Source organism: Neoarius graeffei, chromosome 5, assembly GCF_027579695.1.
Source record: "Neoarius graeffei isolate fNeoGra1 chromosome 5, fNeoGra1.pri, whole genome shotgun sequence".
Classification (NCBI taxonomy): domain Eukaryota; kingdom Metazoa; phylum Chordata; class Actinopteri; order Siluriformes; family Ariidae; genus Neoarius; species Neoarius graeffei.
Window position 1 is genome coordinate 101,867,099 of NC_083573.1, and position 72,089 is coordinate 101,939,187.

Sequence of the window (72,089 nt, forward strand, 5' to 3'; positions counted from 1 at the left end):
ACATCTCATCGTTCATTAACACACTGAACTCAGGGACCGCACATCTCACTTTACCTCGCTCATTTGCACTATTCCGCACTACCTCACCTTAACAGCTATTAGTTTATTGTTTATACTGGTTATTTCATGTTTACCTGCTATACCTCAAGTGCCCTTGACTGTTTGTTTATTTGCACCAATTTACATGTGTGTGTGTGTGTGTGTGTGTGTGTGTGTATATATATATATATATATATATATGTATATATATATATATGTATGCATGTATATATGAGTGTTTAGTCTACAGTATGTCTAGTTCTTACCGAGAGTTTATACTGTTTATATTGTTTGTTTGAGTGTTTAGTCTGTCTAGTTCTTATCTAGTGTTTATACTGTTTATATTATTTGTTTGTTTTTTCAATTATTCTATCTTTATTTTTATTTATTGCATTGCCTGTTTGCACCATGGGTCAGAGAGGACTGAAATTTCATCTGTGCTGTATGTCGAGCATGTATAGCATATTTGACAATAAAGTTGACTTGACTTGACTTGAGATGACGTACATAATCACATTTTTCATACAAATAAAACAAGAATGGGGCCTCAGACGCTCAAGGGGCAACCACGCTGTGTTAAATCCATTGAAAGCCTCAAGGTTGTAAGTTCAAATCCATCCAATTCGAATCTCAATCAAACAAATAAACTAAACAAGTGGTAGCCCTTGGTAGCCAAGGGTTACAAACATGTACCCAGTGTTTGTAGCTTTTCAAAACTGAGTTCCAAGTAATCCAGCTCGATTTTCCCTCCAGTCTCAAATGAGATGGTCGTCTATATATGCAGATGTTTGCATGGGTTTTTGAGGGTATTGCCCACAGCTTTTCTCGCAAAAAGGCATGCACCAGCCTTCGTCGTATAATTGAAATCTTGAGCATCAAAATGTGTGAAAAAAGTATAGAACAAATCTCTATGCCCAGAAATTGCCTAGATAATAAAATTGAATTGACCAAACAAATAAATAAATAACAAACAGGAATGTATGACACTTACTTCTAAAGCTATTTGTCTTTATCTATTTTTAGACTTTGTGAAGAGACTTCATCCAGGGAGTGAAGCAAAGATGATTAGGAAAACCATTGGTGCAAAACTCAACATTTGTCAAAAACTGGAGCGAAGGAAAATACAGAACACGACTTAATTCAGAACAATTTTGTTATGTTTTAATCCAACCATTCCTTTAATTTTTGATCCTTTTCGGATAGCTGTTTTAAAACTTTTACTAGGGGTTCATATTTTGGAATAAGCAACCCTCTTTACGTTTTCTGCACAGAACTGATTTTAGCTCGAGAAATTTGTCATTCAATATGTATAGAAATGACTGACCAAAATGGGATTGAAAGACTCTTTGAATATGAAGCTCGAGTGATCATAACCAGATAATTAACTGTGTGATATATGCATTACTGCTAATGAGATTATACTGTAAGTATTTACTAGTATGTGTATACCGAGGTGACAAATTTTAGGGACTGATCAACAGTGCAGCTTGCATGGAAGAATTCCAAAAGAACCTGTACAGTAGCAATAGTAGCTGCAGAATTGCTGGGTCTATGGAACTGGTCGATAAAACTGGTCTAAAGGATCTGCTCTACTGGAAATTTTTTTTTCATAGAATGTGCCGATTGGTATAGAACTTGGGTACTAAAGTTCTACAAGATTTCCATTTGGTTTTCTATAGGATTCCTATAGAAGATTTTTAGCAATGAAAGAGGGTGAAGATATAATAATAGACAATAAGAACAAAGCAGAATTATTAGCAAGGACCTTTGTTAAAGTACATAGTACAGGTAATTTGAGAGATGCAGAAAAAAAGAGGGAGGGAAGGGACAATAACTAAAAACACAGAAGCACTCCAGGATGAAAAGGAATATGGAAATACAATTAATATGATGTTTTCAGTGACAGAATTGAATAAAGCACTGAAGATATCCGGAAAGACAACTCCAGGGAGAGCCCAAATAAGCTCCTTAATGTTAAAAAAATCTTAGTGATAGAAGTAAGGAAATACTACTAAAAATGTATAATAAGATATGGGAAGAAGGAACATTGCCCAATCAATGGAAGGAATCCATAATTGTTCCTATTTGTAAACTGGGTAAAGATCCGAGCTTGGCATCGAGTTATAGACTAATAGCCCTAACATCACATGCAGGAAAAATTATGGAAAGAATGATTTAAGAAAGGTTAGTTTATTATTTATAAATCAAAGGTGTAATAAAATGTTATCAAAGTGGATTTAGGAAAGGAAGAAGCACTATAGATCTGTATCGAGAACATGAACTTAGGAAAGCTCAGGTTAATAAAGAGAGTGTAGTGGCTGTACTTTTTGATGTTGAAAAAGCATATGATATGATGTGGAAAGAGGGGTTAATAATTAGGTTACATCAACTGGGGTTTAAGAGGGAGAATGTACAAGTATAGATGGGTTAAAAGTTTTTTAACTGATGGGATGGTCTCAGTAAGAATAGGAAAAGAGTATAGTGGGATTTATTTAGTAGAAAATGGAACTCCACAAGGTAGTATATGAAGTCCAATATTGTTTTCAATGATAAATGAAACATTTAGTAATGTAGATAGGTCTACTGGGGTCTCACTGTATGCTGATGATGGGGTAATGTGGAAAAGGGGACGAAATATAGAGTTTATAGTGAAGAAACTACAACAAGTGATAGAGAAAGTCGAGGCATGGGCACAAGAATGGGGGTTTAGATTTGCAGTTGTAAAGACAAGGGTACTTTTTTTTTACTAAAAAGAAAGTAGATAATCAAATTCGTCTTAAACTATATGGAGAAAACCTAGAAAGAGTAGACTGTTTCAAATATTTAGGTATTTGGTTTGACAAGAAGCTCACTTGGAAAACACATATTGAAAGAATAAAATGTAAAAAGACAGTGAATATTATTAGATGTTTGAGGAGTAGAGAGTGGGGAGCAAATAGATCGGCCTTGAAAGCTATCTATAGAGGTCTAATCAGGTCAATTCTTGATTATGGATGTATAATATATGAATCGGCATCAAAGACTTAAAAAATTGGACACAATCCAGAGTCAAGTTTTGAGACTGTGCTGCGGGGCCATAAAGATGACTCTGATACCAGCTCTACAGGTAGAAATGGGTGAAATGTCTTTGGAAAAGCGAAGAACTCAGATAGCACTAACATATTGGGCAAATTTAAGGGGTCATAACGAAATTCATCTGGCTCAGAGTGTATTAAAACCATGCAAGGAAAAGGAAAAAGAACATACAAAGAGTTTTGATTGGACGATAGAGAATAAGATCAGTGAGTTTGGAATAGCTGATAAAATGGTAAGCCCCACTGTGCCACTCTGTGTTGTCCCACCATGGATTCCAGAAGAAACAGGAGTCAATTTAAATCTGATAAAGAAGGAGAAAGGGGAAAATATAAGCAAAAATGAAGTTGGTAAATACATCAAAGAAAGTTATCCAAAATATGTTAAAATATTTACAGACTCATCTAAAACATTGGACAATAGAATAGGAATAGCGTTTATCATTCCAGAAGTTAATGTCATGTTCAACAAAAGGGTTAGTGATAATTTAGCAGTATATACAGGGGAACTGTTCGCTATTCTTCTCGCTCTCAGCTGGGTGGAGGAAGTAAAACCAGTGAAAGTTTTGATAGGTTCTGATTCCAGTAGTGCACTAAAAAGTATTAAATACATGCAGTCAAATACAAGACAAGACATAGTACTAGACATAACTCTAACAATATTCAGAATTAGAAGAGCAGGAGTGGAAGTTGAATTCATGTGGATTCCTGCACATAGTGGAGTGGAGGGAAATGAGCTGGCAGACAGATATGCAAAAGGAGCAACAAGAAAAAGAGAAATAAATATGGATGTAAAATATAGTAAGGCTGAAGTTAAAAGTATAATCAAGACAGAAATAAGAAAGAAATGGCAGGAAGAGTAGGATAGAGGAAATAAGGGTCGATATTACTACAGCATTCAAAAGAAAGTAGGAGAAATGAGAGGAAGTGATCAAAATAGAAAGGAGGAAGATATTATATCAAGGATGAGGTTTGGTCACACTGCTCTGAACAGTACATTAAACATAATGGATGAGCATGTTAGTGGAAGATGTGGACTTCAGGAAACGGTGGAGCATGTGATGTTGGATTGTCCGAGATATCAATAAGAGAGACAGACACTTAAAGAGATGCTTCAAAGGAATCATATGACACTAGGAATCAGAGAAATGTTGCACTTGAGGTCAGATAATGTAGGATATAGGGCTATTTTTAGGTTTTTAAATGATACAGGAATTGTGAGGAGAATTTAGCACAATAGTGAAGAAAACATTCTGGTTCAAGGCGGCACGGTGGTGTAGTGGTTAGCGCTGTCGCCTGACAGCAAGAAGGTCCGGGTTCAAGCCCTGTGGCCAGCGAGGGCCTTTCTGTGCGGAGTTTGCATGTTCGCCCCGTGTCCACGTGGGTTTCCTCCGGGTGCTCCGGTTTCCCCCACAGTCCAAAGACATGCAGGTTAGGTTAACTGGTGACTCTAAATTGACCGTAGGTGTGATTGTGAGTGTGAATGGTTGTCTGTGTCTATGTGTCAGCCCTGTGATGACCTGGCGACTTGCCCAGGGTGTACCCCGCCTTTCGCCCGTAGTCAGCTGAGATAGGCTCCAGCTTGCCTGCGACCCTGTAGAACAGGATAAAGCGGCTAGAGATAATGAGATGAGATGAGATGAGACATTCTGGTTCACACTTTAGTCCAGAAGGCGGCAGTAAAGAACCTAAAAGCTGTTTATCATAAAACAATAAAGAAGAAGAGGATCAGGAGGCCCTGGGTCTCCATAGGGAGTGTGTGTCTCCTCCCGCCCCCAGAGCAGGAAGTGAAAGTGAAACTCAGCAGCTCCATTTCGTGTGGTGGAGAAAATGAACCTTTTTCGGACTATAACACGGTGAGTTTCTCCATCTAAAGCTTTAATAGAACCCTCTGAAAGTATTGGCCCCTTGCAGTGACGTCGCATTTCCGCTCTCCCCCGTCGCCTGGGGAACAAGCGAACTTTGTTCCCAGACTGAAGCCAAGTGAAGATGTCCGGCGTCTGTTGCTGTTGTCCGAAGAAAACTGCAGCTAAAAAAGCTCTGCTACCGGATTACTTGGATAATCTTAGTCAGAAAGAAGCGAAGGATAGATATCGGCGGAAATGAGAGTTTATTAGCGGTTATGATCCCAACAAAATCCCTCGAAGCGACTGGAGTGGCGGTGCAGATTTGTGGGCGAGCGTTAGCGTTAGCGCCATGTTGGAACAGACCTTCTTTTTCCTGAAGAGGAAACACACGGAAGAACACTTACACACTACAAAAGCCACAAACCCTTCTTTGTGGAAAGACTTTTTCCAGACAAGTCCATACTTGTAAGAATCGTCTTCAGGTTACAGAAAACAAAATGATTGGCTTTATCCTTAGCTCCTCCCCCAGGACTCCTATAGGGTTTACTGAGTTCAAACAGGTCAACATGTTGCCAGTCCATCTCCGAGTCAAACAGTGACAACTCAATCACATCCACATGTTTTACATAATCCAATGTAAATATTTTTTATTTGATCAATTTTATCAGCAATCACTAAATCCTTTTATGTCCAAATTTACCTTGTAGTCCATGCCATGTTTTATTTTGTTTACCTGCTGTACATCACTCCCCCCGCCTTTTTTTTACACCCCCCTTTTTTGCCCTTTGATGTACTTGGACCACAATGGAAATAAGTGTTCACACTTTATTGTGCTATCCATGTATTTTAATGTGCACTATACTTGTATTTTGTACATTATTTTACTAAATAAACTCATCATCACCAGCTTTCACGGTGGTGTAGTGGTTAGCATGGTCGCCTCACAGCAAGAAGGTTCCGGGTTCGAACCCAGTGGCCGGCGAGCGCCTTTCTGTGTGGAGTTTGCATGTTCTCCCTGTGTCTGCGTGGGTTTCCTCCGGGTGCTCCGGTTTCCCCCACAATCCAAAGACATGCAGTTAGGTTGACGTGGGGCGGCCTTGGGCTGAGGTGCCCTTGAGCAAGGTACCTGACCCCTGACTGCTCCCTGGGTGCTCTGGTGTGGCTGCCCACTGCTCTGAGTGTGTGCGTGCGTTCACTGCTTCAGATGGGTTAAATGCAGAGGATGAATTTCACTGTGCTTGAAGTGTGCATGTGACAAATAAATAACAATCTTCATCTTTTGGGAACAGAATGCTGCGAAAGCCAAAGCATTTACTCTCAAAGGACTCCGACCTGAACTGTGGGCTAGATCTTATCCCCACCCCTGCATGTCTCATCAACCCCAAGGACATGTAGTTACAGAGCTATTTACACTCTATCATTTATACAGTGATACTTATTATTGTTAAAACAATATCTGAAGTGTTATTTGTAAAATAATATCTTGCTCTAGACTTTCAAACAATATTGTAAGATTTTATTTGAATTTTATCTAGTAGTGGATGGAACAATAATTACAAACGCTAACAGAATCAGCACATTCCAGTTGTAGCTGTAGTCATATAGTAACTATAATCACCCTTGTAATAATAATCTTAATAAACGGTTAATGTTTAGTTCCTTCTTCATTTATACTCGATTCAAAAGGCACAACTGAGTCACACAGGTTGATCAGTGTGTAACAGACATTAAATCGGTGCCATTTCCGTCCCTAGAAAATTATATGTGTAAATGCACATAAAAATACTTTAAAATACATTTTCTTATTACGCAGAATGTCCTGCACATTGATCTGATTTCAAATTTAAGATATATAATTGTAAGGATTAATAAAAAGTACCTACAACACTGAAAAATAGCATGTGTTACCTGTCCCCGCACTCTAACTTTATACTTAACTATGAAATATTATGATTAAAATCCTTCAGAAACAGTATTTCTTTTGCACTGTTGTGTGACTCCATATCCTATCCATGGTTTAAATATAATTTTTTCATAAGAAATCCACAATATCTTAGTAAAAATACACATTTTAGTCGTGTCCCTGGGTTTTCACTCAGTCCTGCTACCCAAACATATTACCCCATCTGACAAATTTGGAACATTCCATAAATCACATGCTGAACAGGAAGTTACATCAGTTGTGTCTTCTGAAGGCCATGGGAAGACCAAACATTTGAAGGGCGGCATGGTGGTGTAGTGGTTAGCGCTGTCGCCTCACAGCAAGAAGGTCCGGGTTCGAGCCCCGTGGCCGGCGAGGGCCTTTCTGTGTGGAGTTTGCATGTTTTCCCCGTGTCCGCGTGGGTTTCCTCCGGGTGCTCCGGTTTCCCCCACAGTCCAAAGACATGCAGGTTAGGTTAACTGGTGACTCTAAATTGACCGTAGGTGTGAGTGTGAATGGTTGTCTGTGTCTATGTGTCAGCCCTGTGATGACCTGGCGACTTGTCCAGGGTGTACCCTGCCTTTCGCCCGTAGTCAGCTGGGATAGGCTCCAGCTTGCCTGCGACCCTGTGGAACAGGATAAAGCGGCTAGAGATAATGAGATGAGAGAGATGAGTTTTCCCTGCCTTAGTTGATTTATTTCCATTTCACATGCATGCAGCTGTTGTAAAGTTCAGTGTGTGTGTGTAGAACTCTCTCAAACTGTAGGTTCATTACTACACTCTGGCTCCATGGGGACATTTTGCACAGGACTGAGTTCCTTTGATAACAGAAACAAAGCTCCAGCGTGCTCTGCTGTTAATCTGTTCTGTTCTTTCAGGATATATCGCACATGTCGCTCCTTGTTGTTTTTTTTACTGAATTATGTCTGAGTTGTTTGTCTGGTGTCCAGTCTGAGTTTTCTGTGTCGAATAAGGAAGTTGGTTCATCTGTAAGAAAATCATTTGATTTTGTTTGAACACTTTCATGAAGAAGCTCACTCGAATGTGAGCAGAAATGAAACGATATTCTTAAGCAAACACTTCTATACTCACATCCAACTTCTTATTAAAAAAAAAGCATTTTAAATATAATCACGAATTTCTCTGGAGTTTTCAGACTTGGCCCCTCTTGTCGTATTTTCTTTAACCACTCATTTCTTCGTTGTTCTTGAAGCATTTGCTTCTTTGTTAACATTTTTCTTGATAGTGGGGAGACGGTAATACCTTTTATCTATTTTTCTGTTTGAACAACCAAAAAGAGTGCAAAAATGAACCATATTTAAGACAGATTAAACCTTGCTTACACGAAAGACGGTGTCTGTTTGTCCCCCAGGTGAAATTATCACGTGATGCATGACGTCATGCCCAAGGGGTCGATTGGAACAGCAAGAACAATTCTTTTGTTTCTGCTTTACACTGAGCAAATTTTAGGTTTGAGATCAAAAGATGAATATGAGCCGGTAGATCAGAATTTCAGCTTCATCTCCTGATCTTTACATCTAGGTGTGTTCAACAACGGAACAGGACACCTTTGGAGGCAGACTACCCAATGGTTAAGTGAGCAAAAGTATTGGGACAGATAGTCTTAAGTAAATGAGAAAAACAGAAGAATTGCCCTTGCTGTTCCAGCGCTTTCAGAGGGGTCTGTATAAACACATGAGACATGATGACATGAGATTAAAACTAATCACAGTGGAGACAGATTGATCATTTGAAACCAAATAACAAGGCATTTAATGTCACTTTTAATAAATGTTCCTCAGTTTTGAATTGCTGGCCTTTATCAGGCTTTGTTTTATTTTTATACAGAAATCTTGTGTTACTTTCTGCTTATTAGACTGAGATTGTTGAAGAGGTTCTGTGTTAATTCAAACTGGATATACAGTCATCCATATGCACTCCATATTATATTAGCATGTACACTTCCCTTAATTTGTGTCTGTAATAATATCTGTGCTGTAGAATGATGGAGGGAAAGAGATCAGACCCACCAGAACCCAGCTGTGTGTCCATGAAGAGTGACTGGTCAATGGAACCCCCATATAATTTCAGAGACAGAGATAGTCCTGCTGATCTGAGGTCAGTATAGTGAGGTGTTTTTAGTTCTTTTCTCACCAACAAAATTCAGAATGTACACATTTTCCCTCAATTTAGTTTTCATAGTCCTGCTGCTGTTCAGTCCAACACTGCTTGTCCAATTAGTGGACTGGACCTCACTGTTAAATAAACACCAATAGATATTGTGCAATATTGAGCTTTTGTCACGTCTGCACCTGCCAGCACTCAAGACTCCACTTCCCATGATTCACAGCGGTCTTCAAACATGGTCGCCATGGACTACAGCACCCAGCACACACCTCACTGCTCAGTCACCTGATTACTGATTTCATTCTCCTGTTCACGATTACCACAGTGCACTATTTCAACAGATCAGTGCAAAGGAAACGCTCAGTGTGTCATTCCTGACTTTACCAAGCCTTGTATTTAGTTCTTCTGATATTCTGGGTTTTATTTATTCTTTCCTTGACTTCTCTACTTATCACCTGACCTCTGCCTGTTTACCTGAATAAAATCCTTTCTTCACCTAAACATCCATCTGCTGTATGGTGACCAGATTAATGATGGTCAATGAATATACTTAATATAATTTACAACATACTATTACAGAGAAACTACTGTCGGGAAAATGAGAGGACTCTGTCCATAGTGTGTTCAACATGTCTGCGACAGAGGGAAATGACATCATGTGATAGTGGTCACACGGTATTGGGCCAAACCATGTTTGAGTTTCAGGGGGGAGTTCTGTTAGTAACAGAGCTGACAGAGGTTTCACAGACTCACCTCATCATCTCTAGCTGCTTTATCCTGTTCTACAGGGTCGCAGGAAAGCTGGAGCCTATCCCAGCTGACTATGGGCGAAAGGCGGGGTACACCCTGGACAAGTCGCCAGGTCATCACAGGGCTGACACAGACAACCATTCACACTCACATTCACACCTACGGTCAATTTAGAGTCACCAGTTAACCTAACCTGCATGTCTTTGGACTGTGCGGGAAACCGGAGCACCCGGAAGAAACCCACGCGGACACGGGGAGAACATGCAAACTCCACACAGAAAGGCCCTTGCTGGCCATGGGGCTCGAACCCAGACCTTCTTGCTGTGAGGCGACAGCGCTAACCACTACAGCACCGTGCCGCCCAGTTTCACAGACATTAATAAATAAAGATATTTAAATTATTTAAATGAGAAAATCAATTTAAATAATATTTTCTTTAGTATTTAGACTTTTAAAAGAAATAAAACCGTTGTTGATTTTAATGGTCTTTATTCATTATTGTGAAAATAAGACTTCCTCAACTGAAACACAGACCGAGCAAAAACGGTCAATTTAGGAACATCATGACAAATTTCAAGTGTAATGAAGCACATGATAGATAAAATGGGTGTCACGGTGGTGTAGTGGTTAGCACGGTCGCCTCACAGCAAGAAGGTTCTGGGTTCTAACCCAGCGGCCGGAGAGGGCCTTTCTGTGTGGAGTTTGCATGTTCTCCCTGTGTCTGCGTGGGTTTCCTCCGGGTGCGCTGGTTTCCCCCACAGTCCAAAGACATGCAGTTAGGTTGACGTGGGGCGGCCTTGGGCTGAAGTGCCTTTGAGCAAGGTACCAAACCCCTGTGACTGCTCCCCGGGCGCTCTGGTGTGGCTGCCCACTGCTCTGGGTGTGTGCGCACGTGTGTTCACTGCTTCATGTGGGTTAAATGCAGAGGATGAATTTCACTGTGCTTGAAGTGTGCATGTCACCAAGTTTTAGTGTATCCGTGACCAGACAGTTGTACAGGTGTGGTGGCAAGCAGTGAGCAGACAGACAAAGTTTAAGTTTCAATAACTTATTATTTAAAGTTAACAGTAGATGCACCTATAATTCAAAAACGTTAAAATGACAATCCATAAAAGAAGTCCTTTAAAACTCAGTCCATGCAATAACTAAAATCAACGCGATCCCACCACCAGAGCGCAGCAGAAGCAGCAAGCCAGCAAGCAAGCAACACGCAGCCAGCAGCAATCCCAGCGACCCAGCAAGCAAGGCAATCAAGCAGTAGCAAGCAATCCCACAGTCAGCAGCAGTTAGCTTAGCATAACATGCTCGGTACCGTCCCTTCCAGTCAGCTCCTCCTCCTTACATCAGGTTGGCACTGGACGATGCCTCCGAGGGAGAGAAAGAGAGAAAGAGGGTCTCAGCAGTGGAGAGTGCCGTCACAGCCAACAGAATATCTGGTAGGCAATGTAGCTCAAAAGTGTACTTACTTTGCCTGGGTGCGGCTTAACCGCGACCCAGATGAAGTATCAAACGCGTTGTGCACACACAATGTGGAAACCACAATTAAATGCCGGCACCCTCCGTTGCGCTCCGCTTGCTCTGCCGTGCTCTCTTTCCTGGTCCGGCACATCTTTATTCCTCCTCGCTGGACCCCTATAAATAAGAAAAAAAACACGCCTACCCCACCTGTCCCCCAATCAGTCTTTCCGTGTTTGTAATAGAGTAATTGACTTTGCCATTGTCCAATCATAAGGAACACCTGTGAGTTGTTAGTTTCAGGCCACACACTAAATTAGTTCACACAGCAAACGTATCAGAAAAGGAAACAAACGTGTAATCGAGCACTGCACACTACAGTGAAAACACCACTACAAAAAAACACTGTGACACCCCCCCAGGCTTTAACCTTGGCAGTCCCTGACAAGCAATGAACAGTCATGTGTAACTCACGGAGAGTAGCGCTCCGGTGGCAGGCCTAAATTCTGTCTAGCAGACCGGCGGGCTTCCTGGGGCTCCTGATCCCCGGGTACATTAGGGACAGGTACCCAGAACCCATAAATGGGAGAATCTGATTGCTCACCCCCCGATACTGCCAGTTTATCTAAACATACAGGGTCATCGTTCACAACCGTTAGACAAGGCTTCAAAGCATTTCTGTGCAGAGTTTTCTTTCCCACCCTTCTCTGGTCTAACTTTGTAAACCAACCCAGTGTTACCCACATGCTCTATGACAACATATGGTTCAGGGTTCCACTGGCTTCCAAGCTTCCCTTGTTCTTGCCTGTGGTTCCGACGCCAGACTCTCTCGCCAATCAACAGGGGACTTGCTTTCGCTTGTTGGTCATAATGCCGTTTCTGTTGTGCAGCTATGAGGGTCATCTTTTGTTTGGCCAACTGAAACGCATAAGACAGTCTCTGATGGTGATTAGAAACCCAGTCCCCCCACTCATACCTTGGTTGTGGCTGGTCCACTCCCAAGGAGGCATCTGCTGGTAGACGGAGGTGTCGGCCGAACATTAGGTAGGCAGGGGCGAATCCTGTTGAACCGTGGGGCGTATTGTTATAGACCTGCAGCAGTTCCGGAAGGTACTGGTGCCAATGGCTTTGTTTCTCCGAAGTCAGGGTGCGTAGCATTTCCAAGAGGGTCTGATTCATCCTCTCCACCATACCATTCCCCGCCGGGTGGTAGGGGGTAGTCCTACTTTTGGAGACAGAATAGAGTTCACACAGTTGGTACATCACAGCAGACTCAAAGTTAGGCCCCTGATCTGAATGCAGTCTCATGGGGCAACCAAAAGGCATAATCACAGATGACCATAAAGCTCGGGCTGTCGTCACTGCCGTCTGGTCACGAGTGGGTACAGCCCAGGCATAACGGGTGAAGAGATCGGTCATGACCAGGATATTAGGGTAGGGGTCTTGAGGCCTACCTAGTGACAGAAAATCCATGGCCACTACTTCTAGGGGAAATGAGACATGAATCGGGTGGAGAGGGGCCTTCGCAGTCACCTTGTCCTTCTGTAGACTACAGGTCACACATGTTTGCTGCATCTGACGTACCTCCGACTCCATGTTGACCCAGAAAAAGTTCCTCCGGATGCTGGCAAGCGTTCTTTCCACTCCAGCATGTCCAGTAGCCTCATGGTATTTCGTCCATACTTCTTTCTTTTGAGCTGCTGGGCAGACAATCTGGAACATGCAGTCTTGAGTCTTTGGGTGGATGATCTGGCGGTAGAGAACCCCATCGCGCAGGAGCAGACGATCAGCTTGCTTCAGCAGACGTTTGACGGCGCTAGGCAGGCCCCTCCGCTCAGCAGGTTTTGGCACAGTCCCAGACGTCACATATCTAACTACCATGCGGAGGTCAGCATCCGCTTGTTGGTCAATTTTCCAGTCACTACTTATCTGGTGGATGGTGACAATGGGCAACAGGGGCGTGGCAGACAGCATACAGACTCTGGCCAGTGGGGTGACTGTAAACGGTACTGGAACTCTGGACAAGGCATCGGCGTTGCTGTTCTCTCGACCCGACCGATACTTCACTTCGAAGTCATAGGAGGCAAGCTGTGCAGCCCACCGCTGTTCCGTTGCTCCGAGTCTGGCTGTCTGTAAATGCGCCACAGGGTTATTATCAGTGAAAACAATACATTTGGAGCCCATCAAGTAGTCTTTAAATTTCTCAGTGATGGCCCATTTCAAGGCCAACAATTCTAACTTAAATGAGCTGTAATTCACATCATTCCACTCTGTAGGGTGTAGACTGCGGCTTGCGTAGGCCACAACACGCTCCTCACCATCTTACACCTGAGCCAACACCACACCCAGCCCTTGGTTGCTGGCATCAGTGTACAATCGGAAGGGGAGCATGAAGTCTGCATACGCAAGGACCGGCGCCTCGACCAGAGCAGTTTTCAAACTCTGGAACATTTTCTGGCACTCGTCAGTCCAAGTAATCGGCCGTGTCCCTGCCTTTTTATCTGCTGGGATGCCAGTAAGTAGGGCATTAAGGGGGCGTGCAATCTTCGCAAATCCAGCAATAAAACGCCTATAGTAACCTGCTAGGCCGAGGAAGGCATGGACGTCCTTGATGGTAGTCGGGACTGGCCAGTTTTGCACGGCCTCAATTTTGGCTGGATCAGTTTTCACCCCATGACGGGTGACGACGTGGCCTAGGAAGCCTACCTCAGGCTGCAGGAAGGAGCATTTGTCCACACGCAATTTCAGGCCATGTTTACAGAGATGGTGGAAGACAGCATCCAGATGTTTTAGGTGGTCAGTGAAGTTGGCAGAGTATATGATGATATCATCTAAGTACACTAATACTGATTCCACTGTCAGACCACTCAAACAGCACTGCATTAAGCGTTGAAAAGTGGCCGGCGCATTACATAAGCCAAATGGCATACGATTGAATTCATAGAGGCCAAGGGGCGTAGGAAAAGCAGTCTTTTCGCGGTCAGCAGGATGGACCTCGACCTGCCAGTATCTGCTGGCCAGGTCCAGCATGGAGAACCATTCTGCTTTGGCTATTGAGGTCAGAGTCTCCTCAATCCTGGGCAACGGGAAGGCGTCCTTGTGAGTAGCAGCATTTAACTTGCAGAAGTCTACACAAAAGCACCAATCTCCATTCTTTTTACACACCATAACTATTGGTGCAGCCCAAGGGCTTGAGCTCTCACGGATTATGTCCTTCTCCAACATATCTGCCAATAGGGGCCGCATTTCCTTATACATAGCTGGGGGCAAGGGCCGAAATCGCTGCCTAATAGGCGCTGCATCGCCAGTTGAAATTTGATGCTGTACAATATCAGTCCTCCCAAAATCTTCATCCCCCTTAGCAAAGATCCCACCCCACTTGGTCAGCAAGGCCTGGAGCTCACCTTTCTGTTGAGTGGTGAGGTCCTCCCGGTCGGCACAAGGGTCTGGGGAAGGCATGGACAAGCCACCAGCAGCAGTATCCACCACTCTTACCTCCACAACTCCTTCCTGATGAGTGGCGAGTGACCGATCACGTTGTCCATGGATCTCTGTTTCCTCCATCCGATACAACTGCCCCAACTTCTGATAGCGCCCTAGAGACACTTCAAAGGGATTGACATTACAGAGACGTATGGGGAAACGGCCATTTGTCACCTTCACTATAGCTCGGGCAACTCCAAAAGAATGAGGTTCAGGCAGAGCTTCAACTAGGCCACAGTAGGGGGCGTCATTTGGGTTACCTCGAACACGTGCCCATAAAATGACCTCACTTCGTGCTGGTAGCCGGATTCCCCCTCTTGCGGCAGTCCAGACATGCCCCATCAAGGCACCGTGTTGTATGGCAGCGGCCCGTTGGCAGGCAGTGAAGGTGTGGTTCCAGGCTTCCCGGGTTTGGTGGTCCTGACGCACATGTGCAGGGGGCCGGCCTGATTTCTGAAAAACAGCACTCCAACAAGCAGAGATTACATTCATGCCAATAATGAGGGGGTTGGTAAGTCCTTCTGATTTCACAATTACAATTCCACGTTTGGGTATTTGGACACCCTCTACATCAAAATCCATTGTTGCATATCCTATATAAGGGATGTCAAGACCATTTGCAGCTTTGAGTGTCAGGAAAGTGGATTCTGATTCTAGGCCGACATGGGGGGCAAAATGTTGGCGAAACAGCTGTTCTTGCATTAGGGTGACTTGGGAGCCAGTATCCAGCAACCCTTGCATTTTGATGCCATTTATCACAACATCAATGCTTGGACACTGGCCCACAAATGCTAAATCGATCCTGATTTTATCAGTTTCCTTTTTGAGCCCTGCTACTTGGACCTCAGCAGCAGGGGTTACTTGTTTAAAGGCTGCTGGGACTCAGAGCAACTACGACAGTAGCGGCCAATATGACCTGCTTGACAACAGCGATGGCAAATAGGCCTACCTTTCTCATCCCAATTAAAAGGAGACTGGGATTGAGATTGGGCTCGCCTTCTCCCATATTGTGGCCTACCTCCCCGTGAATCTGGCCTGAACTGTGCTTGAACAGGTGCAGGCTGACGTTCCTTCCACAGCTCTTGGGTCATTTCTCTTAACTGAGCTTTGAGATCTACAAGAATTTCCTCCTTCAAGGTCTGTTTCCAAGACTGGGTAGCATTAGACTCACCGATCAGTGCACAAGCAGCTCCTTCGGTCCCCGTCTGTTGATGCTCCTCCTTCAACAGCAGGGCTTCCTTGAGAACTGCAGCAAATGACTCTTCTGAGTTCCTGCGGACATAAGTTTTTAATGCTTAAGAAAGGCTACCTTCACGTAGGCCAAGCAGCAGTTGGTCACGCAGCTGAGAGTCTAATGGAGCCTGTTCCTCATCCCGCGTCTCGATCCGACGGTACAGCTCTCTTAGTCGTAGGGCTAAAGTCCTCAGGGTCTCGTTTGCCTGCTGTCTGCAACTAAAAAACTTAGATCGCAAAACAGACAGAGGTACCTGGTCCCCATACACATTAGCAAGCACTGCAAAAATATTTGAAGCCTTGTCACGTTCTCTTTCAGGCAAAACCAAAATTTCCCGTTTGGCCTCCCCTTCTAAGGCCCCCAACACAAGACTAACAGCTTGGATGTCATTATATGCAGCGGCTGTAATTAAACCCGTAATTTGTTGTTTCTATTCACAATATTTACAACCTAGCACAGTACCATCAAATTTTGGAACCCAAGGGGCCCCACCAAAAACAGGCATCATTGTATACAAAAACAGTACAGTCAAAATATAAAAATGTACAAAAAAAACCCCAACAACAAATGTCTTTGCTGCCACTCACTACTGTCCACAACGTCCTGCTGGCTACGCCAAATTATGTCACCAAGTTTTAGTGTGTCCGTGACCAGACAGTTGTACAGGTGTGGTGGCAAGCAGTGAGCAGACAGACAAAGTTTCAATAACTTATTATTTAAAGTTAACAGTAGATGCATCTATAATTCAAAAACGTTAAAATGACAATCCATAAAAGAAGTCCTTTAAAACTCAGTCCATGCAATAACTAAAATCAACGCGATCCCACCACCAGAGCGCAGCAGAAGCAGCAAGCCAAGCAAGCAACACGTGGCCAGCAGCAATCCCAGCGACCCAGCAAGCAAGGCAATCAAGCAGTAGCAAGCAATCCCACAGTCAGCAGCAGTTAGCTTAGCATAACATGCTCGGTACCGTCCCTTCCAGTCAGCTCCTCCTCCCTACATCAGGTTGGCACTGGACGATGCCTCCGAGGGAGAGAAAGAGAGAAAGAGGGTCTCAGCAGTGGAGAGTGCCGTCACAGCCAACAGAATATCTGGTAGGCAATGTAGCTCAAAAGTGTACTTACTTTGCCTGGGTGCGGCTTAACCGCGACCCAGATGAAGTATCAAACGCGTTGTGCACACACAATGTGGAAACCACAATTAAATGCCGGTGCCCTCCGTTGCGCTCCGCTTGCTCTGCCGTGCTCTCTTTCCTGGTCCGTCGCATCTTTATTCCTCCTCGCTGGACCCCTATAAATAAGAAAAAAAACCACGCCTACCCCACCTGTCCCCCAATCAGTCTTTCCGCGTTTGTAATAGAGTAATTGACTTTGCCATTGTCCGATCATAAGGAACACCTGTGAGTTGTTAGTTTCAGGCCACACATTAAATTAGTTCACACAGCAAACATATCAGAAAAGGAAACAAACGTGTAATCCAGCACTGCACACTACAGTGAAAACACCACTACAAAAAAACACTGTGACACGCATGTGACAAATAAAGGTTGTTTCTTCTTCCTCTTCTAATGTTTGTGTGATAACATTCTTTACATTAATTGATAAAATGTGATATTTTGAAGAAAATAGTTAGAATAAATATAATTATCATCAAAGTACATGGAATGTGTCCTGAATGATAGAATGACTCTTGTGTTTTTCCATGAAATGATTGCACAGCCGCCAAACACTGACTCAGTTTGAAGCAGGAGTTGAGACACAAAAGAACCCTGGAAATGTATTTGTACACAGTACAATAAATTGTTGTGTGTATCAAGTTTTTTGCGTGCAAGTTTTCTGTAGAACAGGATAAAGCGGCTAAAGATAATGAGATGAGATGAGATGAGATGAAGTTTTAACCTGTTTTTAGCTCCTCAGGCCAGGCCGGATGACGTGCAATCACGCGTCGTCCATCCGTCATCATCCGTCCACAATTTTAAAAAATCGTTAGTCCTCCTACAGGATCGATCCTATTTCAATCAAACTCACATACAGTGTTCCCCAGGTGGGTGTGCATAAAAGTTGTCAAGATGGTGGCGCCACCTGTCATATTTACGATTTTATGGGCGTCTTGGCCGGTCTGAGCTCCAGCCTCATTGAGGCTATTTTTAATGTCTGTTTTTAATGACGAATGTCTGAGTATTTTAAGCATTTTATAATATATTTGATTGAAATGCGCAGCCTTGCCTTTTATTTGTCTATATGATTTAATTTGTTGCTTATTACTCAATTTAATTAAGATGAAGAGGTTCTGTTAATTCAAACTCGATATACAGTCATCCATATCCACTCCATATTATATTAGTATGTACACTTCCCTTAATTTGTGTCTGTAATAATAGCTGTGTTGTAAAATGATGGAGGGAAAGAGATCAGACTCACCAGAACCCAGCTGTGTGTTCATGAAGAGTGACCAGTCAATGGAACTCCCAATACGCTTCAGAGACAGAGATAGTCCTGCTGATCTGAGGTCAGTATAGTGAGGTGTTTTACAGCACTGTTCCACCTGATCAAACTCACTGGTGTCATTGTGAAGCCCTTCATGAGCTTTATCAGGTGTTGAAGCAGCAAAACACTAAACTGTGCAGTGCTGCAGCTCTCGGACTGGCAGTGAGGAAAACTGCTGGAAGAGTTCAGTTCAGCCTGCAGTCCCTGAGCTGGAGGGTCTGTGGTGCGACACGAGAACATTTACACCTGGGACATTATTCACCATCACTATATCATTCATTCATTCATTCATTCATTCAAATATTTGTTTCTAAATGTGTGTGTGTGTGTGTGTGTGTGTGTGTGTGTGTGTGTCAGTGAGAGAATCCTGAACTCAGTGTATTGTGTTAAGAGTGTTAAATATCTGCCTCTGTATTTATTAGTGTGTGTTGTACAGCTATGATACATATAGTCCATATTCCAGCATGTGTTTTGTTTGTTCACAGACCACAAAAGAAGAAATCAAACATCAGCAGAAATGAGCTGGAGTCCATATTCAAGGTGTGTGTGTACAGTTTTATCCACATACAGCAGCATTATGGGTAATCAGACACAATTTCAGTTGTAACTAACTTTTCTTCTTTTCCTAAAATAAATCCTCTCTCACTGTGTAACATTATAATATTGGGATCTGTTCCTGTGTGTTTCTCACCAGGAGCTGGAACACAAAGTCATCAGTGTGATCCAGAAGGAGCTGAAGAGGTTTAAGAAGCTCCTGAGTCCAGATTCCCCAGCATGCTCTGAGAGGGAGGTGGAGGATGAGGAGGATCAGAGCAGTGTCAGAGAGGGAGTGCTGAAGATCACACTGCACTTCCTGAAGAACATGAACCACACAGATCTCGCTCACACACTGCACAACAGTAAGAGCTCTGAGTCATCACTTTATTTTATCTACTTCAGTTTGGTTCATATTTAAATACGTCATATTAAATTTATCAAGCTGAATATGTCAGTAAGATGAGAACTCTGAAATTAGTTTTATTTTACAATGTATATATTTTCCTTCTAAATTCTATTAATTTATATTGTTCTCAGTGATTTTGCATTAAAATATGTTACTACTTTGTTTCTCAGAACACGTCTCTGTGTATCAGCAAAAGCTGAAATCCATCCTGAAAGAGAAGTTTAAAAGAGTTAATGAAGGAATCTCACAGCATGGAAGCTCAGCTCTTCTGAACGAGATCTACACAGAGCTCTACATCACAGAGGGTTGGAGTGGAGACGTCAATAAAGAACATGAGGTGAGACAGATTGAGACAGCGTCCAGGAGACCAGCAACACAGGAGACACCCATCAAATGTAATGATCTCTTTAAAGACACGTCCATCAGAAGCGTGCTGACTAAAGGAGTTGCTGGAATTGGAAAAACAGTCTCTGTGCAGAAGTTCATTCTGGACTGGACTGAAGGAGAAGCGAATCAGGACGTCACCTTCATGTTCCCACTTCCCTTTAGAGAGCTGAATCTGATGAAGGAGAGAAATCTCAGTCTGATGAATCTTCTTCATCACTTTTTCCCAGAAATGAAAGAATTATGCTTAATAGGCTGTGATATGAACAAAGTCCTGTTGATCTTTGATGGTCTGGATGAGTGTCGACTTCCTCTAAATTTCCAGAACAATGAGAGATTGTGTGATGTGACAGAGTCGGCCTCAGTGGATGTGCTGCTGACAAACCTCATCAAGGGGAATCTGCTTCCCTCTGCTTTCCTCTGGATAACCTCTCGACCAGGAGCAGCCAATCAGATCCCTCCTGAGTGTGTAGACCAGGTAACAGAGGTACGAGGGTTCAGTGACCCTCAGAAAGAGGAGTACTTCAGGAAGAGGATCAGTGATCAGAGCCTGGCCAATAAAATCATCACACACTTGAAGTCTTCAAGAAGCCTCTACATCATGTGCCACATCCCAGTCTTCTGCTGGATCTCAGCCACTGTTCTTGAGAGAATGTTGGGTGAAGCAGAGAGTGGAGAGATCCCCAAGACTCTGACTCAAATGTTCACACACTTCCTGATCTTTCAGATTAAACACAAGGAGCAAAAGTATGATCAGAAATGTGAGCCTGATCCTCAGCAGACCAGAGCAAGAATTCTGGCACTGGGAAAACTGGCTTTCCAACAGCTGGAGAAAGGAAACCTGATCTTCTATGAGGAAGACCTGAGAGAGTGTGGCATTGATGTGAGAGAAGTGTCAGTGTACTCAGGAGTGTGTACCCAAATCTTCAGAGAGGAGTTTGAGCTTCACCTGGGGAAGGTGTTCAGCTTCATACATCTGAGTGTTCAGGAGTTTCTGGCTGCTTTATACACGTTTATCTCCTTCATCAGCAGAAAAGTAACAGAACGACAAACCACTGATCTGTCTGATCTTTTCACCAAATTAAACATGTCTGATTTCCTCAGGAGTGCAGTGAACAAGGCCTTACAGAGTGAGAATGGACACCTGGACCTGTTCCTCCGCTTTCTTCTGGGTCTCTCACTGGAGTCCAATCAGACTCTCTTACGAGACCTACTGCCCCAGACAGGAAGTAGCTCTCACAGCAAACAGGAAACAGTCGAGTACATCAAGGAGAAGATCAGGGAGAATTCATCTCCAGAGAAATCCATCAATCTGTTCCATTGTCTGAATGAACTGAATGATCATTCTCTCATGCAGGAAGTACAACGTTACCTGAACAAAGGAGATTCCAGTCGTCTCAGTGGAGTCAGTCTCTCTCCTGCTCAGTGGTCAGCTCTGGTGTTTGTGTTACTGAACTCAGAACAGGAGCTGGATGAGTTTGATTTGAGGAAATATGACCCATCAGATGAATGTCTTCTGAAGCTGCTGCCAGTGGTCAAAGCCTCCAGAAAAGCTGTGTGAGTGTTTTTATTTTTATTTATAAATGTATTACTGAATGGTTTGTTATTTTCATGTCACAATGAACTGCAGTGTTTTGATTAATGCTTGTTAATAGTGACTCTAATCTTCTTTAAACAAACCTCTGGTGCTTTTACAGGAGATGGTTTCACTTTTTACACTAACAGGTTATTAAACCAACCTTTTGACACACGTGAACACACCACCTGTACTCAGGTCCACTCCAAACCCCCAGAAATCAGAGGTGTGTGTGTATGAGCAGAGAATGATACACACCAACTGTTTTACTGTCTGTTTGAAACTCAACACACAACCTTGTGTTCAGTTCAAATAATTACATCATATTTTTCCCAAAATCTTGACCTCCAGCAGTAAAACAACCCCAGTAAGAAGTGTCCATCAAACCCCACCCTGACAAACTCCTGACCAATCAGAGAACTTGCTCATGGACAAACAGTTTAGTGCTCTGGAAAATCAGTGCAGTGTGAAACTAACCAAACCAAAAGACAGTAACACACTGTGCACTGAAAAAAATCCCTTTGGATTTACTTGATTTTAATGTGTACATCGGTCCCACATGATCAGAATGTGTATGACTGACATAATTTCCTTCTTTTTCTCAATGAATTATTACTTGTGGGGCGGCATGGTGGTGTAGTGGTTAGCACTGTCGCCTCACAGCAAGAAGGTTCTCGATTCGAGCCCAGCGGCTGACAAGGGCCTTTCAGCGTGGAGTTTGCGTGTTCTCCCCGTGTCTGTGTGGGTTTCCTCCGGGTGCTCCGGTTTCCCCCACAGTCCAAAGACATGCAGGTCAGGATAACTGCTGGCTCTAAATTGACTCTAGATGTGAATGTTAGTGTGAATGGTTGTGTGTCTTTGTGTCAGCCCTGCAATGACCTGGCGACTTGTCCAGGGTGTACCCTGCCTCTCACCCATAGTTAGCAGGTATAGGCTCCAGCTTGCCTGTGACCCTGTAGGACAGGATAAGCGGCTACAGATAATGGATGGATGGATGGATGAAATTATTACTTGTTAAACCAAAATATTCCAATCAATTTAGACTATTTAAAAGAATCAAGTTGATTTCACTTTTTTTTAAGCTATTGCAATGCCAATTAATTGAGTAATGTTAAAGTGATGATATGTTCCGGATACCAGATTTTTAAATGTAACTAACTTGATTTGTTAATGCTAATATTATTTAAAGGTATTATGGAACTTAAAAGGGCGGCACGGTGGGGTCGTTGTTAGTAGGGTGCATCAGTTGCCCTCACTTTCATAAAATCTGATGCATTTTTGTTTGGGTGTTCCTTTTCACCAATAAAGCCATCCTGTAAAATTTTTTGACCATATTCAAAAGTCTAATGGTGGCACCATGAGGTTCATTTTTTGCCAAAAAATGCTTATTTTATGTTTTCGCATAAGGTTTGAATCACAATGTTGGACTCCATTTATTGATTTCTTGTGACCCAGAGATCATGTTAAGAACCTTTGCAAGGGATTGAGAAGCATTAATGTGATTCATAATACATTTGTATTGTTTAAAAGTAGTTGAACAATGATTCAATGAACAGCTAAAACTCAAACTGTGCTTGATAATATATTTAGAGTATGTACTAAAAATGTGTATGTAAGATATTTGGCATACTCTATAAGGTGCCATAATGTTTCATGAAAAGTGATAGAAATTTTGTCATAAAAGTCATAAAATAGCAGCTTTTTCCATAACTTTGAGCTCCTGATGCCACCATTAAACTTTTGAATTTCGTCAAAATATTTCACCCAGTGTGTTTTCTTACCAAAAGGAACATAAAAACAAAAATGCATCATGATCGGAGGAACTTTTCATTTTTAGGGGGCAACTGATGCACCCTAGTGGTTAGCACTGTCACCTCACAACAAGAAGGTCCTGGGTTCGAGCCCTGTGGCCGGCGAGGGCCTTTCTGTGCAGAGTTTGCATGTTCTCCCCGTGTCCGCATGGGTTACCTCCAGGTGCTCCGGTTTCCCCCACAGTCCAAAGACATGCAGGTTAGGCTAATTGGTGGCTCTAAATTGACCGTAGGTGTGAATGTGAGTGTGAATGGTTGTCTGTGTCTATTGGCCCTTTTCCACTACCCTTTTTCAGCTCACTTCAGCTCACTTCAGCCTGACACGGCTCGCGTTTCGACTACCAAAAACCAGCACGACTCAGCTCGCTTCAGCCCTGCTTAGCCCCTAAAACTCGCACCGTTTTGGAGTGGGGCTGAAGCGAGCCAAACCGAGCCGAGTGAGGCTGGGGGCGTGAGCAGACACTCCCCTGTGCACTGATTGGTGAGGAGGCGTGTCCTCACATGCCCACACACGCCCCGCGAGCGCGCTGGGATCTGTAAACACCGCAAACCCGGAAGAAGAATAATTACAATTACGAGAATTTCTGAAGCCTTATGCGCCTCGCCTCATCTATACGCTCTTGCCAGTATCTGTCCGCGTTGTCGGTGACAACAAGCCACAGCACCAAGACCAGCAACACTAACAACTCCATGTCCTCCATGTTTATTGTTTACTATTCGGGTCGTGAGACTACCGCTTAAAAGCTCACTGATGTCACTGTTTGCGCTGCTTAACGACATCACCTGACGTCCACCCACTTTCGCTAACTCCACCCAATGTGTCCACCCACTTCCAGCCAGCACGGTTCAGCGCGGTTGTAGTCGAAATGCAACTCCAACAGCCCCGCTCAGCTCGACACGGCACGGCTCAGCCCGACTCAGCCGCGTTTGTAGTGGAAAAGCGGCATATGTGTCAGCCCTGTGATGACCTGGCGACTTGTCCAGGGTGTACCCCGCCTTTCGCCCGTAGTCAGCTGGGATAGGCTCCAGCTTGCCTGTGACCCTGTAGAACAGGATAAAGTGGCTAGAGATAATGAGATGAGATGAGTTTTGTATTTAAAGTGTGTGCAAATACAAAAATTAAATCTTAAAAAAAATTGTATTGACAAAAACCAAAGATTGAGGGTTCTGTATTAAACTTTGACTGTATTGATCCTTAAACTTTACAGATCACACATTTTACCTGAGCAGAAGGACTCAGTGCAGTTGCCATACAGTAAATTCAGCATAAAAACACACAGCAGATAAGTTTATACTGTATCATAGTACATTAAAAAAATACTGTGAACTGTTGGTACAGCACAACAGTGCATCCTCAAGAGTGAATACAAAACAATAACAGTATTTTATTGACTTAAACCAAACATGCCACAGACCGAAGAAGGCAAATAAGCTCTTGTGCTTCATTAAAAAAAAACCTTTACCATGAGGGTTAACCCTGTGAACACCATTTTACACAGCTGACAACTTTGACAAATCAAAGTGGATTTACAAACAAAAAGTAATCAACCCTGCATAAACTCATCCCTGAGAAATAAACACACACAACAGAAATCAGTCTGAGCCGTTGACTGAGAGCCTGTTTTTCAGAGCAAGTGCTTTGTTGGAAAGTTTACCTCCATCCAGTTCCATCCAAATCTTTTGGATGACCTCAAAAGTGTAGCAGAGGTCAGCAGGGTAGCTGAGGTTCAGCGCATTCATCAGTCCAAACAGCATAGCAACAGCTCACATTACATTATCAAGATCTTGTAACACCTTGATGCCTTCAAGAACAATGCCAATGTCCTCTGCTTCATCACTTGAAGCATGTTCTTTAAGAACATAAATCCCAATGGTGTTGTCTTCAATGGCCTCACTGATGGTGCTTTGATCCATGCTCTGTACAAAACAGACAAAAGGTAGATAAACCAAAGTTAGGTAAATCAAACCTTTTCACCAAGCCCTATCAAGAAAAGAATAAACATAAAATAGTGACACTGTAGATCTAGGTAAGGTGAAAGTTAGAATGAAGGTAAATTTAAAGACAAGAACAAGTAACTACAGCAGAACATTATATAAACATATTTAATAAAATGGAAGCATTATCTGTTCCATGAGAACACACTGTGAACACACCTGCTGATTGGCTGAAATAATGCTGTGAGGCTCAGTCCAAGCCACTTTGTTGCCCAGCTACAGAACCATGGCTGTGTATGAACACTGGATTCTTTTTCAATGCACACACAGATCAGACAGCTGGCGGACCATGAGGAGATATTTGCTGAGTTTGACAAAAAGTGTGTTGCACAATTGTTCTTGAGAACCATTTATTCTACCTTTTTAAGTTAATTCGTCTACGTGTGTTTGTGACCGCAGCCTATACTGCCAGACACGACGTGGAAGCGCTGGTAGGGTTTTTGTAATTATGTAGAATTCCTCTAGGGCAGTGGTTCTCAAACTTTTTTCACCAAGTACCACCTCAGAAAATACTTTGCTCTCCAAGTACCACCATAATGACCAACATTAAAATACAGTAGCGTAGTAGGCCTAAGTATTCATTAAAAACAAGGCGGAGGTTTTATTTAACAAGTATATTTAATATTGTCATCTCTTTGGCTAATGGTAAACACAGCAGTTCCCCGATTGTGTGCGGCTTACCGGCTCTGGCGAGCAGGAGGCTGGCACAATATGAAGCTTCCTGTGCTTTAGCTACGGGTGTACCATAGGACAGAATGGTGGACTTGGACTGCTTCAGTTCATCACGTTTTCATAAAAAAAAAAAAATCCATTGATTTGTCCTTTAGTGCTGTGTGTTTGGTTGTAAGATGCCGTTTGAGATGCGATGGTTTCATGGACTCATTGCTCAGAACGTCGCCACATACAACACACTGCGGCCTGGGCAGCTCCTCTGTCCCGCTCCAAATGAATCCCAGTTTTATGTATTTTTCGTCATACTTCCTCCTCACTGGTTTCTGCCGTTTGCTAGCAGTTCTGGGGCTGGTTTTGCCACTGTCGTTAGCATCTGCGCTCGGCTTACACGTTCTCTTCAGTTCTCCCTCTCTCCTGATCCATGCTCCCATTCGCGGATTTAAGCCATGACAGTAATTTTGTCGTACTCGTCATAATTAGCAAAGCCACCTCCACCTTTTCCCATCACAGCCTAGTTTACCAATGGCGGATAACCGTCTGTCAGCGGAACCGGCGGGAATGCGTACGTACGCTACGTATGGCTACCCAGAAGCACTTGCAAACTTTTTAAAATTAACTTAATTTGTATCTCCTTTCATTTTCTTGTCATTGGTTGATAAGATATTTTCATCCATTCGGATATTATAGATAGTATTTCATGGGGTTTTTTTTATTTTATTTATATTTAATTAAGTGATTCTTTGGCGTACCACTAGAATGGAGCCTGCGTACCACTAGTGGTACCCGTACCACAGTTTGAGAATCACTGCTCTAGGGGTCAACAGAAGTTGCACGCTGGAGCTTTAAAGGAGAACTGAAAGCAAATTTTTTTTAATCATCAAAATTCTATTTGTCATTTTATTAAATGTAGGAATGCATTTTTGATTGCTATTTTGTCACTGCTATAGCAAGTTATGAGTGTTTAAAATATGCTATGTAATATATCAGTCCATATGTCAAAGCAATGGCCATAAATGAGAATCGCTGAGACCTGTGCGAGACATTGTAGGACGGAAGTAAAACGTACAGTGAACCAACATCTGCCAACGTTCCCGGTGTCCAAAATCGCTCACTCATTCACTACTCCCTGGGAATTACTATATAGAGGACTATATAGTGAGCTCATTGTTAAATTGAAAAAACGCTTTCGGACACTAGTCCGTCATGCTGGTATTTATATCATTATTGTCGCACAATTAAAACATGCCAGATCAGTTGGCTGGTGGGTTTCAAAATAATAAATACATGCATGTGTTTTTGTGATAAATCCATATTATACTGAGCGCATTTCCCACATTAATCAATACAAAGTACCTGCAGCTTTCAGTTCTTTTTTTTTTAAATCAAGGCTGAATACTTTCTTCTTTGCAGACTTTTAATTTGATTTCTTTCAGTGTGACCGCAAAAATAGACGCGCGCTCTCTTTCAAATGCTGATGTAATCAAGCCAGAAGTTTTGTTTGTTTTGATAGCAATCAGGAAAGTTTGAAAAAAGTAGGCAGTAATTGTCATTTAAACTCGTTTTTGTGCGATATTTCGTTTGGAAAACAGTTTTCAAAATGGCGGCACTGACACCTGGCTGACACTTCACGTTTCGAAGTCTCGCACAAGTCTCGTGAAGATCGCGCGGATAAGCGACGCCTGCCATGGACCAAATTAACTAAATTCAACATGGCTAAAAACCGAATAGGCCAATAAGTATAATATTTAATTGCAATTAGCTGCCAATACGATTCACGATATAAGGTTACTAAAACCGAAAACGTAATTGAATAACACGTTAATTAAGAAATAAGGGTTGTTTTACAATCAGGGTACAAAGTTTGTGTCACAGGGGTCCAAAATTCAAATTGATTCAAACTGGTTCTTGTACCAGTTTTTAAGTGAAGGACAAGTTAAAGAACAGATAGGCATGTGTAAAAGTTTGTATTATAACAAGATTAAGTGTAGCTTTAAGCAGGGCTGGGAGAAACAAATGAAGTGATTCTCGGAGAGGACATTTTTTTTTGACAATTCAGAATCCACTACTTCCATAGTGCTTTTAAATATAAGGCTGTAAGCTTTGTGTTAGTTGTCTCTAATATTTATGTCCCAATATCTTGACCACATTTTAGGATGAAAATGATAATTTTAGATATTTTATTTTATATTGAAAAATTAGCCGTCTCGGAGAGGACATTTTTTTGACACAATTACATATTAATTTGATCAAAATAGTCTGAAAACTTACTGGCATTCAACATTAAAACTTAACTATGTTTCCAATGATATAGAACAAAATATTTGTTTTATGGTATAAAGAATGATTTAAGTGCATCCCTTTTGGAGCTACCTGTGGTCAAAAAAGCACTTTTTCTAAATGACACGAGTAATTTTGCTAAATATGACATATATTATACATTCACCAAAAATAACGTTATCACCAATTTTTTTTTGCATGGTAACTAGAGCTATCACAGGGCTACAATAAACAACCAAGTTTATTTAGTCAAGCCTTTTGATATTGAAGATAATAAGTGTTAAATGTGATTTTTAGCTTGCGTACCCTGATTGTAAAACAACCCATAAATCAAGTTTAAACATTACTTCAGTTCTCCTTTAACATTGACATGAGCCCGCATTTTACTGACACTTGCACCAACACATTCATAGCCACACCAGCATTTATTTGACATGTGTGTGTGTGAGTGAGAGAGAGAGGAGTGTGTGTGTGTGTGTGTGTGTGTGTGTGTGTGTGTGTGTGTGTGTGTGTGTGTGTGTGTGTGTGTGTGTGTGAGAGAGAGAGAGAGTAGTGTGTGTGTGTGTGTGTGAGAGAGTAGCGTGCGTGTGTGTGTGTGTGTGTGTGTGTGTGAGCGATAGAGAGAGAGAGACTGTGTGTGTGTGTGCGTGCGAGAGAGAGAGAGAGAGAGAGAGAGAGTACTGTGTGTGTTTAGTTTGTAGAAACTTGAACACAGATCAGAGTGGAGTGTTTGTCGGCTGCTCGCTCTCACACGTGTGTGTTCTGTCCATGAGCTAATGGTGTGATAATAAATTGTAGCTGAGAGATTGTGGAGTGCAGAAAGACGTCGCTGCTCCTGTAAATGTGCTGATGTGGCGTCCTGTCCTCTGATTTCTGTGTGTGAGAGAAACACACTCACATTTCTGTTCCATGCTAAAGTTTAGCTGGATTATGGCTGTGTTTGTGTGTTTGAGATCAGTGTTCTGATATTTCATCGTTTCTCTTCCAGTCTGTGTGAGTGTAATCTGACAGAGGAAAGCTGTAGAGTTCTGTCCTCAGTTCTCAGCTCAAACTCCTCCAGACTGAGAGAACTGAACCTGAGTCTCAATAACCTGCAGGATTCAGGAGTGAAGCTGCTCTCTGCTGGACTGGAGAATCCACACTGTACACTGGAGATACTGAGGTACACACACACACACACACACACACACACACACACACAGAGTAAGTGTACTGTATATAAAGATTGTGCGTGTTGTGTAGTAAAGCTGAATGATTTATGTTGTAATTGTGAGATGTTTCTTTCTACAGGTTGCCTAAATGCAGTATTACAGGTGAAGGTTGTGCTGCTCTGGTTTCAGCTCTGAGGTCAAATCCCTCATCACACCTGAGAGAACTGAATCTGGACTGGAATAATCCAGGAGAATCAGGAGTGAAGCTGCTCTCTGATCTACTGAAGGACCCACACTGTACATTGGAGACACTACAGTGAGTTACTGACTGTCTCTACACACACACACACACACACACACACACACACATTTCATGTTCCATCTTGTTCACAGTGAACTCAACCACTGTTTCTCAAAGTGTGTTCCATGAGTGACCCCCCTGCTGCTCTGCGAGTTGATGTTGTAAAATATAACGTTTTATCAGTGTTTCTCAAATCGCCGATGTGACTCCAAAAGCAAAGTTCTGAGTCTCACAGATGAGTCGTTTTCTATATTGAATAAAGTCCTCTGTAAATTCAAATAGTCGCCTATTATTTGAGTTTGTCTGACATTAAGCAAGCCAACAGTTTTGTGACACTGCCTATAGCGCCGTCAGTTTAGGTTACACTTTCATAATCAACGTCACCTCTGAATGTGGAGGGAATGTTGGGAAACTACAAGTAACCAAGTAAGACTTAGCATCAAACTGCCAAAAAGATAATGGATCGGTGGTTGAAGACCAGGTCAGTCAAAAGAAAAGCACAAGAAACGTCTGACACGAGCAAGGACAACGTGCAAAGACATGATGATTCAGTGAGCACTGATATGGAGTCCCAGGATAGTTTGCTGCAGGAGCTCCCTCAGAGTAGTAGTGAAGCTCAACATGACCATGGAAAATTGAGTGCGAAAGTGAAACGAAAATACCACAGCGACGACATCAAATTTGGATTTTTTTTTGGACTGGGAATGCAGAGGATCCGAAACCACATTGTGTTCTGTGCTACGAAACATTGGCCAACGAGGCAATGAAATTTGCTAAGCTCAAGCGGCACTTCGAAACTGAACACAAGGATTACGTCAACAAACCGACTGCATTTTTGAGAGAAAATGTGAAGAGCTTCAGCATCACACGAGAAAGGGAGCCTCACAATTTTTTGTGCCTGTGGAAAATGCGAAAGCTCCAGCAGCTTCATACAGGGTATCCCTGCTGATCACAAAAGCAGGCAAACCTCATTCAATAGGTGAGACTTTAGTTCAGCCAGCTGCAAAGGTTATGGCTAACATAATGCTTGGGGGAAAGCAAGTAATGAAATGAACAGGGTACCTCTGTCCAATGACACTGTCCAGCGGTGCATTACATCCATGGCTGAAAATGTCCAAGAGCAGCTGGTGACACGTTTACGTTAAAGTCAGTTTTTCTCTCTGCAAATGGATGAATCCACTGATATTGAGAACGAGGCAAATCTCCTGTGGTTTGTAAGGTGTATATACAGTCAAGCCAGAAAGTCTGCACACCCCTTTCACCTTCTCCACGTTTTATTACGTTACAGACTTATTCTACAATAGATGGAGTTCATTTTTTGTCACAAAATAGCCCATAATGACAAAGTGAAAGCAGGTTTTTAGAAAATTATGCAATTTTATTTTACTGACAAAAATAGGTTATTTAGGGGTTACATATCTGTACACACCCTTAGCCTAATACTTGGTTGATGCACCTTTGGCAGCAGTTACAGCTTCAAGGTGTCTTGGGAAAGAAGCTACGAGCTTGGCACACTTGTTTCTGGACATTTTTACCCATTCCTCTTGGCATATCCTTGCAAGCTCTGTCAGGTTGGATGGAGAGCATCGGTACACAGCCATTTTCAGCTCCTTCCACAGATGGTTCAATTGGATTCAGGTCTGGGCTCTGGCTGGACCACTCAAGGACATTCACAGACTTTCTCCAAAGCCACTCCTTTGTTCTCTTGGCTGTGTGTTTCGGGTTATTGTCATGTTGGAAGGTAAACCTTCGCCCCACTCTGAGGTCCAGCGTGCTCTGGAGCAGGTTTTCTTCAAGGATCTCAGTGTACTTAGCTGCATTCATCTTTCCCTCTATCAGGACTAGTCGTCCCATTCCTGCTGCTAAGAAACATCCCCACATCATAATGCTGCCACCACCATGCTTCACTGTAGAGATGGCATTAGCCAGGTGATGAGCAATGCCTGGCTTCCTCCAGACGTGACACTTGGTATTCAGGCCAAAACGTTCAATTTTGGTTTCATTAGACCAGAGAATCTTGTTTCTCATGGTTTGAGAGTCCCCTAGGTGGCTTTTGGCAAACTCCAAGTGGGCTGTCATGTGCCTTTTACTAAGGAGTGGCTTCTATCTGGTCACTCTACCATAAAGTCTGATTTGTAGAGTGCTGCCTGGATGGTTGATCTTCTGAAAGGTTCTCCCATCTCCACAAGGATACGCTGGAGCACTGTCAGAGTGACCCTTGGGTTCCTGCTTACCTCCCTGGCCAAGGCCCGCCTTCCCTGATCGCTCACTTTGGCCGGGTGGCCAGGTCTAGGAAGATTCTTGGTAGTTCCAAACTTCTTCCATTTACGAGTGATGGTGGCCACTGTGCTCTTTGGGACCTGTAAAGCTGCAGCAATTTTTCTGTACCCTTCTCCAAATCTATGCCCTGCCACAATCCTGTTTCTGAGGTCTGCAGATAATTCTTTTGACCCCATGGCTTGGAGTTTGCTCTGACATGCACTGTCAACTGTGGGACCTTATATAGGAAGGTGTTGGCAATCCCCAATCATGTCCAATCAATTGAATTTACCACAGGTGGACTCCAATTAAGTTGTAGAAACATCTCAAGCAGTATCAGTGGAAACAAAATGCACCTCAGCTCACTTTTGGGTGTCATATCAAAGGGTGTGCACACTTGTGTACATATGATATTTTACATTTTGGGTTTTAACAAATTAGCACAAATGTCTAAAAATCTGCTTTCACTTTGTCATTATGGGCTATTTTGTGTAGAATTTTGTGACAAAAAATGAACTCAATCTATTATAGAATAAGTCTGTAACGTAATAAAACGTGGAGAAAGTGAAAGGGGTGTGCAGACTTTCCAGCTTGACTGTATATGATGGTGCTGTGCATGATGATTTTCGTTTTCTGTCACTCCCTGCTGACCAACACCACAGGAGAAGTGATTTTTAACTCACTTAATGATTTCATTGTGCAGAATAACACTGACTGGACAAGATGCGTTTGGCATTTGCACAGACAGTGCGACGGCGATGACGGCAAAATACAAGGGCCTCGCTGCACGTGTCTGCACAGTAGCACCATCTGCCACAGCAACACACTGTTGCATTCACAGAGAGCAAAAACACTGCAACACACTGTTGCATTCACAGAGAGTGGAAAAAATGCCCCAGTGTCTTAAACCAGTCCTGGACGAGTCTGTGAAAATAGTTAATATGAGTAAAGCAAAGTACTGAACACACGTCTTTTTAAAGCTCAGTGTGAAGAAATGGGAAGCGAGCACACGAAACTTCTTTTTCATACTGAAGTTCGCTGGTTATCGCATGGGAAAGTTCTCACCCGTCTGTTTGAACTGCGTGATGAGGTCAAGTTATTCCTGCATCAAAGTGATGAACTGTATGACAGAATGCAGGATTTCCAATGGCTTGCAAAATTGGTTTATCTTGCTGATCTTTTCAGCACTCTCAGTACCATGAATTTAGCGCTGCAAGGAAAAGCGATCACAGTCTTTACTGTCCAGGACAAAATTAAAGCCGCACGCCTCAAGATGGAATTGCGGTGTGCCCGTCTCGATCGCCAAGAATTCGATAGTTTCCCTACGCTGGCAGATTTTCTTCTCACTGCCGAGGAGGTCCTGGATGGCGACACAGTTGCAGCCTTTAAGGAACATCTGCAAGACCTTCACTCACAATTGGGCAGAGGTGAACAGTAACGAAGTACATTTACTTGAGTTCTGTACTTAAGTACACTTTGAGTATCTGTATTTGAGTATTATTTTTTTTGGCAACTTATGACTTTAACTTCACTCCATTTGAAAGACAAATATCGTACTTTTTCCTCCACTACATTTCTATCAAGGTCCTCGTTACTATGAAGCAGCTTTGAAAGTGAAAGGTTTTTTTTTCTTTTCTTTTCTAAAACGTGTTTTTTTTTCGCAATTGACGCTGAGACAGCCAATCAGTAATCACTAGGGTCACGTTACGTCCATAGACTATAAACTCAAGTTCAGTGATTTCTCTGCAGCATTATTTAACACGATCAGTTGATGGTAGAATGGAAGGAGGTGGTTCTTCTGGGGAATGCACACACCCATGTATCAGTTTTCTGAAAGGAAAAACGAGTCGTTTCATTAAATTTTTTTTTTTTTGCCTAAAATGGAGTAAATCACAGCCTACAAAAACTCGCTGTCCGACCTGCGGAAGGATATTAAGGTATGTAAACATTTTATTCCAAGAAAAAGCTTATCATAAAGTTGTCTGTGCTTTTAGAGCTAGCGATAATGTTGCAATAGCTATGCAGTCTGTTTAGTCAAATTAATTTCTTTGGATTTTCCCGCCAAGTTGCCATAGTCTTGTCCATGGCTAACATTAACACATAGCTAGTTAACTTGGACACTGTTAGTTAGCATGTAAAAACAGAGTTACGCTAACATGAATAATGTTAACTCATCTGAAGTGCTTTCACAAATAGGTTTTTGCATAATCTTGCCAAATAAACAGAATGTACAAATCTTTCTTTTCTAGTAACGTTCGCAACCCAAAATGATTGAGTTTGAAAAGAGTTTGCTAGCATCAGGTGGAGCTTCACTGACTAGCTAGCTTATTGTTAAATCACCATGATTCCACAGGCAGATTTATATGTGCATGAATACATACACTTACTCGTGTATACATAAACACGACATGCGAAATGTGACTGACGAGTAAAATACTGTCCAACAAATTGTTGGAATTTTTTGTTTTGATGTCAGATAATGGTCTTGCATTTATTTTTCTTGCTTAAAGCAGTGTTGCTGTTGGACAATTATTAAGCTCGAGGTGTGGATCTGGGTTTTAATCAGGTTGGACTGTCATTTTTATTTTCTGAGGAAGCTGCGTTTACAGCTATTCCACTGTCTTCCTGTTTAATGTACACATACATGTGTGCGCACACTGCCAGAGCTGGGTCAGAACACGACCATGCTGCTTTGTGGGGTGGGGAGGAGTTTTACTATTAATAAATAAATAAATGACACTGGCTCTTTTTCAGTTCAGTTGTGTTTCATTTTGTAACATTCTACCAGATGTTTATTCCACACGTTCTACAAGTTAGTCAGTAAATCCAGTCGGTTGTTTCAGAGGCATTAGGTTTTGTAAGTGTTATGGCAATAATACAACAATATGTTGACAGAAAATGTACTTTAAATACTTAAGTATTTTTAAAATCAAGTACTTCAGTACTTTAAGTAAAAATTTGACTGTACAACTTTCACTTGCATTGGAGTAACATTTGACCAGTGGGATCTGTACTTTGACTTGAGTAATGAACTTGGGTACTTTGTCCACCTCTGAATTGTGGAGATCTTTCCCAGAATTAGATGTGGGCTTTGAGTGGATTAGAAATCCATTTGGAGACAGAAAACACATTGAGCACATCAGTTCCAAGCTATCACCAAGAGAGGTTGACGGTCTTGTGGATGTCGCATCAGATGGGACACTGAAGATGACATTTAAAGAGAAATGCTTGACAGACTTTTGGGTCCACATCCAACCTGAACCTCCTGAGCTGGCTGACTCTGCTCTGAAACTGTTAATGCCATTTTCAACCACATAGCTGGGAGGTTGGATTTTCCACTCTGGTTGGACTGAAAACAAAGCAGCGCAACCGGATCAATGTGGCCCCCAATATGAGATTAAAACTGACCAGTTTGGAGCCAGACATTGCTTCACTGATGGATCAGAATAAGCAGCACCATTCTTCCCATTAAGATAAGGACAACAATGAGTGAGATGACTATACTATTTGTAAAACTGTCATTTCATTAGTGTGCAATTTGTAATGTACTGCTGAAGTCGGCACATTTTTTTTTGTTCGGGATAATTAGGGGGTTCGGTGGACCGCAGAATTTTCTTATTAATAAAGTGGTCCTTGGTCTGAAAAAGTTTGAAAAACACTGAACGAAACTGATGTGTGTTGTTTAAAGTGTAATGTATTATTCTATAAGAAACTGAAGTGTGTCCATGAGAATCAGATTTACTTTCTACATTAATTCCATATCATCAGTCAATAAAAATTAAACTTGTGAATTGTAATTCTAGCTGTTTCGATCTTGTGTCTCCATCTCTATCCGTTCCTTTCCCTTTCTTGTAGTTAAATCCATTGTCTCATATGAGCTGAGACACGTGGATCTGTCCAAGTGCAAACACACAGTCTCTTTATTTTATATTTTTATTCTGACATCAGACCTTGTGTTCAGGGAGACACTTTTATTTCACAACTGATCAAACACACTGCATTTATCCATCAGATATTCACAGATTTCATCATTTCTCTTCCAGTCTGTGTGTGTGTAATATGACAGAGGAAAGCTGCAGAGTTCTGTCCTCAGTTCTCAGCTCAAACTCCTCCAGACTGAGAGAACTGAACCTGAGTGACAATAACCTGCAGGATTCAGGAGTGAAGCTGCTCTCTGCTGGACTGGAGAATCCACACTGTACACTGGAGAAACTGAGGTACACACACACACACACACACTAAATGTACTGTATATAAAGATTGTGTGTGTTGTGTAGTAAAGCTGAGTGATTTATGCTGTAACTGTGAGATGTTTCTCTCTACAGGTTGTCTGGCTGCAGTATTACAGGTGAAGGTTGTGCTGCTCTGGTTTCAGCTCTGAGGTCAAATCCCTCATCACACCTGAGAGAACTGGATCTGAACTGGAATAATCCAGGAGAATCAGGAGTGAAGCTGCTCTCTGATCTACTGAAGGATCCACACTGTACACTGGAGACACTACAGTAAGTTACTGACTGTCTCTACACACACACACACACACACACACACACACACAGTCAGAGTGATTTGGTGGTTTGATGTCTCTTTATCCACTCCAGAGGAGATTCTGTATCTGTGTTGGTACAGTAATAAATAAAAACACTGTTGTGTGGTTGGTGTTCTCTCTCTGAAAAGAGTGGAAGAGAGCCTGCCCCTGGTGGCTGTATCAGGCAACAGTGTTTCACTGAGAAAGAATGGATCCCCTCCCCTTTCATTTACACACATTTTGAGATAATTTATGGTTTTGTATTTTGTAAACTTGAATCTGTGCTTTGTGTGTTCTGCGACACATTTTTCGTCATGAACCTGATGACTGATTCTGATAAAAACATGTTCAAATCTGATCATTCTGCCCTTTTCTCCTTCTTTACAGATTTAGATTTTCATCCTGATCTGACTGAGTCTCACACACAGAGGATGATGAGGATAAATCCTTACAGTACAAAGTGATTTGAAAATCATCATCATTTAGTGTTGATCAGATGTGTACAACATGTCAGCACTTCCACTTCTCTAGTTGTTTTTGTAAAAATACACCAGCTGAGATAAATAAACTTTAATGAACTCAACACTCATCAATCTCATCTCATTATCTCTAGCCCCTTTATCCTGCTCTACAGGGTCGCAGGCAAGCTGGAGCCTATCCCAGCTGACTATGGGCAAAAGGTGGGGTACACCCTGGACAAGTCGCCAGGTCATCACAGGGCTGACACATAGACACAGGCAACCATTCACACCTACGGTCAATTTAGAGTCACCAGTTAACCTAACCTGCATGTCTTTGGACCGTGGGGGAAACCGGAGCACCCGGAGGAAACCCACACGGACACGGGGAGAACATGCAAACTCCGCACAGAAAGGCCCTCGCTGGCCACGGGGCTCAAACCCGGACCTTCTAGCTGTGAAGCAACAGCACTAACCACTACACCACCGTGCTGTCCACACTCATTAATATTTTCTTATTAATATCTTTTACAGCAAAACAGAAACTGTTAATGCACATCAAACATCATTTAATAGTTTTGTACATGTACAGTATGCTTCTGTTTTTCCATTTACATGCAGCAGAAGGTCACATTTATGTTTAAAACACATCATAAATATCTTATAGTATCAGTTCACTGCAGTCATTTGGTCATTGCACAAAGTTACACACTGTTTATAACTGTGTAAAGTAAATTATTTTCCTCCTGAAGTTGTTATAAAATTCAGATGAGAGGTTTAATTTGGTTGATTCTGTACATAACTAATGTTTTAATCGATTTTTAAATGCTGTGTTTATAAAAATGAAGGATTATCAATTCTGTATTGAATGTTAGAAATATTTGTGTGAAAACACTTCACTGTGTATATGTACTGTGTGTGTGTGTGTCAATACACATCGATATCCTGATTATTGATCAGCATGTTATTTTCTCGAAGCATCTTTGAGACACTGATGGTTTAAAATTACATTGAAATGAATAATTTGCTGTAAATCGCTGTTTCATATTGTAGACTATTATACGACCATTTAATATTGCGTTATGAGCATAATAGCTTTGGGTGACCACAGGAGGGGAACAGAACAGATCCTGGGGATGGAACTGGTCCCCTTCAACCCTGTGACACATAATACAGCTCCATCTAGTGGCTCTTCCTGATATGACACTGTGTTGTGTTGTTTTCCAGTTTCTCTCATTCGGATACACACTGTAACGGAATGAATTCACCAAATAACTGATTCATTCTGCTCAAATCTCTGAACCACACAATATTCCTTCACAACAATAAACACATTCTTATTGTTCAACACAGTTTGCAGTTATACTGAATTCATTTTGCAAACTTCTATACACACTTAACACACTACGTACTTCTCATTGTCTCGTTTTTCCTAAACACTGGAGTCACCAATCAGAACTCAGTGTGTTGATGGATGAAACCACATCTCACCTGTGAAAACCATTCACTCAGTTTTCTTCATCACCTGGGGAGAGATGGTTCTGCAAAATAATGTCCTATAGCAGTTCTATAGGACTCAGTGGAACTCTACAGGACTTTTTTTTAGAACTCTGGTGTTCTATAGGATTTCAGCATGGTTCTATAGGAGAGTGTGAATTGTGCCCTATAGAACAAGATGTTTCTACTGGCTTTTCTCAGTGTTTTATAGAACTTGCCAAGTGTGTTCTTTAGGACAGAAAATTTCTATTAAAACTCAAGTTCTATAGGAAATCTACATTTGAGCATTATTTATTGGCTTGGCGTTTTTGTGTCTACTCAAGAATATTTCCTTTATATGACAGTGGTGGGTGGCACGGTGGTGTAGTGGTTAGCGCTGTCGCCTCATAGCAAGAAGGTCCTGGGTTCGAGCCCCGGGGCCGGCGAGGGCCTTTCTGTGTGGAGTTTGCATGTTCTCCCCGTGTCCGCGTGGGTTTCCTCCGGGTGCTCCGGTTTCCCCCACAGTCCAAAGACATGCAGGTTAGGTTAACTGGTGACTCTAAATTGACCGTAGGTGTGAATGTGAATGGTTGTCTGTGTCTATGTGTCAGCCCTGTGATGACCTGGCAACTTGTCCAGGGTGTACCCCGCCTTTCGCCCGTAGTCAGCTGGGATAGGCTCCAGCTTTCCTGCAACCCTGTAGAAGGATAAAGCGGCTAGAGATAATGAGATGAGAGGAGATGAGATGACGGTGGTGGCACTACTGTTGGGTAAACCATACTAAAGGAACTGGAGAGAGCCCAGAGGACCCCAGACCATATACAGCTTGCTGGCATGCAATACGAGTTGTCTTTTTGAACTTTTGGTTGTAAGTGTGGCTAAAATGTCATGACCATGTCATGAAATTTCAGTGCCTCAGCCAATTGGTTTCAACTTAGCTCACCTGATCACCAGAATTATTTGGAGGAGGAAGTAGGAATTATTTTTAAATACAATATGGATTTATTAACAAACAGGAGCTTACATGTAAGAGATGCACAAATCATGAAATATTAAATCAAAATAAGCAAAACAACAAAAACAACTAAAAATTACAGATGTAGGTTTATTTTTCTGTGGGAAAAAATGGTCATTTATTAAAGTTATACATTTCGTACTAGTTGAAACTTCACACCACCTGCAGTAACTGCATTTTGGGGGAAATAAACCACTGCATCTACTATATCAGCAAATAGCCTGAATATGACCAAGTCTGAATTTTACATAGGATTACAGCTAAGGATCTATTCTATCCATAAGACGTCACTTTTGTTGATAAATGTTTAAGGAAACCCCTGAAAAAGTGTAACCAAAAAATTTCACCAAGATCGGACACACACACACAGACCGAGTGAAAGTAGTACGTCTCCAGGACTATCGTCCCAGGGCATAATAATAACTTTTATATCTAGTCAATGAGTTCATATTAAAAAGTCACTGAGTGTAGAAACAGTGTAACTAACAGAATTGACAAGTTAATCATTTATCCATCTCCTGTGTTGTTGGTATAGGTATTACAAACTGACTGTTGTTCTTTTGATATCGAAAACATTTCCGCATTAAGTCTGATGGTTTAATACAAACAGTTGCAGGATTTTGAATTGTGTGAATCAAAAATGTATTGCAGGACATATGAATGGATACTATCGGTCTCTCAGCTGATTTCTCCAAAGTATTATACAGAAATAAAACATTTCACAGGTTTTTGACAAACCACAGTTGCACACAAGTTTTCCAACAATGCATCTTAATAACAAAACACACAAAAAACAAACAGATTTATCTGGTAGTTGGATAGTATCATCACAGTGTCAATTTGATGTTTTACAACCGAATGAACAGAGGTACATTATGCAATACTCTATCATAACCCCAACATTTCAAATTCTTAGGATCGTCACCGTACAATCTACTAATTGCCAGTGATTCTGCAGGGTCTAGATCTCGACAAATGGCTGAACCATAAAGATGTACGTTATTTATTACAATAATAGATTTGCATCTGACGTAAACATTTGATCATATTAGCCTATCAAATAAAGTGCTTAACTGTATATCACAGGAACAGAAATACTTGACATATAATTTTGGCATCATAGACTGTAACAAAAATGTCTTGCTGATTTGTTTTGGCACACATTTAGTACCTCTCACCAAATACAGAATCTGCCCAATATTACCTTCAAATCTAAAACAAGAGAAAGCCCAAAGAAGTCCCCAGTCCTTGACAGCATCAGGGAGATGTAATAACTGGTGAACATTAAAAATACTAAATTCCTTGCTGTATAAGTCTGGAATGTCCAGGGCTCTACATTAACTTTTGAAACCACTTGTCCTGTCGGGCAAGTTGAAAGGAAATTTACTTGTCCGAATGTGAAGTTGACTTGTCCGAAGAAATATTTGAGAAAAAACAAAACAAAAACACAAACTACTTGTAACCCAACAATCTTAATTGCATTTGTTTCCGAATTTACAACATATGCATAATATCTATGAACGGCCTTGAGAGTCGTTAGGATGATCAATGGATTGCCCGTTAGTGCTGGTTCTCTCTGTCCTCCTGAGTCACTGAAAACAGCTGGGTTTTGGTGTGCATTCAGATGTCTGGGAAGTGTGCCAAGGACTGCATTGTAGGTGGCTGATAAATGATGTCTTAGACCCCCACCTCTGTTCAGTGATGGCCGTTTCAGGTTGACAAAAAATGAACAGTAAGAGAGGCACAGAAACAGCTAAAGAAGCAAACGAGACATTCTGGCAAAGTCTGAGCCTGAAAACGGCTTATTTGTACACAGCAGTGAAACCCAGGAAGTGAATACGGGTGAGAGGGAATTCCTGTCCCGGATCCGGATCGGCACTGGCGTGAGAGATCCATAATCTCCGGAGTGGATGTCTGGGGCGGAGCATGACAATCATCATGTCAATGTCATCACAGTCGGTAGATTTTTTTGATCATACATTTCCCAACAATATCAATAATTTCTTTTTCTTCCACTGCTATGAGGAAAATTGAAAAATGATTATTATCTATCAAATTGCCCAGATTTTCAACAGATGTTCCTGGATCCGGGATTTGTTCTGCTAACACCGGTCCTACATTTACAAAGTAATGGTTGAAGCTATTAACGACCACATCCATATTATATTCATCTTTGTCATTATTAAGAAAGTATTTTGGATAATTTATATGTCTTGACCCATTTTTTTATAATACTGTTCAAAGTGGGCGGCACAGTGGTGTAGTGGTTAGCGCTGTCGCCTCACAGCAAGAAGGTCTGGGTTCGAGCCTCGTGGCTGACAAGGGTCTTTCTGTGCGGAGTTTGCACGTTGTCCGCATGGGTTTGCTCCGATTTCCCCCACAGTCCAAAGACATGAAGGTTAGGTTAACTGGTGACTCTAAAATTGACCATAGGTGTGAATGGTTGTCTGTCTCTATGTGTCAGCCCTGTGATGACCTGGCGACTTGTCCAGGGTGTACCCTGCCTTTCGCCTTATAATATTAGTTAATTTATTTTTATATTTTTTAATATCTATCCTCTGCCTCTTTAGTTTTCTGCTTTATGAACTCTCTGTATAATTTATTTTTCTTTTTACAGGCATTTTGTAAACCCCTTGTAATCCATGGACATACTGTATGTTTGACTTTTTTACTGTATTGAACAACTGGACAATTTTTATTATATAATGATGTAAATATCCTCAAGAATTCCTCATATGCTTTATTTATGTCTTTTAGTCGGTATATTTCATCCCAGTTTTGTGCCAGCAAGTCATTTCTAAAAGTGTTCATTTATACCTCTGATCTAAGTCGTCTGAAAAGTTTTGTGTTTTCCGGTTTATTATTCCCAAATTTTGTTTCATAAACTGTGAAAACTGTGAAAGTGTAGCAGCCTTTAACTAGTCAGCTACATTAATAATAAAACTAACAGTCTTTGTGGAGGGTAGAGATAAAGCAGAGGAGTTGGGGTCTTAATCCGTGGTATTTATTTCTGGAACACAGATGACAGGGCGGGCATTCACACACTTGGATGGGACAAAATGGTGGTATTCCCCTTCCAAGACTTCCCAGACTGTGTGACAAAATACCTGAACTAAACTAGCCAGTATAGTAGGCCTATACTGTGTTAAATAAAAGTATCAAGGCATTCGTATTACAGTAAATGAAAGAAGTGAAAAAGAAATATACATCTCATTAACTTTGCACAGGCAAACATAACGTTACCTGCAACACAGATGACAGGGCGGGCATTCACACACTTGGATGGGACAAAATGGTGGTATTCCTACAACATAATGCACCAGTTAGCGCCCACTTATCACCCACTTAGTGGCTAGAAAAACAATCATCTTTTACACGGGTTTAATTACGCTAATTTGTATATTCAACATCAGAACGTAACATAAGTATCACAGAATATTATCAAATCAAATCAAGTTTATTTGTATAGCGCTTTTAACAATAAACATTGTCGCAAAGCAGCTTTACAGAATTTGAACGACTTAAAACATGAGCTAATTTTATCCCTAATCTATCCCCAATGAGCAAGCCTGTGGCGACGGTGGCAAGGAAAAACTCCCTCAGACAACATGAGGAAGAAACCTCGAGAGGAACCAGACTCAAAAGGGAACCCATCCTCATTTGGGCAACAACAGACAGCCTGACTATAATATTAACAGTTTTCACAGGTATAACCCTCAACTGTCCTCATGGGGCCATCCTTCACAGGAGCGGTGCGATAAAACTCCGACCAGACACAGGGCACCAGGATGGATCAAGCAGGTCCAAGGGGCAGAAGAGGCCAGCATCTCAATCCCAGGATCAACATGTAACTCAGAGGGACAGATTGGGGGGGGAGAGAGAGAGAGAAAGAAAACACGTTGTTAGGTATGCCCTAAAAATGACAAGTATTAAATCTGTGTGGTAGGCTCGCAGAGACGAGAGTCTTTACATCAGGCATAACACACAACAATGGCATGTTAATATGGTAAAAAATATCATGACCTGCTCTGGCTGGATGCTTGATTGGGTGATGGGAGCACACTCCTCAGCAATGATGAGATGCAGATGGGACCCTTAGGGCTGGCCAAGACAATTCAGTTACATTTCACCGGGTCTGGGACATGCGACAGAATGTCTGACGGCCGATTCCCTGCAGGCTACGATAGCCAGTCGAGGTCTCCACCCTCTCCACCAAAAGATTTCCTGTTGACTCCATGTAACTCAGAGGGACAGATTTGGGGTGGGGGGGAGGGAAAGAAAACACAGGTTGTTAGGTATGCCCAATGTCACCTGAATAAGTAGGACCGAGTACAAGCAGTATACATATTGCACCGAGTACAAGCAGGGACTCCGGCAACTAACTATGACAGCATAACTAAAAGGAGAGAGCCAGAACGTAACACAGGCATGAGAGAGCCCCGGGACATAAAGCAGCCAGCCACTACACCGTCAACAAACTCGAGTGAGCAAGCGAGTGGGGACTGACAGCATCCATACATCCCAGTTTACCAAAACACTTTATTTTATTTTATTATCACATAAGAAAATAATCAAAACTTGCAGATAATATAGAAAATAAACAATATTAACACGTTTTATTCATGGAGGAATCATAAAACCACCTTACCCCTTCCAAGACTTCCCAGACTGTGGGGAAGTTCTCAGGTGTTACACTAATTACCGCCCCATCAGAAACAATAACCACAGCATCTTAAACTATATACAATACAGTACAGATTTGGGGAAGTTCACTAGAGATATTTTATTCATGACTACTACATACTCCCCCCTGAACTTCACCAAAATATCAACACAAGTCAAACACTAAAGGACAAGAGCAAACACTACTGGACAAAGTATACTCCACAGTATACTGCAACATATATGTCACCCAACTCAAAGGGAAAGCAACCATAGAGGGCTGTGCAGACCCCCCACAGTGTACTTGCTACAGGAGTGCCATATACACTGCCTATATTGTACCAGACTGAATTCTGCCATTTGACTTGACATGTAATGAGAGAAAACAATGATGTAAAACAAAATAAACGTTGTCACTCACTAACCATTGTAGTGTCTATGTGTGTGTGTGTGTGTGTGCATGTTTGTGTGACCACATGACATCAATGCTCTAGCTAAACTATACACTGAGCTGTTTGTGTGTTGAGCATATTGCTGTGCCATGTTCTGAATCAGTCGATTCACTGGTTTAACTTGTTTTGCAGACTGGTCGCGGCAGGTGTAGGCATGGGCCATTTTAGTAAAATGGTCAGTGACCACTAACACATTCACGCTTTTCCCATTCAAGTCCTCCACAGACCAAAAATCAATACACACCAGTTCCAGTGAACTTGTGGTCCTAATGCTTTCAAGAGGAGCTCTAGCTTCTGGTTCAGGAGTCTTGCTGACCACACATCGCTTGCAGGTTTTCACATATTCTCGGACATCCCATTCCATATCAGCCCAGAAGAACCTCTGCCTCACCAGATATAATGTTCTGTGCTGCCCCTGATGGCCTGCGTCATCATGGATGCCCTGCAGCGCTTGCCTAGCCAAAGAAGCAGCAACCACATACTGGTACCTTTTCTTGCCAGTCAATGAGTCTTTGCTCACTCTGTAAAGTAACCCATCGAGGATCTTGAGCTTGTCCCACTGCTTTAACATTTTCAAGACACTGCCCGATTCATGAGCCCTTTCCCTCCTCAACGGCCACCTACCATGCATGACATAAAAGAGGACTCTGGAAAGAGAACTGTCTTGCTGCTGTTTGCCTTGCAGCTCCTGGATAGAAAACACAGGTAAGGGGCCCTGGCCAGTAGGAACCAGTTGCTGCACATCATGGACAAGCCAAGAGATGGCTTGCCCATCTGGCCCCATCTCCCACTCAACATGACCCTCGAACACAGCTTTCACTTCGTCGCAGTCGTGTGAAAGATGTTCCAGCCGAGTGGTGTTTGTGTGACAACTGACCTCTTGTTCATTGGCACTCAGCCTAAAGACCTCCTGTATAACGTTGACTTTAATCTGTTGTGCCTCCTCAAGTAATGCTCTGTACGACTCAGACACCAGCCTCTTACTGACACAACTCTGGACAAAGGGCTGTCTGCTGAGGGCATCCGCCACAATGTTTTTACTGCCAGGAATGTACTTGATACTGAAGTTGTACAGGGCTAATTTTGTGACCCATCTCTGTTCGCATGCGTCCAACTTTGGCTTGGTAAGTATGTATGTTAATGGATTATTATCCGTCCAGACAACAAACTGGTGACCCTTTAGCCAATGGCTAAATTTATCACAGACTGCCCACTTAAGGGCTAAAAACTCCAGCCGGTGCACTGGGTACTTTGTCTGGGCATGCGTCAGAGACTTGCTTGCGAAAGCAATCGGACGGGCCTTGCTCTCACCTTCTGGAACTTGGGAGATGACTGCACCCAGCCCATCTAATGACGCATCTGTTGACAGGATAAAGGGACGGCTGAAATCTGGATGAGCTAAGTCCACTGACTCGAGTAAGGCTGACTTAAGTTGTTCAAAAGATGTCCGTTGGTCACTTGTCCAGTCACTAGGCTTGAGCTTCTTAAAGGCAGTCTGACCTCTGTTCTTTTTTGGTGTTGCTGTTAGGGCAAAAAGAGGCTTAGCAATGCTCGAACAGTTTTGAATGAAGCGCTGATAATACATCACCATGCTTAGAAACAACTTTATTTTCCTCGGAGAAGGAGTGACACCATCATCCAGCATTAGCGTTTCTTCAGTCATGGCAACAATTGCTTCTACCTTTTCCGGATCGGTTGACACGCCACTTTCATCAACAATATGACCAAGAAACTTCACACTTCGCCAAAGAAAATGGCACTTTTTAGGTGCGAGCTTCAATCCGTGTGCACTCAGTCTGCTAAACACTGCATCAAGCCGCTTCAGAGCCTCACCTTCATCAGGTGCAAAGACCAGGAGGTCATCTAAATTGCCAGTCCCCCCAGGATTTTGCGGGCCTTTTTTGTGATTGTTGCGGGCTAAAATGTCTGATGTTGCGGGAGGGTTTCCAAAAAATTGCGATGAAAGTTGCAGTGTTTTTTAGGTTTTTGTTGCGATTACATTGCGGGAGGAAGTGAAAGTTGCAAGAAATTGTTGCAATTTTCTCTTTTTGTGATTAAAATTGAGTCATATGTTAAATATTAAGTTATTACTGAAAAACTATTGATTAAAAAAACAAAGACACTGATAAATGGTCCTATAAACATCTTTACCAATATAAAAGATTGCCAGGACTACAAAAATGCAGAAAAAATAGGCTTTACTTATCCAAATGCACCTGTTGGTTCAAAAGTTAAAGTGCATAGAACCTCACAGCACAACATGAAGTTACCTTAAAATATAATATAAATGCCTCAACTTTCATGTAAGAAAAAAAAAACTATTAATACTAGTACTATGTGCAGGCAGTCTCTCCTGAAGACTATATTAAACAATAATTATAAACTAATAAAATAAATGGCTCAGGCTTCATAGAAGAAAAAAAACAATTGGAACAGAATCTCACAGTATGATGCTGAAGCTGCCTAAACAATGGAAAATAAAATACCATTTTGCAAAATTTTGGCATCCATTAATTTCTTGTATTAAGTAAAAAAACTGTAATGTGCACACAGTGCTTCACTGCAAACACAACACACTTTCAGTAACACTATAGAGAATCGAAGCCTATATAAACACAGACTTCAAATTCAAAAGGAAATGCCTCAGCCTTCATAAAAGAAAAAAAAACCTATTAATACTAGTGCTGTGTGCAGGCAGTCTCTCCTGGGACTCATACATGCTGCTGCTCTTGAACAGAAACACGGAAGTAAGGCGGAAGGTAGTTTGTCGACGTCATCTCAAGACGATGCCAACGATTGGTCAAATTTGCGGGAAAGTTGCGGTGATTGGATGTAATTGCAGCACCACCCTGAATTTGCGGGGATTGGTTGAATTTGCGTTGAAGTTGCAAATCGCAACATCGCGAAATCCTGGAGGGTCTGAATAGCACAGCAGTGTCAAAAAATTCTGGTCGCCAAATATGTTGGTCATGAGGTGCATGAAACTAGCTGGACCATTACATAGGCCCTGGGGCATGCAATTGAACTCATGCAGCCCCATGGGCGTAGTAAAGGCAGTCAGCTTCTTGTCTTCTTCACACATGGGGATGTTACAATATCCTGATGTTAAGTCCATGGTGCTGAAGAACGCACTTCCTCCAAGAGCAGCCAGGCAGTCTGCCTGGTGTGGCAATGGATGGGCATCTTTGACAGTCCTAGAATTCAGCCATCGATAATCCACACAGACTCTCAAATCACCGTTCTTCTTCCATACGAGTACCAGGGGTGACACCCACTCACTGGAAGACTTTCGGATAATTTATTTTTCCTCCATCTCAGACAGCACCTACATATACAGTACAGTACAGATTTGGGGAAGTTCACTAAAGAGATATTTTATTCATGACTACTACAAAAGCAATGATAAATATTTGGATTCTTATAATCATATATAATGTGTAAGTGTCATATTCCAGCTTCTGAACTTCTTAGTATATTCATATTGTTAATTTCATGGTTTATTATTATTATTATTATTATTATTATTATTATTATGCTTAACTGCGGTATATTCATGTATGTTTACATGTAATTGCAAAAATGCATATGATTATAAAGTAGGCTGAAATTAACCTAATGTGGGACATTTTAGGCCAATTTATTCTAAAGAAATATATAATTAACAATTATTCCCTGAAATCGAGTCGTACATGAGCCGCTAGCTGACAAGGCGTGCAGCACCAGCCATGTACATGTATAACCCATGTACGATGAGATTGAGTGGAATAAGTGTTTTATCCTATCCACATTCACTGGGTTTTGAGAAACAAAGCATTTTTATTTTTTTCAAATTCGATAAATAAAACTTTATATAAAACATCAGACAGAATCATTTCTGCTTAGCCAGACTTCTTAAAATCCTATCGATGGTGGCATGAATTGACTTTAGTGTTGTTGTGGGGTTTTTTTTATAGAAAGTGCTGTCTCGCTGTCATGCCGAGGTATAGAATAACTTAAAACATGTATTTAATTTTTCCTTGGACATTTCAGTTCTATAATTTTCAAACTTCTTTGAGCTTTTGAACCAGTCTAAAAAAATTCAACAAATTGTAATGCTTAAAGATGAAGAATGTAAACAAACCGGCAAAATGACAGGAACAATTTGTAAAAAAAAAAATGCTACAATACTAATTCTTGAAAAAAAAAAGTTCTTACCATCTAAAACTTTTATTCCATATTTGTTTTTGGGTTTTTTTGTATTTTGGGGGGTTTTGTTTTTGAGTAGAGTTTTTATTTCATTCTTGGTTGGTTCATGCTCTGCCATTTTGTTTTTCTCTACTTACGGTGTATGAGCTGATACCCTAGTGTAGCCAATTGGAGCGTGCGATTGCTCATATCCAGTGAATGTGGATAGACTAAATATTAATAGGTGTCCCACATTATGGCAATTCACTACATATTAATTGTTCATGGAAAACATTTAAAAAAAAATTACTTAATTTTCCTTAATTTCTGGGTATTTACCTGAAGGAGCAAAACTAATCTTCCTGAATACAGTCAGTTTTATTTTTAAAACCCTAGCATTAGATTAGCATGTAAACCTGGTGTCTTAATATTTAAATGGCCCACATGTTTTCTATGTTCAATTAGATGTTTATCATTAGCGTAACACTAATTATTATAATCACCATACTGTTTTCCTGCAGTGCAAGTCATTCTTGTTGAAACACAAACACACATGGGATAAATTTTGCCAACTCAAAATATAAGTCCAATTTGTTTTTAATGAGCTAATGTAAACATTTGACACACTTTTCAAAACTTGCAAAACAAATCATTACCTTAACAAACATGTTAACCAGCTACACATGGTGCTCCCCTGTTTAAATGCACATCACCATGTAGGTGTATCGACTCGGCTTTAAATTTGACGTGATATACTTCTAGTTATTGAGTAGTTAAGATGATATGATTTTAGTCCTAAAGCACTGGCGGCTCGTTAATAAGGGCGATTTGGGCGACGCACTCCCAAACAGGGAGATTTTTTTTTTTATCTACTCCTACTACCATGGCAACAGTAATGTCATCGTCCAATCAGGCTAAAGGGCTCTTCATGCTCTTGCGACAAGGCTTTCGCAGATAGCTTTTCGCAGACAGTTGTAATTTATCGTTGAGTGGGCATGCGCGATGTTATTCACCGCCACAACGCAAGGGGGCGCGAAGTTGCGAAATCGCTAGGAGTAGTTGGTGGGTGTGGTTAGTGGAGTGTTTATCCTCCGGTTATTGATAATGACCAGAACTGGAGTTGTATAGATATACGTACTTCCTCACTTCCTCAATCAACCGCTCTTCGTGCTGCTCCATCTTCGCTCGTGTTTTTAAAAATGGCGGTTGTGAAAACAAACCAAACTGGGAAAGTAGGGAAGCGGAAGTGCGTGTACAGCGGATGTAGAGTGGACCAATCAGAGCCCTCTTGTCTGCGACGCTGTCTGCGAGGCTGTCTGCGGTGGTCACAATTTTTGGGAGGTGTGTGCAGAGCATCTGCGAAGGGGGGGGCTTCACAGATGCCTTCTGCGACGCCATCTGCGAGGACTGGGTTGTCAGCTAAAATTGGCCTTAAAGGAACAGTCCACCATATTTCCATAATGAAATATGCTCTTACCTGAATTGAGACGAGCTGCTCCATACCTATCCGAGCTTTGCGCGACCTCCCAGTTAGTCAGACGCAGTCCGATGCGCTGTCACTCCTGTTAGCAATGTAGCTAGGCTCAGTATGGCCAACGGTATTTTTTGGGGCTGTAGTTAGATGTGACCAAACTCTTCCGCATTTTTCCTGTTTACATAGGTTTATATGACCAGTGATATGAAACAAGTTCAGTTACACAAATTGAAACGTAGCAATTTTCTATGCTATGGAAAGTCCGCACTATAATGACAGGCGTACTAACACCTTCTGCGCGCTTCGGCAGCGCATTGATATGGAGCTCAGATATCAATGCACTGCCGAAGCGCGCAGAAGGTGTTAGTACGCCTGTCATTATAGTGCGGACTTTCCATAGCATAGAAAATTGCTACGTTTCAATTTTTTAACTGAACTTGTTTCATATCACTGGTCATATAAACCTATGTAAACAGGAAAAACGCGGAAGAGTTTGGTCACATCCTGGCGACTTGTCCAGGGTGTACCCCGCCTTTTGCCCGTAGTCAGCTGGGATAGGCTCCAGCTCGCCTGCAACTCTGTAGAACAGGATAAAGCAGCTACAGATAATGAGATGAGTTTGGTCACATCTAACTACAGCCCCAAAAAATACCGTTGGCCATACTGAGCCTAGCTACATTGCTAACAGGAGTGACAGTGCGTCGGACTGCGTCTGACTAACTGGGAGGTCGCGCAAAGCTCGGATAGGTACGGAGCAGCTCGTCTCAATTCAGGTAAGAGCATATTTCATTATGGAAATATGGTGGACTGTTCCTTTAAGGTTGCGCCTGGTGAAGCCATGCCCTTTTGGTGCAATTTCTGTCAGGTTCAGATTTGCCCTAAAATCTCCCATTGACAGTAATGGTACATATGTTGTTTTTTTTTTCGAAAAATCATGCTCCCAATGCATTTTCTATTAGGTTTTATGTGCTAGCACAAGCAGCGTGCTTTCGTCATACGCCTGTTGTGTGGGAAATGTGTGAACATTCTATGAAGAAGATGGCGAGTGTTGAGTGCAACAATACGATAGCGTCTCTGAAAGAAGTTCCCTTTAGTTGTCGTACCAATGAGGAGAAAACAGCAATCAAACAGTTAGGACCTCCTAGACGGAATTTAAACATCAAGCAAGTGTCTACGAAGGGGGAGAAGACCTATTCAAGAGGTTTTAACAAGAACTGGTACCACCGGAAAACTTGGCTAGCTGGCTGTGATGTAGTCAATGCTCTTTTTTGCTACCCTTGCGTTCTATTCCACCCTGGAAGTAGCACAGCAGACGGTACAGCGTGGACCATAAACGGAGTTACAGATATGCATCATCTCTCCGAGAAAGTGAAGAAGCACAAGAATTCAAAGATTCACATGGACAGCTGTCTGAAATTTTCAGCCTTTGGGAGAGTAAACATTGCCACACAGCTGGATGAGGGGTATCGGCTAGCAGTTCGCCATCACAATGATGAGGTGAGCAAGAACCGACACATACTCAATCGGCTCATTCAGTGTGTGAAGTTTTGCGGGGTTTGCGAGTTAGCCTTGCGAGGCACAGACGAAACAGAGGGCTCCACCAATCCTGGTATTTTTCGCGGTCTTGTCGATTTTGTGGCACAATTGGACGAAGTGTTTGATGAACACCTGAAAACTGCAAATGTCTTCAAGGGCACATCAAAGACTATCCAAAATGAGCTGCTGGAATGTATGCTAAGTGTGGTGAGGGAACACATTGTCGAGGAGGTGAAAGCTGCGAAGTATGTAGCCATCCAAGCTGACGAGACCACCGATGTCAGCACTCAGACTCAGTTGGTGCTTCTACTGAGATACATAGATTGCAAACATGCAGTGCAAGAACGCTTTTTTGAGTTTCTTCCCCTCACTGAGTCGACATCGGCATCGATTGCAAATGGGGTGTTGCAGTGACTGAACAATCTTTTCTCCGACGACGAGAAAGACAAACTCATCGCGCAAGCCTATGATGGTGCCAGTGTGATGAGGGGAGAGAAGGCTGGTGTGCAGCAAAAGGTGCGTGAGCATTTCAAAAATGCTCATTATGTCCATTGTTACGCACATCAGCTGAATCTGATCATGCAACAAGCCACATCACACATAAGCAAGGTGAAAGTTTTCTTCTCCGAGCTAGGTGGATTTCTCGAGTTTTTTTTCCCATTCACCTAAGCGGAGCAGCATCCTTGAACAGGTTGTCGCGCAAAGGCTGCCGAGGGCTTCAGCCACACGGTGGAATTTTAACAGCAGGATCGTCAGCACTGTCTATGAGAATCGAGGTGACCTCATTGAGTGTTTCGAAATGATCAAGACATCCGGTTCATTTGACCACACAACAGTGAGAGAGGCATCTGGATTCATCAGGATGCTGCAGGATGAGGACTTCATTTTTTTATTGAGTACTTTCCACAACATCATGCCCCATGTGGACATCCTGTATCAACAACTACAGAAGAAGGACATCGATGCTGTACTGATTCACCGGGCCCTCCAGACATTCACAAGCAGTGTGCAGTAGGGGTCGACCGATAATCAGCCTGGCCGATATATCGGGCCGATATTCTGCATTTTTAGGGTTATCGGTATCGGCCATAATTTCCACCGATATGCCGATAACATGCCTTTTTGCAGCCATTTCGTTCCTAACGCGACTGTCACTGCACGTCCTTTCCTGCACTCGCCTCTCTGAGTTCAAGAACACGGTCCCGCCCACCACAACATCTGATTTGTTGTGAACTGTTTCAAGGCGGCTGTACGGGCACTCGGGCAGAAGTGGCACAAGGGATACAGCCAATCAACACGCGTAGCTAACCGCTGTGAACTGTTTCAAGGTGGCCGTACGGGCAGTGTTGCCAGATTGGGCGGTTTCCCATCCAGTTCGGCGGTTTCAAGTGCATTTTGGTGGGTTTTGAACATATTTTGGGCTGGAAAACATCAGCAGTATCTGGCAACACTGCGTATGGGCACTCGGGCAGAAGCAGATCCCACTTCAAGGTAAGGACACGCTGCTTTTGCCGCAATAAGTCACAAACACACAAGTTGCAAAAGCACAACATCATTATATGTTTACATTCTTCATCTACTACTCATTAAAATTGTCCATTTGCATCTGTGTAGCCAGGCAAACTTAGCTTACGGAAGGAAGCACTTGAATTAGCCTACAACCAACTAGTCTCGCTGAAACTACATGTAATGTTGTCCATAGTAAGCAGTCCCCAGCATAACATAGGCTGCAGTCATTTTTAAATCCCCGTCTGGAAACGTTGTGAATGTGTCAGTAGTTCTACTCGAACAGTAGAATGACAGCCATACAGAGAGGTGGTCAAGGGAAGACGAAATAAAACATAGTGTTTGTGTTCTGTAGGCTAGCGCAAGCCTACTGGCTATTTGTTATGGGGATGAGTAAACTTCATGACGTGACTCGTGCTCAAAAAGCGCATTGCACTTGTATATGTTGGGTAACTTTATAAAGTGCTATTTGAACATTTAAACAAGCCAGATGTGATATGGTGCTAGTCGGCTATGTAATACTGTAGGGCAGGGGTGTCCAAACTGATCCATAAAGAGCCGTGTGGCTGCAGGTTTTCATTCCAGCCATGCAGCAGCACACCTGATTTGGCTTATTCAATCAACTGACACACCCACCCTTTAATCAAGGGTGGGTGTGGCTGCAAGTATTTGACTGTGTGAAGACAGTTCAGTTGATTGAATGAGCCAAGTCAGGTGTGCTGCTGCATGGCTGGAATGAAAACCTGCAGCCACACGGCCCTTTATGGATCAGTTTGGACACCCCTGCTGTAGGGAGTTTGTCAGGACACTTGTTGTGGGCTCAGTAATTAATTGTGTCATGGCGATATACTCTTAAAGGAGCAGAGCCGTAGATGGTTACTTGTTAAGTTGTTACATAATAGGGAGTGATAGCCTACTTTATGTTTGATTTTACTTTTTAAAAAATGCTGCAGGCAGCTCCCTACACTTGATTTGTTATTTAAAAACTACTTGAAGTTGGTAAGTCTTACTTGGTTCTTAGTGCAAAAGAATCCAGAGTGTATTTTCATTTATTTTCCACTGAAAATGGTGAGCTGTAATATAGTAGGGAGTGATTCATTTTTTTATTGGTGAACATAGGCGGTTTTAAACGGGGGCCAGGGGGGGCCAGTGCCCCTGTAAAATTGCTCCTTGCCCCTGTTGTGGCCCCTGTGCTGAACAGGTAACAAGATTTATTAATTTTGACATGCGCTGGCTTGAAGATCGGAACTGACATGACGGAGTGTTCTACATGGACTCCTTAAAGCGCTACATGCACACTGTTACCTGCAGCAGAAAGATCAGCAGCAGCGCGAATTGTAAACTTTGGACGTGAGAGATAACAGCTGCAGCCCTGCAAGGACTAGGCTACTGCAAAGAGGCGAAGGTAAGGAAAATTATTCAATTTCGTAACGTCAGTGCTTGCACATATCCGTGTTTTACTGTTGTTGTTCACTACAATAATAAATCCGTTTTATTGCGCTTTCTTAAAAGTGCGTTGCACAGCAATAAGTAGCCTAACTTAATATTTTTTGGAAATGGGTAAAATAACCGACAGTGTTTAACCTTCTTGTAAAACTTGAATGGCCTTGTGATATGTAGAGGCTACATTCCTCTCCGTTTACTTTTTAGTATAGGCCTACTGTAGGCTGTCATCATGAAAAGGAGCAAGAAGGACATTATGTCCTTTTTTGCCCCTGTTGGCAAAAAGCAACATAGAGAGAGTAAGGAAGATGAAGATTATAAAAGAGGAGAGAGAGCCAGAGGTGGAGAGAGAGCCAGAGGTGGTGGTTGGAGAGGTGGAAAGTGAGGCATCTGAAAGGCAATCTGAGAGTGAGGATGAAGACATTCAGGATCAGATTGAGGGACAGAATGAGGGACAACCCAATGAGTCATTGGGACAACCAGATTCACCATGCATATCAAGTACAGCACCATCAGGTTTGTGATGTTGAATAAATGTGTGTGTGTGTGTGTGAGCAGTGTCGGCCTATAGCCTACCCTGAAAGTGTGAAGTCTGAATAATAATTAATAAATATAAAATAAAAATAATAGATATAATAATAAATTAATAAATGAATAATGATAAATAAATGAATAATGATAAATAAATGTTGTTCTCAGTCGCACTCTTATATTTACTGTATTCATCTTTCTCCAGATATCAGCAAGTGCTTGGACGACACTCCAGTGCAGCCACATCTGAAGAAAAGGTTCATTGTGTGCAAAAATAGAAATCTTATTTTACAAAAAAGAGAAACATGGTTTTAAGATTTATTGAGCACAATTTATTTTATGTTTAGGCTATTGAGGTATTTCACCTGACGTCACAGGGTCACGTGACGCCCAGGTGTCTGCCATTTTGAAGGTCAAGCTAGCTAATGTCAACAACATAGTAGCTAGTATGTTACTGTAGCAATGTTTACGTTCAGTCATTTGGATGACTGTTAAAACCTTTCAGTCTCAAGTTTTTCCTTTACTGTATTTACTAGTTTACTGTAATTATGATCCGGCAGCTATTTACACCGGATCCAGTGTAAATAGCTGCCGGAGCGCGCTCCAGCTTGCTCCCCCTCAAATTAAGCAGCGCGCTCCGGCTTGCTCCCGGAGTGCTCCGGCCGAGGTTCCGGAGCGCGCTCCGGCTTGCTCCCCCTCAAATTAAGCAGCACGCTCCGGCTTGCTCCCGGAGTGCGCTGCTTAATTTGAGGGGGAGCAAGCCGGAGCGCGCTCCGGCAGCTATTTACACTGGATCCGGTGTAAATAGCTGCCGGATCATAATTACAGTAAACTAGTAAATACAGTAAAGGAAAAACTTGAGACTGAAAGGTTTTAACAGTCATCCAAATGACTGAACGTAAACATTACTACAGTAACATACTAGCTACTATGTTGTTGACATTAGCTGGTGCTAACAGCTAGCTGCTAGTACACTGCTACAACACAGACACCGACCCTAATAATACAGTTCTTGGTCATTGCCTGGTAACAGCAAATTTATAACGGGCCATGTCTCAACAGACTAAGAAGTTATTTCAATGACATTTAATAACATTTTGTTTATCCTGAGGACCGAAAGTAAATGAAAATGTGAACAAACCTTAGCTGTAATAAGATGGCGACCACCGGCTCCAGGGACGACCCGCTGATGTAGGCATGTTACCCAGCCTGACACAAAATATTTGTAGGCATCCAAACTCTTATACGCTTTCAGATCAATACCTGTGTATGGCGATGGGTTTTTAACGACATAGGTATACAGATCATGTGGGCTGAAGTCAGGTAAAGACGAGGGCTTCGTGTACTTCCGTACGTCAGTGAACAATCCTGGTGGAAGCAGGTAAACGTCGTTCTCTAAGCCTGCTAACCTAAATTTTTGCAAATATCTCTCCCTCTGCTCGCCCTGTAAATGCCCTACGTCGCTGGATAGTGAAGGTGCTTTCTGCATCTCGCTCCTTTTTCTTTTATGTTTTTCGTTTGTCGCCTTCCTCGCATTCAAACTGATTCGAGCTGTGACGTCCAAAATGGCAGCCTCACATGACTTGGTCACGTGGGTGAAAAACCTCAATTGAGACAGAATGTTTATCTCATTGTATTTATGCTCAATGTATTTTGTTTTGGTTTTAAATAAACTAAACAAAAATTTTGAACGCTTAAATATTGCCATGTTTTGTCCATATGTGCCCCCCTGAAAAAACACTGGCCCCACCTTGGCCCCCCTAGTAATTTTGGTCTAGAACCGCCACTGTTGGTGAATATTTATTTTATTATTTTATTTCTCATTTTATTCTAACTAATGTTTGACTTTATTGTACAAATGCTGCTGGCATCTCCCTGCACAAAATTTCATGTTCAATTTTACAATTAAACATACATTTCATGGATATGAAGGTCTGTGTCAGTGTGTGCTATGTTTAATTTCATGTGAATTATAATGTTTACATTTATCGGTTGCACATATCGGTTATCGGCATCCCAATTCCATAATAATCGGTATCGTATCGGCCCTGAAAAAAACATATCGGTCGATCCCTAGTGTGCAGGCCATAAGGTAAGATTATGACAACATATTAATAACGGTCTACTAATCATTCTTTATTAATTGCAATGTATTGACACATATAACAATATATTAATTAATTTAAATGTAGCCAGTATGGTGTAGTCTAGTTTGCTGCAATGGCTATACTATGCTTAATATTCCTGCTGGGCACAAAACTAAAGATAAGTTGTGAATTAAAGAGTTCTGTGTGTATTTTTGCTGTTGAATTGATACAGTCAATTCTTGGTGTTTCAAGTGGACAAGCAGCATACTACCTGTAACATGTAGGCTACACACAACAGCAAATGGCCTAACTACCAAAACATATTGTGTATTTTCTTGCATTCAGGGACTCATCACACCAGCAGGTCCAGGGAGAAGCAGGTGCCAGAAGAAGAACAGCCTTAGGAGAACAGGAGAAGCAGAGGATGGTGAAGGAGATCTGTGACACTATCTTAGCTCATGCTCAAGAGCGGTTTTCCTTCACCAACCATCTACTGAGTCCCACCTTGCTACAAGGCGATCTGTTTGAAAGGCACTGCCAATCATTTCCTACCGATGCTCTGCATGCCACTGTCAAGGCATACCCCATGTTGAATCAAGCAAAGCTCCACACTGAACTCTCTCTCATCTACGAAAACTCCGAATTCAAGGGATGCTGCGGTGCATTGGCACTGTACCAGCTTCTAATGTGCTACAACCTCCAGGACACGTTCTCAGAGACTGTGGCTCTGTTGAACAATGTCATAACAACTCCCATGACAATGGCGGAAGCAGAGAGATGCTTCTCAACTTTGAAGAGGATTAAGACCTTCCTGCGCAACTCAATGGGGCAGGAACGCCATAACGCCCTGGCCATGCTTTCAATGGAAAGAGAGCTGGTCCTTAGCATGCCTGATTTCAATGAGAGAGTTATTGACTGCTTTGCTGCATTGAAAGAGAGACGCACCAAATTCGAGTACAAGTGATGCTCTCTCTCTCTCTCTCTCTCTCTCTCTCTCACACACACACACACACACACACACACACACACACACACACACACACACAATAGCTCTTTCATTTGATACACATTTCAGTTTTTTATATTAAGAACTGCAGTGTACTTGTTTGTTTTTACCGATAACAGTTTAACATTAAGATGCTTTAATGTTTCAATACCCTCAATAATAAGTTACTTCTCACTTGATGTGATGCATATTTCCAGCTTTCCAGTCTTTATATTAAAAAATGCAATGTACATACATGATTGTTTTGTAACTATTAATGTCAATTTAAATGGTTTGCTTTGAAGGCTTCTTAATGTAATTTCCCTAGTTTCCACCTAGTGGACAGAAGGCATATTGTCTGATATCTGATATTTGAATTTACTAGGCAAAAGTTGTGTGTGTGTGTGTGTGTGTGTGTGTGTGTGTGTGTGTGTGTGTGTGTGTGTGTGTGTGTGTGTGTGTGTGTGTTACCAATGGCAGTTGTTTTACCAATGGCAGTTTAACATTGCCATGCTTGGAATATTTCAGTAGCCTCAAGTTCTCTCTGACTTGGTGTAAATTAAGCATATTTTCAGTTTTTATATATTGTACAGTATATCTGTGTTAATTGGAGCCAGCAGCACCTTACCTTTTTTCCAACTTGTTAAGCCAAGTTGCACTGACTACAAAACCTTGTGTAACCTTTTGTGTATATAGCTAAATAACTAAAGCCTTTTGTGTTCATTGACATGCTTGTAATACTTTAAATTTCCTTTTAAGGAATGGCTTTCTGTAGGAATTCTTGGGGGAAAAAACTGCAGAATTTATTTAGAATTATTTATTATTTGTTGTTAAAATGGTGCAATTCCATATAAAAAAAAACCCCACATAATTAAGCTGCACATGTTTGTTTGATGGTTATGCTTTTCTTCATCTTTTTCAAAACTTAAATAAACACTTGTTTTGGATTTATATCCTGCCACTTTAATTGCATTCTTTAGAATGAAGAAATTAGAATATGTTTATAATTAAGAATGTATGTGTGTACTTATTATGGAATACTGGAATAATATGAGAAAATAAATGAGTAATGTAATATTAATTGATTGTGATGCCAAATGTTTTGCTTTGAAGGCTTCACAATGAATCTTCCTTAGTTTGCCACCTTTAACTTGCTCAGTGTTGCCACCTAGTGGAGAGAAGAGATATTGTCTGTTTGATATCTGAATTTACCAGGCAAAAACAAGTTCGGCCAATTGACTTGCTACCTAGGTCAATTTACTTCAGTCCTGTGGACATTTATGGTCCGTGTAGACATAACGGGGGAAAATTGCCCCCCCCCCCGAAAAAAAAATCAGGAGCCGCCACTCTCCTAAAGTAATAAGAGACTTCTATTGCATTTTCCTGTTGTTGTAGTGTACATCTGTGGCTCGCTGCTCATGATATGATGCCCCCGGTTCCCTGGAAATCTTCTCCCTGGAGAAAGATTTCTGAAGTCGTGCACATCGGCGTCGCCAGGGGTATTTTACTGGGGCACGTGCCCCAGTATAGATCTGTAGTGCCCCAGTAAAAAAAATCCAGTGACGAAACGCTCTGAATTTTAAACTTGGGAATAGCTGCAATTTAATTAATTCATAACGTGGGGTAGGCTAACCGATGCGCGAAGAAGACCATCTACAATGCTTTTACATTGGTAGTTTTGGCTGGCCTCGCGCACACTAAGCAATGTGAAAAAAGTGTGCGCGTGACATGAGTAACATCTTGGTTGCTATGGGGACCGCAGACTCCAGCAGCCCTCAGATGCAATGAAATTCAGAGCAGGGGAAACCATCTCTCCGTGTTTTTCAACTGTTTACAGGTTAGTAGACAGTAATTCCACTGTCATTTTTGTAACACACACACACACACACACACACACACACACACACACAGTGGTGCTTTTAGAGGCTTTTGGATTGTGTTTAGAGATGTTCAATGCTGAAAATGCGTGTGCTTACAAAGATATGTTTGGTGATTTAAAAGGTATCAAGTGTGAATACTGTTGGCCATTAAGTACTCTTGGTTGAGTTTAAAAACTCGGCGGTGTTGTATTGTATGTTAATATGTTCTTTTACAATATTACCAACAGTATAAGTATTACATTGCTATTATCACAAATGTTGCAAATATTCATACTGTTATTATTAAATGATTGACCTGGATTCAGTGTCCTCGTAATCATTTTGAGTTTTACAGCTCTAGTGACTAGTTTTAAGCAGGCCGTTTCTAAATATAAATATCAATATATAAATATATATTACATAAAATATAATATATATTACATAAAATGTAATATATATTATATAAAAAATATAAATATAAATATAAATATAAATATAGTGCAAAATTTTTAGCTCGCGCGCTTCGCGCGCTCGCATACATTTCCTGTGCCCCTTTTGTGCCCCAGTATGGTCTTGGGTCTAGTGACGCCCCTGGTCGTGCAATAGTCCTTCCTGCAAGCCACATCACACAGGTATAGCGTCTGCCTGGTGAATGAAGCGGAAGCCATGCTATGTTTAAAGGCAACTTTTATTGTGGATTGATATCAAATCACAATAATTAATCAACAATTTGATAGTTTCAATAGACATACAAAAATGATGAAGACTTTTTTAAAATTGAATTCGTCTTTATATAACAAAAGTAGGCGGCACGGTGGTGTAGTGGTTAGCGCTGTCGCCTCACAGCAAGAAGGTCCTGGGTTCGAGCCCTGGGGCCGGCGAGGGCCTTTCTGTGTGGAGTTTGCATGTTCTCCCCGTGTCCGTGTGGGTTTCCTCCGGGTGCTCCGGTTTCCCCCACAGTCCAAAGACATGCAGGTTAGGTTAACTGGTGACTCTAAATTGACCGTAGATGTGAATGTGAGTGTGAATGGTTGTCTGTGTCCATGTGTCAGCCCTGTGATGACCTGGCGACTTGTCCAGGGTGTACCCCGCCTTTCGCCCGTAGTCAGCTGGGATAGGCTCCAGCTTGCCTGCGACCCTGTAGAAGGATAAAGCGGCTAGAGATAATGAGATGAGATGAGATAACAAAAGTAAATAGATGGAACTTGCACTTCCTGTTTTGAAAGCATAGTCTGGCTAAGTAGACTCTGATTGGTCAGTTTGAATCACCTGACCTGTTCTCTCAGGCTTTATGACAATCATCTGATGCCAGTGTGTGATTCACTTCCTCTAGAGGGCACTGTGCTCACACACACTTTGTAGGGTGATAGAGCGCTAAAACAATTGGAAATCTAAGAGTTGGTCCTCATTTGCCAAGAAGTCCCCAGTTGGCTGGTGTAGTCTGAGATTTGTCCCTAATATGCACCTACACACACACACACACACACACACACACACACACACACACACACACACACACACGGTGTATAACAGTGTGTAACTTTGTGTGTTACAGATGAGGACATGCAGGCAGGAATAGCGAAAGGAGACTTTATTGAGAGCGCAGAATTCTCAGGGAACATGTACAGAACAAGGTACACACACTGCTGCCTACACACAATGTGTGTGTGGTTTAAATAATGGGTCATGTGGTGGGTCACTGTGTTAGCAGTTTGATGCTAAGTGTAATTACAGTGTAATTCAGGAATTTTCTTATTAATTTTTCAACATATCTGAGGTAAATGTTGATGTTGTAGATAATTCTGTGTCATTTCCTCTGTCGCTGTGTTAGCAGTTTGATGCTAAATGTTATTACAGTCTAATTTAGGTATTTTCTTATTAATTTTTCAACATATCTGAGGTAAATGTTGACATTGTAGATAATTCTGTGCCATTTCCATGTTTGCTGTGTTAGCAGTTTGATGTTAAGTGTAATTACAGTGTAATTTAAGTATTTTCGTAATAATTTTTCAACACATCTGAGGTAAATGTTGATGTTCGGGATGACTCTATGTCATTTCCACTGTCACTGTGTTAGCAGTTTGATGCTGAATGTTATTACAGTGTAATGTATTCAAAAACAGCTTCTTTCCAAAAGCCATAACCGCCCTGAACTCGGATATGCTCTGACTTTATCGTCTATTTATTTTACTATGTGACTCTCTTCGTGCAATAATTTATAATGTGCAGTACTTTATGAGGTGACTCTCTCTGTGCAATACTTTTATAATGTGCAATACCTCACTCCATAATGTGAAACACAACACATTCACCTCACGCACCTCACCTCAGGACTGTGCACCTTACACACAGCACATACACCTCAAGTCTGTGCACCTACCTTACCTTGCCTTGCAATACTTCATAAATGTGTAATATTTTATTTTATAATGTGACTCTCTCGTGCAATAATTTATAATGTGACTCTGTGCAATGAGCAATACCTCACTCCATAATGTGTAACACAACACATACACCTCACGACTGTGCACCTTACCCCCTTACACACTCCCCCCCCCGTTTTTCCTCCCCTTCCTCTCTCTCTCTCTCTCTCTACATGGTGTTTGCACTGTTATTGGAGATGCTTTAATCTGATTGTACATGTGTATAGTGACAATAAAGGCATTCTATTCTATTCTATGTAGGTATTTTCTTATTAATTTTTCAACATATCTGAGGTAAATGTTAACATTGTAGGTAATTCTGTGTCATTTCTGCTGTCACTGTGTTAGCAGTTTGATGTTAAGTGTAATTACAGGGCAATTTAAGTATTTTCGTAATAATTTTTCAACACATCTGAGGTAAATTTTGACATTCGGGATGACTCTGTGTCATTTCCACTGTCACTGTGTTAGCAGTTTGATGCTACAGTAAATGTCATTACAGTGTAATGTAGGTATTTTCTTATTAATTTTTCAACATATCTGAGGTAAATGTTAACATTATAGGTAATTCTGTGGCATGTCCATGCTCGCTGTGTTAGCAGTTTGATGCTAAATGTTATTACAGTGTAATTTAAATATTTTCCTATTCATTTTTCAACACATCTGAGGTAAATGTTGACGTTCGGGATGACTCTATGTCATTTCCACTGTCACTGTGTTAGCAGTTTGATGTTAAGTGTAATTACAGTGTCATGTAAGTATTTTCGTAATAATTTTTCAACACATCTGAGGTAAATATTGACGTTTGGGATGACTCTATGTCATTCACTGTGTTAGCAGTTTGATGTTAAGTGTAATTACAGTGTAATTTAAGTATTTTCGTAATAATTTTTCAACACATCTGAGGTAAATGTTGATGTTCTGGATGACTCCTATGTCATTTCCACTGTCACTGTGTTAGCAGTTTCATGCTAAATGTTATTACAGTGTAGTTTAGGTATTTTCTTATTAATTTTTCAACATATCTGAGGTAAATGTTAACATTATAGGTAATTCTGTGGCATTTCCATGCTCGCTGTGTTAGCAGTTTGATGCTAAATGTTATTACAGTGTAATTTAAATATTTTCCTATTAATTTTTCAACATATCTGAGGTAAATGTTGAAGTTCTGGATGACTATATGTCATTTCCACTGTCACTGTGTTAGCAGTTTGATGTTAAGTGTAATTACAGTGTAATTTAAGTATTTTCGTAATAATTTTTCAACACATCTGAGGTAAATATTGACGTTTGGGATGACTTGACAGTATTTCATTTCCACTGTCACTGTGTTAGCAGTTTGATGCTAAATGTTATTACAGTGTAATGTAGGTATTTTCTTATTAATTTTTCAACATATCTGAGGTAAATGTTAACATTGTAGATAATTCTGTGTCATTTCCACTGTCACTGTGTTAGCAGTTTGATGTTAAGTGTAATTACAGTGTAATTTAAGTATTTTTGTAATAGTTTTCCAACACATCTGAGGTAAATGTTGATGTTCTGGATGACTCCTATGTCATTTTCACTGTCACTGTGTTAGCAGTTTGATGTTAAATGTAATTACAGTGTAATTTAAGTATTTTCATAATAATTTTTCAACACATCTGAGGTAAATGTTGACGTTCTGGATGACTCTATGTCATTTCCACTGTCACTGTGTTAGCAGTTTGATGTTAAGTGTAATTACAGTGTAATTTAAGTATTTTTGTAATAATTTTTCAACACATCTGAGGTAAATGTTGATGTTCTGGATGACTCCTATGTCATTTCCACTGTCACTGTGTTAGCAGTTTGATGCTAAATGTTATTACAGTGTAGTTTAAGTATTTTCTTATTAATTTTTCAACATATCTGAGGTAAATATTAACATTGTAGGTAATTCTGTGTCATTTCCACTGTCACTGTGTTAGCAGTTTGATGTTAAGTGTAATTACTTTGTAATTTAAGTATTTTCATAATAATTTTTCAACACATCTAGTCAAGTCAAGTCAAGTCAAGTCAACTTTATTGTCAAATATGCTATACATGCTCGACATACAGCACAGATATAATTTCAGTCCTCTCTGACCCACAGTGCAAACAGGCAATGCAATAAATAAAAATTAAAATAGAATAATTGAAAACAAACAAACAATATAAACAGTATAAACACTCTAGATAGGAACTAGACATAGACTAAACACTCAGACAAACAATATAAATAAACAGTATAAACACTAAGAACTAGACATAGACTAAACACTCAGATAATATAAACAGTGTTCACACTAGATAAGAACTAGACAAAGACTAAACACTCAAAGACAATATAAACAGTATAAACACTCTAGATAAGAACTAGACGTAGACTAAACACTCATATATACATACATATATACGTATATACACACACACACACACACACACACACACACACACGTAAATTGGTGCAAATAAACAAACAGTCAAGGGCACTTGAGGTATAGCAGGTAAACATGAAATAAGCAGTATAAACAAACTACCACACTGTAAAAAAAATATTTGTTGTTTTAACTTAAAAAAGTTAGTGCAAGGGCTGCCTTAAAATTTTGAGTTCACTGGAATTCACATAGTAAGTTAAATTGTTGTGAACTTACTATATTAATTTCAGTGAACTCAAAATTTTAAGGCAGCCCTTAAGGCAACCCTTGCACTAACTTTTTTAAGTTAAAGCAACAAATCATTTTTTACAGTGCAGCTGTGAAGATGAGGTAGTGCAGAATAGTGCAAATGAGCGAGGTAAAGTGAGATGTGCGGTCCCTGAGTTCAGTGTGTTAATGAACGATGAGATGTATGTGTGTGTGTGTGTGTGTGTGTGTGTGTATTGGGGGGGAACTGTGAGGAAGACATGTCAGATGCTGAAGGGGGGGCAGGGGGGTGTGCGAGCAGAATCTGTGGCAGGGGGCAGAGGGGGGAGGAGGGGCAGAACAGGGAGGGAGTTGAGCCTCCTGACCACCTGGTGAAAGAAACTGTTCTTGAGCCTGCTGGTTTTGGCCCGGAGACTCCACAATCTCGTCCCCAATGGCAGCAGGCTGAAGAGGCTGTGAGATGGGTGGGTGGGGTCACCTGCAATTCTGATGGCTTTTCGGGTGAGGCGGGAGTTATAGATATCCATTAGAGAAGGGAGAGAGACACCATTGATCCTCTCAGCTGCTCTCACGATGCGCTGCAGAGACTTGCAGCAGGACACGGTGCAGGCGCCATACCACACGGTGATGCAGCTGGTCAGAATGTTCTCGATGGTGCCTCTGTAGAAAGTGTGCATGATGGGGGCCGGGGCTCTTCCTCTCCTCAGTTTGCAGAGGAAGTACAGACACTGTTGGGCTTTTTTGGCCAGTGATGCGGTGTTGTTGCTCCAGAACAGGACTTCAGAGATGTGCACAACCAGAAACTTGGTGCTGCTCACCCTACATCTGAGGTAAATGTTGACTTCTGGATGACTCTGTCATTTCCACTGTCATTCTGGTCACAGTTTGATGCTACGGTAAATGTTATTACAGTGTAATGTAGGTATTTTCTTATTAATTTTTCAATATATCTGAGGTAAATGTTAACATTGTAGGTAATTCTGTGGCATTTCCATGCTCACTGTGTTAGCAGTTTGATGATAAATGTTATAACGGTGTAATTTAAATATTTTCCTATTGATTTCTCAACACATCTGAGGTAAATGTTGATGTTCTGGATGACTCTATGTCATTTCCACTGTCACTGTGTTAGCAGTTTGATGTTAAGTGTAATTACTGTGCAATTTAAGGGCAATTCCATGTAAATGTCAACCTCACCATGCAAAAATAAAGCAACATGTAATACATCAAAACCACTCCCAGAGATATCACCTAGGCCTGTATTTTACAGATGTGAATAAGTTGAACCAATTTGTAACCAACCTAATATGTCACTGTCAGTCTTTCTTTCTTATAATGTAAAACCCAAGCTAAAATCAACTTTGATCATGTACAATTCTATATTATTGCCACAAGCCACAGAAATGTATGCTAAAATCCACAAAACAGCAAAACAATAGCCATCCTAAATATTATTTAAGAACTTTGATAGTTTTAGCTGATATTTAGAGAGTTTTTCAAAGGGTTATGGTGGTTAAATTGCTGATTTTCTAAACATATGCCATGTCTATTTCAGACGCGTCACATCCGTAACGGAATTTCGTCACATCCATAACGCTGACTTTTCCTTCCGAAACTCTGCATGAAATACAAAATATTTTAAACAAAGATTTTTTTGATATTCACCTTGGACCCCTCTATCAAACGGATATCTCCATTTCGACATTAGGTTTACAATTTCACAGAGTTTGATAAAAATGTACAGTCACCCAAGAAAAGTGATACTTTTTCTGTCACATCCATAACACATCTTTTATTGGCATTTTCTGGCATGCCCTAGATGTACTATGGGAATTGTTCTTGTTCTATCACTTCTCCAGTATGGTACAGCCTTAAAATATGCAACACCTGTTTAAATACTGGGAGACAATAAAACATGCACTGGGTCATTTGTTGCCATTTTGAGTTCAAGTGTCACGTCCATAACGCTGGAATTGCTAATAATTTTTCAACACATCTGAGGTAAATGTTGACATTCTGGATGACTCTATGTCATTTCCACTGTCACTGTGTTAGCAGTTTGATGTTAAGTGTAATTACAGTGTAATTTAAGTATTTTCGTAATAATTTTTCAACACATCTGAGGTAAATGTTGATGTTCTGGATGACTACTATGTCATTTCCACTGTCACTGTGTTAGCAGTTTGATGCTAAATGTTATTACAGTGTAGTTTAGGTATTTTCTTATTAATTTTTCAACATATCTGAAGTAAATATTAACATTGTCCGTAATTCTGTGGCATTTCTATACTCGCTGTGTTAGCAGTTTGATGCTAAATGTTATTACAGTGTAATTTAAATATTTTCCTATTAATTTTTCAACACATCTGAGATAAATGTTGACGTTCTGGATGACTCTATGTCATTTCCACTGTCACTGTGTTAGCAGTTTGATGCTAAATGTTATTACAGTGTAATGTAGGCATTTTCTTATTAATTTTTCAACATATCTGAGGTAAATGTTAACATTGTAGGTAATTCTGTGTCATTTCCACTGTCACTGTGTTAGCAGTTTGATGTTAAGTGTAATTACTGTGCAATTTAAGTATTTTCGTAATAATTTTTCAACACATCTGAGGTAAATGTTGCCGTTCGGGATGACTCTATGTCATTTCCACTGTCACTGTGTTAGCAGTTTGATGCTAAATGTTATTACAGTGTAATGTAGGTATTTTCTTATTAATTTTTCAACATATCTGAGGTAAATGTTATTACAGTGTAATGTAGGTATTTTCTTATTAATTTTTCAACATATCTGAGGTAAATGTTAACATTGTAGATAATTCTGTGTCATTTCCACTGTCACTGTGTTAGCACTTTGATGTTAAGTGTAATTACAGTGTAATTTAAGTATTTTTGTTATAATTTTTCAACACATCTGAGGTAAATATTGATGTATGGGATGTCTCTATGCCATTTCCACTGTCACTGTGTTAGCAGTTTGATGCTAAATGTTATTACAGTGTAGTTTAGGTATTTTCGTAATAATTTTTCAACACATCTGAGGTAAATGTTATTACAGTGTAATGTAGGTATTTTCTAATTAATTTTTCAACATTTCTGAGATAAATGTTAACATTGTAAGTAATTCTGTGTCATTTCCACTGTCACTGTGTTAGCAGTTTGATGTTAAGTGTAATTACAGTGTAATTTAAGTATTTTCATAATAATTTTTCAACACATCTGAGGTAAATGTTGATGTTCTTGATGTAGACTGGTACCAAAATTCAAAAAAGTGCTTATTTAAGGAGTTAAAGGCATTTTTGAGACAAAGTCGGCAAACAGTCTTATTTTGTCAATTTGGGTGTGCTGAATTCAAATCTGCAATATGCCGAGCTCTATCTGACCTCTGTTGACCTCTAGAGGTCATTGAACTTTGGGCCTGTAAACGTGTCAGCTGAACCCAGTTTCTCAGCTTTCTAAGGAATGAAATGTACTAAAATGATTAATGAAGTTAGCAAATGGCCTTGTGTAGAACGTCCCTTAGGTGTAGGTGGAGCACAGAGGACGGCAGGACAAAGCTTCAGGTAAGGAACAGGCTTTATTGCCAGACTTTTCATTTTAACAATATTTCAACACAACACACACACACGCTGTGTTCTCGTCCCGGGAAGAGCTCTCCTCTGCTCTCCCTCTGTCTCCTTAAATAGGGTGCAGTTACTGGGAAGACACACAAACACAGGTTAATTACCGTCAGGTGTAGTGATTCTGCCACTCACCTTCCCTGGCTCCGCCCTCCTGTCACAGACCGGCGCTTGACCATGCCCCCGCTGCCACATACCCCCACCGCCCGACTCAGGCTGGGTGGCCGTCCGGCCCGCAGCCGACTCCCCCCCCCCCCCTTAGCAGGAGAGGAAGTCTGCTACGACCATCTGCGCCCCCGGCCTGTGGACCACCTTGAAATTGAAGGGTTGGAGTGCCAGATACCAACGGGTGATCCGTGCGTTGGCATCTTTCATGTGGTGGAGCCACTGGAGGGGCGCGTGGTCTGAACAGAGGGTGAAAGGGCGCCCCAGCAGGTAGTAACGGAGGGTGAGGACCGCCCACTTGATCGCTAGACATTCCTTTTCAATAGTGCTGTAGTGCCCCTCACGCACCGACAGCTTCCTGCTAATGTACAGGATGGGGTGGTCCTCCCCCTCCACCTCCTGGGACAACACCGCCCCCAGCCCTCTGTCCGACGCGTCGGTCTGCAACACAAAAGGAAGAGAAAAGTCAGGGGAGTGTAATAGTGGCCCCCCACACAGTGCAGCCTTTAAATCAAATCAAATCAAATCAAGTTTATTTGTACAGCGCTTTTAACAATAAACATTGTCGCAAAGCAGCTTTACAGAATTTGAACGACTTAAAACATGAGCTAATTTTATCCCTAATCTATCCCCAATGAGCAAGCCTGTGGCGATGGTGGCAAGGAAAAACTCCCTCAGACGACATGAGGAAGAAACCTCGAGAGGAACCAGACTCAAAAGGGAACCCATCCTCATTTGGGCAACAACAGACAGCCTGACTATAATATTAACAGTTTTAACAGGTATAACCCTCAACTGTCCTCATGGGGCCGTCCTTCACAGGAGTGGGGCGATAAAACTCCGACCAGACACAGGGCACCAGGATGGATCAAGCAGGTCCGAGGGGCAGAAGAGGCCAGCATCTCAATCCCAGGATCAACATGTAACTCAGAGGGACAGATGGGGGGGGGAGAGAGAAAGAAAACACGTTGTTAGGTATACCCTAAAAATGACAAGTATTAAATCTGTGTGGTAGGCTCGCAGAGACGAGAGTCTTTACATCAGGCATGACGCACAATGGCATGTTAATATGGTAAAAAATATATCATGACCTGCTCTGGCTGGATGCTTGATTGGGTGATGGGAGCACACTCCTCAGCAATGATGAGATGCAGATGGGACCGTTAGGCCTGGCCAAGACAATTCAGTTACATTTCACCGGGTCTGGGACATGCGACAGAATGTCTGACGGCCGATTCCCTGCAGGCTACGATAGCCAGTCGAGGTCCCCACCGTCTCCACCAAAAGATTTCCTGTTGACTCCATGTAACTCAGAGGGACAGATTTGGGGTGGGGGGGGGGAGAGAAAGAAAACACAGGTGGTTAGGTATGCCCAATGTCACCTGAATAAGTAGGAACAGTATACATATTGCACCGAGTACAAGCAGGGACTCCGGCAACTAACTATGACAGCATAACTAAAAGGAGAGAGCCAGAAGGTAACACAGGCATGAGGGAGCCCCGGGACATAAAGCAGCCAGCCACTGCACCGTCAACAAACTCGAGTGAGCAAGCGAGTGGGGACTGACAGCATCCATACATCCCAGTTTACCAAAACACTCTATGTCTGAGGACCCTCCAGATCTACTCCTTTACCTCATAAACACCATTAACAAAAGGCTTGACTAAACAAATATGTTTTCAGCCTAGACTTAAATGCTGAGACTGTGTCTGATTCCCGAACATTACTTGGAAGGCTGTTCCATAACAGTGGGGCTTTGTAAGAAAAGGCTCTGCCCCCTGATGTAGCCTTCACTATACGAGGTACCAGCAGATAGCCTGCACCTTTTGATCTAAGTAGGCGTGGCGGGTCATAGAGGAGCAGAAGTTCACTCAGGTACTGTGGTGCGAGACCATTTAGTGCTTTAAAGGTCAATAGTAGTATTTTATAATCAATACGAAATTTGATTGGGAGCCAATGCAGTGTGGATAAGACAGGCGTGATGTGGTCATATTTTCTAGTTCTAGTAAGGACTCTTGCTGCGGCATTTTGAACTAACTGGAGCTTGTTTATGCACTTATTGGAACATCCAGACAGTAAGGCATTACAATAATCCAACCTGGAGGTAACGAAAGCATGGACTAGTTTTTCTGCATCATGCAATGACATTAAATTTCTTATCTTTGCAATATTTCTGAGATGAACGAAAGCTATCCAGGTGATGTTATCAATGTGAGTTTCGAATGAAAGACTGGGGTCAATAATCACTCCGAGGTCTTTTACTGCTGCACGTGAAGAAACAGAAAGGCCATCCAGAGTTACTGTGTAATCAGAAAACTTACTTCTAGCTGTATGTGGTCCTAGCACAAGTACTTCAGTCTTGTCAGAGTTAAGCAGAAGGAAATTTATAAGCATCCAGTGTCTAATGTCCTTAACACATTCCTCAATTTTATTAAGCTGGTGTAGAAAGAGAAAGCCCGCTGGCACTGCTCCGTCCACTGGACCGGGTCTGGTGCCCCCTTTTTAATGAGGTCAGTCAGCGGGCTGGTGATGTCCGAATAATTAGGTATAAACCTACGATAGTAGCCAGCCAGCCCCAGGAACTGTCTCACCCCCTTTTTGGTCTTGGGCCTCGGGCAGGCCGCAATCGCTGCTGTCTTATTAATTTGGGGACGCACCTGCCCGTTGCCCAAGTGGAAGCCCAGATACCGTACTTCCACCCGCCCAATCGCACACTTCTTCGGGTTGGCAGTGAGCCCCGCCCGCCTCAGCGACCTAAGGACGGCCCTCAGGTGTTGCAAGTGCCGCTGCCAGTCGTTACTATAAACGATTACATCGTCCAGATATGCGGCCGCGTAGGTGGCATGGGGCCGGAGGACCCTGTCCATCAGCTGCTGAAACGTAGCAGGCGCCCCAAACAGCCCAAAAGGAAGTGTGACGAATTGGTGTAAGCCGAATGGAGTGGAAAAGGCCATTCTTTCCCGGGATAGTGGAGTCAAGGGGATCTGCCAATATCCCTTCGTCAAATCCAGTGTCGAATAAAAGCGAACCGTGCCTAGTCGATCGAGCAGCTCGTCAATACGAGGCATTGGCTACGCGTCGAATTTAGACACCGTGTTGACTTTTCTATAGTCCACACAGAACCGGACCGACCCGTCGGCCTTGGGGACCAAGACCACCGGGCTGCTCCAGTCACTGTGGGACTCCTCGACGATGCCCATTTCGAGCATGGTCTGAAGTTCTTCCCGAACCACCTTTTTTTTGTGTTCGGGTAGCCTGTAAGGGCGGCTACAC

General features: G+C 41.7%; 1 protein-coding gene across 2 annotated transcripts; it reads left to right on the forward strand.

The window, feature by feature from the left end:
• The first annotated feature begins 4,838 nt into the window (after positions 1-4,838).
• On the forward strand, positions 4,839-37,504 carry LOC132887166 (NLR family CARD domain-containing protein 3-like). 2 transcript variants are annotated; one of them, XM_060922632.1, is made up of 10 exons: positions 4,839-4,966; positions 8,881-8,997; positions 18,900-18,954; positions 19,109-19,313; positions 19,528-21,298; positions 29,061-29,234; positions 29,363-29,539; positions 35,827-36,000; positions 36,109-36,285; positions 36,696-37,504. In XM_060922632.1, the coding sequence occupies exons 1-10, from the start codon at positions 4,941-4,943 to the stop codon at positions 36,712-36,714; spliced, it is 2,895 nt and encodes a 964-aa protein (XP_060778615.1). In that variant the 5' UTR covers positions 4,839-4,940; the 3' UTR covers positions 36,715-37,504. The 2 variants fall into 2 exon arrangements, with proteins under 2 accessions (XP_060778615.1, XP_060778616.1); XM_060922633.1 differs by lacking the exon at positions 8,881-8,997.
• Positions 37,505-72,089: the final 34,585 nt, after the last annotated feature.

Bases quoted from the DNA above. Each gene is read 5' to 3' on its own strand.
- LOC132887166 (XM_060922632.1), top strand. From the start codon at position 4,941: ATGAACCTTTTTCGGACTATAACACG. The intron at 4,967-8,880 runs GTGAGTTTCTCC...TCTGTGCTGTAG, and splicing joins CTTTTTCGGACTATAACACG to AATGATGGAGGGAAAGAGAT. The intron at 8,998-18,899 runs GTCAGTATAGTG...GTTTGTTCACAG, and splicing joins GATAGTCCTGCTGATCTGAG to ACCACAAAAGAAGAAATCAA.